We start from the raw sequence: 72089 nt of genomic DNA on the forward strand, positions 1-72089 counted from the left end.
GCCAAATGGTCAGAATAAATAATGACTTTACTACCCCAAATACAAGACCAAAATTTATCTAGAGCATATACTACCGCAAGTAACTCCTTCTTGGTTGTGGTATAATTTAACTAAGCGTCCGAGAGCATTTTACTCGCGTACTATATGGCAACGGGTTTCTTTTCAACCCGTTGACCCAAAACAGCCCCAAACGCATAATCACTCGCATCACACATTATTTCGAAAGATAAATTCCAATCGGGTGATTGCAAAATCGGGGCTTCAACTAATTTCTATTTCAAAATGTCAAAGGCTTTAGCACATTAATCATTAAAGTCAAACGGGGCATCCTTTAACAATAAATTACATAAGGGTTTGGTAATGTCACTAAAACACTTAATAAACTGTCTATAAAACCCGAGCATTCGTGAGATGAGGTAGAGTAGAAATTATCTAATGCCCTTAACATTCGTGAGATGAGGTAGAGTAGAAATAACTTGAACCTTAGCTCGGTTCACCTCAATCCCACGACTCGACACAACATGGCCCAATACAATCCCCTCTTAGACCATACAATAGCTCTTCTCCCAACTAAGAACCAAATTCGTTTCAACACATCTTTTCGAAACTCTTTCGAGCAGATTTAAACATGGCTCAAAAGATGTGCCGAAATTGAAAAATCATCCTTGAAGATTTCCAAAGACTCCCCCACCATATCTGAAAAGATACTTATCATACACCTTTGGAAGGTGGCGGGGGCGTTACATACAGGCATGTAAACGTGATCTTTTCCTGATTTTCATGATGAATAGCTATCTGGTTATAACCCGAATAACCGTCTAAAAACCAATAAAATTTATGACCTGATAGCTTTTCAACAATCTGATCGATAAACGGAAGTGGAAAGTGATCTTTCGATGTTGCCGCATTAAGTTTTTGATAATCAATGCAAATACGCCACCCGGTTACCGGCCAGGTGGCAACCTCGTTACCTGATTCGTCCTTGATGACTTGGATGCCCGCCTTTTTTTGGTACTGTCTGAGTCGGGCTCACCCATGTGCTGTCTGAAATGGCAAAAATAATACCAGAATCGAGCCACTTCAGCACCTCCTTTTTCACGACCTCCCGCATGTTCGGGTTCAACCGTCTCTATGCATCATGCGCGGGTTTCACATCCGGATCTGTCAGAATTTTGTGCATAACAATCGAGGGACTAATCCCTTTCAGATCCACGATGGTCCACTCGATCGCCTCCTTATTCGCAACCAGCACCTTCAGCAAAGCAGATTCCTGTTCCAAAGACAAGTTAGAAGCTATAATAATAGGCAATGTATAATTCTTACCCGAAAACGCGTATTTCAAATGCCTCGATAGCTCCTTTAGGTCTACTTTCGGTGCTTCCTATAAAGACGGTTTTAAACCGGCATCGATCTTCTTAGGTAGCGGTTCCACCTGAACCAACCACGGGGGTCGATTTCCCCATAAAGCTGCAACCTCCAGCTTCTTCTCCTCCTTTTCCAGCTGCTTATTTGTTTCACTTGTAACCTGTCAAACATAAAGCACGTCTCCGTTGTGCCATCCGTGTCCACGACTGAGTCGTATAATGGAATGCACTCGTCAATAATGTCCACCATAAAACATTCATCATCAACCGGAGAATTATTTACATTTGTGAAAACATTAAGTCTAAGCTTATGGTTACTAAATGCCAAGCCTACACTACCGGTTCGACAATCGATTTTGGCATTTGCGGTGGCCAAAAATGGCCTACCGAGGATATCCATGGGCTGTTTGGTTCTCTCACCCGAAATATAATTGAGAACCAAAAAGTCAACTGGAAAAGTAAAAATCTTCCACCTTGACAAACACATCATGTAACATTACCCAGGAAAGTTTCGGTGTCTCGTCAGCGAGAACAATCGTGGTCGCGACTGCCCGAAGTGGACTGAAGTCATACGGATCGTACAGACTTCCAGGGAGGATGCTAATGCTTTCTCCAAGATCTAAGATCCCGTTTCATTTTAAAATCACCCACCTGAATGGATATAATGGGCGCCCCCAGATCTTCTAACTTAGGTGGAAGAGCACCCGAAAGAATTGCACTCACATTATCTGTTAAATCAATCTGTTTAGGGATCTTTCGGTTCCGTTTCTGTGTGCACAAATCTTTCAAGTACTTCGCATAGGCGGGAACTTGTTTATTTGCATATAAAACAGGAATATTAATTTTAACCTGTCTAAACATTTCCCACATTTCTTGAGGTTGTGGGCACCGTTTAGATGCCATCTTCGCCTTCGATGGAGACAACAAAGCATCGGCATAGAGGATGGTTTTAACCTTCCCCTTGTCCTTAGAATTGTGTTACCATCTTTCAGAACCGGTTCATTAATTTTAATTTCACTTTTATTATGTTCAGCTAAAACCGGTTCTGGTTCATCGTCACTGACAACTGTCTCATCAATGTCTTCCACCACCCCATCGACCCGAGGTGGTGGACCCCAACCTTATTGTCATACTTCTTCGCATTTCTTACAATTCTTACCTGATTGAAGTGCTTTTTCGAACTCAAACTCGAACTGAAGTGCTGCGGGTTCACTATGGTGTCGCTTGGTAAATGACCTGCGGTTTTCTGCAACTTTGCCATATCTGCTGGTAGCTGATCAATCTGTTTCGACCTTGCTTCTAAAGACTTATCCCTCAACTAAAACTGTTTCTGCGTTTCCTTCTGATTATCTTACACAACTTCAATAACGCATCGAGTTTTGAATGTACTGATTCATCCGAATTTCCTGAGGTACCTGAATTACCCTTCTGCTGGTCCTAAAATTGATTACCTGATGAACTGTTACCCCGGTAACCATCTTTGTTATATCCCCGACTGTTATTCTAATTGTTCGAATCACCCTGGCTGTAGTTGTTCTTCTGTCGGTTCTGACTGGACCCCTAAAAGTTCAGGTTCAACTGACTCGAGGCGTTCCCGTATCTGAAATTCGGGTGATTCAGACGGCTCGGGTGATAAGTTTTCAAATTGAATCCTTGGCCCTTGGAATCCCCGTACGCGTAACTGACTTCCTCCTCATACGGATACTCGTCCTCATTAAACCCGGGGCAACCTTCTAACTTATGTCCCAATTCTCCATAGTTAGCACAAATCGGGAATTTCACCCTAACTTTACCAACCTCTTTCTTCTTCTGCCGTCTTTAACCCGCAAGTTCTTTTTCCAATTCTGCAATTCTTTCTGGTTCGCTAGAGGCTGATTTAACTGATCTAGTAACCCCGTGTTTTTGTCTTCGTTCTGCAATTGCTTCTGACTTGGAATCTTCACACATAAACTCCAAAAAATCCTAGTCATCCTCCTCGGGCTGATTCAACAAATGCCCGTTACACGAAGCCTTCAAGTGTTTTCTGTCCTCGTATGTCAACCCGTCAACAAAACATTTCACCAATTCCAACAACTCAATCTGATGGTGCGGGCACTTTCTAATCATTTCCTTATGACGAGTAAATTCCTCATGAAACAACTCACCCGGTAATTGGAAAAAGTGTCGAACCTCAATCCGGGCTTCGCTAGACTTCGACTGTGAATAGTACTCGTTAAGGAAAACCTGCTGCATCTCACCCCTGTTGTCAATACTGTACGTCGGTAGCGAGTTGAACCAGTGTTTCGCTTTGTCTTTTAATGAAAACTGGAGCAACCACAACCGAACCTCATCCTGATCATATGTACCGTCACCGATAGACCCGCAAATAGCTGCAAAATCTGACAAGTGTGAATATTGGTCTTCAGACGCCATCCCGTGAAAATGAGGAACGGTATTTATGTAGGATGGACGAGATTTAAATTCCGGTTGTCCCTGTACATGAACCCGTGGGACAATCGGTGAGGCACCATCTGGAATAGCCGGTCTGAACCAACTGTGTACTCCCTGAACCAAAGGCCCGTAATTCCTTCGTCTGGCCCTCAGTTCCTCAAAACCTCCCCGATTAACTTGAATCGGCTGTCTTCGATCCTCCTGATATCTTCCAATACCATCTTTGTCTCGGTTTCTGTTCCTCCATGTATTACCTCTCACACTAACCGGTTCCTTAACCTATTCATTTCTCGGCTCAAACCCGTCATTCCTTCTAACCCTCAAGTCATCCCCGTTACTACCATGATTCCTCAGTTCCTATTCCTTCTGATCCCCCTTTTCTTCATCTTTAGTGTGAATACTGACATGATCAAAATCTTGGATAATCGGCTGTCGGTGACGTGGGGTATTGTTCGGGCTGATGGCCCGGGTCTGTCAAAGTTTCAGTTTCGGTTTCTAGATTGTCGGGTTGAATTTTTTGGTTGTTGTGACGCCTCGCTTTTCCATGTTAACGCCGTCAACCCAACTCCGTTATATTACAAGCCACGCATAACATTTATACGAGTCAGTAACGAGTCACACGCAAGAGTCGATCCGTAAGCGTTGGTGATAAATGTCAATCCCGTAAACGAATACATGTGATGCTATGTGATTACTTGCTATGCGTGTCCATACTTTTATTATATATATATATAATAAAATAAAAAAACTTAAAGCGCCTCGAGCCGCGCGAAGGATGTTGCTAAATCCCTCGGCCACGCGGGGGATCGTCATGTCGAAATTTTTGATTAAAAACGGTTTTCAAACCCTAAATCACATATAATCAAGTGTATATGTCTCCAAACGATTTTTCGCACTTCCTTGGGTGATTTTGGATGTTCCTTGGTAGATTAGAGGTGCTAGGGTTCATAGCTTTCACCGTAAACCAATTTACGTAAGCAATTCTCGTTCGATTCTAGTTTCTTGCTTATCTTGTATTTTGATTGTTGATAGAAACCCTAGAGGTTATTTATTTTGAAATATGGTTAATAAATCATGAGCATGATGATATGTGTTTGATATATGATCGATTAGAGCCCTAGGTATGTCGTTAACATGATACTTGATTGAGTTTTATTGAAATCAGAATACTGACAGTTTTGTACTCGCTTATTGTTTCGACTGTAAGTTGATGATAAACGATGGTTTTTAATAAATTCTTGATTCTAGGATATAGTTCGTCGAGTCTAGTTTCCAGAAAGTTATGAGTTGTAATTTTTGGATATACAGAAGATAGGTTTTATGATTCTACAAGATTGCATGTCTAATATGATTTGACAAGATGTTTTCTGGTCTAACTTCCCGACATTATAACTTGAGATTGACAAAGGTAAATTGATTTTACTTCTGGAAATTATTATTATGAGTTTACGAGACAACCCAATTGGCCTTGCATAATTTGGATAAATTATTTGAGAGAACCATGAAAATACTTTTTGTTGCGCAATCTGCTGAACTGTTTGTACCTATCTGCAATGATTGAATTATTATGAACTTTTCACATATGATAAAAATATAATAAAAATTGTTTGAGAAACCTAATCCATTTATTCTACTGTGATGAATTTTATAGAATTTATCTTTGAGTTTTTCATAGTGAATAAAATCAGTTTGTACGTGCTAGAATCTGCCTCGTTAACTGAATGATCATAAGTTAGGTTGTATGATTAATATTTGGTTGCTTTGTCATGAAATGATGTGTGGATAAATGTTAGGACTTTTATTATAGTTGACATTACTTAATATCACCAATGAGTCATTGGGTCAAGTTGTGTTTGTGTGTGTGTCCATACATGAGTCTTAAAGTCTTGCGTTGTTAAACACATTCTCATAACATAAACACTAGTACTAGGTAACAGTTAACGAGTCAAGTGCATACATTGGTTTGAGAAAAGTCCATTATACTCGTTACCAGGTGAGTTCATGCTTTTTCCTAGTTGTTTTCTGTATTGAAAACAACAAGACTATTTTTGTATACTTATTTTCTGGATTGAAAACAACAAAACATTTTCCTTACTTGTTTTCTGGATTGAAAAAATGGACATACTTACATAGTAGTTTTCTGGATGAAAACGCAGCGACTTACTTTGGATTTATGTAGTTTCTTATATATATCACATGTTCAAAGCATTTTAAAAAATATATGAAGTAAAACAAGATTTGAAATCGACCGAGATGAATGATATGGTGCCAGAGATAACAATTTAGCGGATTAGGTATTTTAGCACCAAAGAGGAACCAATATGTTTAGCTAGAAGAATGGTAAAATCGGTATTATTTAATAGTAAACATGGTCGGTTTGAAGTTTGAGTAATAAAGTTAATTCTCATTTTAAATTTTTGTCTAGATTTAAAAGAATTCAAAACATATTCTAAACTCAAGTTTTAGTCCTGTTTTGTAGGTTCAACCCTTGCCTATAGCTTTGAACGTCCCTTGTTCGAATCACAGTCCTAGCTCTTTCTTATTTTCGTTTAAAATTACTTTTATTTTTAAAATTACAATATACTATTTAACTCATGTTTTAAATTCCCAGCAAGTCAATAAATAAATATTATTTACTTATTGTAATAGAATATGTTAATTTTTTTACATTCATAGTCGATTCACCACAACACACCGTGAGTACGACACTACGACTACTAGTTTGTGGTTTTAGTGTAGCCCTGCTTGCGGTGCGCACATATGATGTATATATGTGTGAACCCTCGGGTGGGCAAAAGTGAAATTGCACTAATTTTGACGTTATTTTACTAATTTCGTGAAAATAACGTTAAAAGTGACGGACGGTTAATCAGGCATCATGTAGTGGCGTTGATAGCCGAAAGACAAGGGTACATGCACCGATCAGCCGGTGTCCCGATGATTGAGTGCTATGTGCCTTATGTCCAAGGCTTGATGCAAAACTACTATCGAGTCGGGGGTCTCACCGGAAGCAGCCTCTCTATCCTTATGGGGTAGAGGTAAGACTGTCTACATCTTACCCTCCTCAGACCCTACTATAGCTTTGCTATTGGTGGGATATACTGAGTACGATGATGATGATGATGATGATGAACAAATCTTTTTAGGTTGAAAGGATCGTAATCTGGGCTTGTATAAATAATGACTCTTAGCTCGAGTCAGCTCGCGAGCATAAATAAGCCAACTATTTTTAATATTCATAACCGTTTCACCGCAACACGGCGTGGATACGACTACTAGTTTGTGGTTTTAGTTGTGAGAACAAATGTTTTTAGGTTGAAAGGATCATTTAGGCTTGTTTTATAATGATCCCAAGCTCGAGTTTGTTCGTGAACCTAAATAAATAAATTAGTTTTTATATTTATAACCGATTAACCACAACGCGGTGTGGGTACGACTACTAGTTTGTGGTTTTCGTTTTGGTCAATCGATTTTAATGGTTATAACGAGTCAGTTATGGGTCGGTTAATCGTGACCAAAACAATATAACTAAGCCTAAAACTTTGGTACTAAATATTACCAAAAATAAATAAATGACATGACATAGTTTAACAAAATATATAATCCATAATATTAATAATATATATTCAAACAAACGATAAATGGATCAACTTTTTATTAAAAGTAAATCATATAGTAAAAAAATGAGAGCGTTATTAGTCTATTACATTCTTTAATTTTCTCCAAATTATCAACAACGGCTTCTAATTATACTCCATAAAGTTGAGAATCTTGCAAATAGGGCGGTTCGGTTATGGTGGTTTGAAATTATATTTAACCAAAACCGACCTGCATTTGACGGTTTTCAAAAATTCATTAAACCGACCCGTCGGTTATGTCGGTTACCGGTTAAAATCGGTTTGGTTTTGTCGGTTATGGTTTGGTTAACGGTTATGACGGTTAACTTGGACTCCCCTAATAAGTAGCCTAAGAGAAGCAACATTTGTTTATTGGAAAGTGGAATGTAAAGCCACACGAACTAATAAAAGAAATTATATTAGACAGAATTACAAATTTTGTCCTTTAAAATAAGACGAATTACGGTTCGTGTCCTTTTCTAAGTTTCCTTGCAGGCGGTGTACTTTAAACTTTTTTTTTTGCACGTTATGTCCTTTACGCTAACTGGGTTAGAAAAACTCAGTTAAATGCCCTCACGTGAGGCGCATGTGAGGGCATTTTTGTCTTTTCACCTGTACCTGCAACTTCTTCTTCTTCTGTTTCTGTATCTATTAACACACACTTTGATTAACAATCTAGGGTTTCACCAAGGTATCACCACCGCCACCATAGCTCCGCCACCAGCCACCGTCTCCATCTCATCTCAGATTCATCACCACTCTCCCGGCCACCATCACCACCGCCACCACCTGCAAGGCTGCAAGTCTGCAACACCCAACATCACCACCGCTTATCCCCACCAACAAGTGTCACCATCTCTGTGACCACCATTAGATCCGACCACCACTTATCCCGACCACCCTGCAACACCAAACTGCTTAGAACCCACAAACCCAGATCCAACTCGCCGGAGAACCCATAAACCCAGATTCCGGTCAAACTCGCCGGAGAAGACACAAACCCAGATCCATCTTCCAGATCCAACTCGCCGGAGAACCCACAAACCCAGATCCATCTTCACCGCCGCCACCAACCACTCCGGTGATACCTTGGGTTGAATTAGGAAACCAAAATCAACATTTTGTTCGAACGAAGTTTATAAATAAAATGAACGGTTGACGTCAATACCTTACGAGCGTAGATGTCAGCGAGCATGGCGCCCCAACCGTCATTGCTGAAACTGAGCTGAACAATTGACGATCCAAAGAGGACAAACTGTGGCCTCTGTGGTCCGATCATGGCTGAATTAGAATGACGTAAATGTGGATGTTGATAGATTTATTTATAGATGGAGGTTAGGTGATGGGTGGGTACAGTGGCGCAGGGATAATAGGAGAAGAAGGAGGGAGATGTTTTGATTTTATTATTATTATTATTATTATTATAAATAATAATAATAATTGTTAATAGATTAACTATTGAATCTGGGTTTGTGGGTTCTCCGGGAAGATGAATTAGGGTTTTCAACGGGAAGATGAAGATGATGATGGAACCATACGGAGGTGTTTGCGGAGATGGCGGTTGGAGATCGGATGGTTGTGGTTTTTTGGTGGTGGTGGTGGTGGTGTTCATGGCTGTTGGTGGTGGATGGAAAGGGAGATTAAAGAAACATAGGGAAAGATGAAGAAGTTGCAGGTACAGGTGAAAAGACAAAAATGCCCTTACATGCGCCTCACGTGAGGGCATTTAACTGAGTTTTTCTAACCCAGTTAGCGTAAAGGACATAACGTGCAAAAAAAAAAGTTTAAAGTACACCGCCTGCAAGGAAACTTAGAAAATGACACGAACCGTAATTCGTCTTATTTTAAAGGACAAAATTTGTAATTCTGTCATTATATTATAATAAATAATAAAAGTAGAAATCGCATATACTATGAATGAACTTAGGATTTCATTTTAAGCAGCGGGAATTTTTGAAAAAGGAGGGCGGGAATCAAGAGCAATTTTTATGATTTTCTATGATTATTGATTTACTTTGATCTCCTTTTCAAATTTCTAGGGCTTAGTTTTGATCTATTTCTATTCCAAAGCAAGAAACCCACGGAAGAATCGGGATGTCAATCCATTTGAACCCTTAATTGAAATCTCATAAACCCTCATTCACATACCACGAACATCAATGATTTTCTCTAGTCTTGATTTCTCTATTTGCTTATAAAACCTTAACTGCTGCGATGCATCACCAGAAAATCACCTTCTACTCAGATTTACAAAACCAGGTAATAGTTAACTACTTTCATTGATTTCATATGAAATTGGTTTGCATTGTTTTGATTTTTTGAATACGGTTCTATTCGTTTATGCTTGATAATCTTAGTTTATACTTGCTTTCATTTAGTTTCATGGAAATTCAGTGCTTTTTGAATTGATAATGTAGCATTGTAATTCCAAAATTGATTCGATAACCATATATGGTTGATGTATGAAGGTTTACATTATAGATCATAAAAAGTTTATTTCTTTAAGAAATATATGTTCATGGTATTTTGCCAAATTTTAGATCTGAGAATTGAAGAATAATATAAAAAAACATCATACAAAAACTTTGCATCCTTCTTTTCCATCAAGTATTTCACTACACTATGATCTGAAAACACAACAACTTTGCTTCTCCAAATATAAGATCTAAACTTATCCAAAGCATATACTACTGCAAGCAACTCTATTTTTGTTATGGTATAGTTTATTTGAGCATCGGAAAGGGTTTGCTCACGTAGTATATGGCAAGGGGCTTCTTGTCCACTAGTTGACACAAAGCAGCCCCGACAGCATAGCCAATCGCATCACACATGATTTCAAACAGAAGTGACCAATAGGGTGACATCAAGATCGGGGCTTCAACTAATTAGTTTTTAAGAGAATTAGAAGCGTTTAAACAATCCTCATTGAAAACAAATGGTACATATTTTAGCAATAAATTTCATAACAGTTTTGTGATTACACTAAAGTTCTTTATAAACCGTCGGTAAAATCTGGCATGTCCCAAAAATGACCGGATGCCATTAACATTTGTAGGGGTGTTAGATTTAATATAACATTCACTTTCGCCCGGTCAACCTCAATCCCCCAAGTTGAGATGACATGCCCCAAAACCATTCCCTTTTGAACATAAAATGGTTCTTCTCCTAACTTAAGACCAAATTTGTTTCAACACATCTTTTTAAAACTTGAGTTAATTCATTTTAACATGATTCAATAGATGATCCAAATATCAAAATCTCATCAATAAAAATTTCAAGTGAATCCCTGACCATATCTAAAAAGATACTCATTATACACCTTTGAAATGTAGCCGGGGCATTACACAATCCAAAGGGCATTCACCTAAATACGAAAGTGTCGTATGGACAACAGAAAGTGGTCTTATGTTGGTCATCGGGGTGAATAGCTATTTGATTATACCCCTAATAACCATCTAAAAAGCAATAAAACTTCAGACCTGATAATTTCTCGATGATTTGATTAATGAAGGGGAGAGGGAACTGGTCCTTGAATTTGCAGCATTCAACTTCCGATAATCAACACAGATTCACCACCTTATTTCCGGTCGAGTGACAATTTCTTCACCTTCCTCATTACGGGTTATCTGAATACCCGCCTTCTTTGGGACTGTCTGTGTGGGACTCACCTATGTGCTTTCTAAAATCGGGAAAATGATTCCCTCGTCTAACCACTTCAAGACTTCCTTTTTAACAACTTCTCACATATTCGAATAAAACCTTCTTTGAGCATATAGTACGGATTTTACCTCAGGATCCATGATGATTTTATACATCACGATAGATGGACTGATCCCCCTAAAGTCTTCTATCGTCCATCCAATCGCTTCTTTATGTTCCTTCAAAACTTCCATCAACACTTTCTCTTGGTTTTCTTATGAGTTTGAAGCAATGATGGCTGCTAATGTCTTATTTCTTCCAAAAACACATATTTCAAGTGTTTCCAGAGCTCCTTCAACTCAACTACTAGTGGACTCTCAAATGAGGGTCTCAACTTGGAGTTTATGGTATCCGGTAATCTATCCACCTATTGAGACCATAGTGGTTTCCCAATTCTTGCAGCATAAACTTCAACTACTTTCTCTTCCTCTTGTAACTATAGCGAGTGCTCGACTGTTTTCCTGCAAAAAATAGCATACCCCTCTGTGGCATCTTCCTCATTTTCATGAGGGTTCAACCCGTCAATGATGTCGGCCATAAAGAATTCATCACTCACTAGAGGGTTAGAAACATTTTTTAAAAATTCAACCGGAGATTTTTATTTCCAAATGCCATGTCAACTACCCCGCTTATACAGCTTATCAAATCATTTGCAGTTGTCAAAAAGGGCTTATCGAGAATCACGGCCGGTTGTCATTTCGGGTTAACCTCACATAATCTAGAACCAGAAAGTCAACCGGGTAATAAAAATCTTCAATCATCATAATTATATAAGTAACGATTCCCCTAGGAAGCTTAAGTGTCAAATCAGCTAACATCATAGTGGTGTCGACTTTTCTCAGTGAACCAAAATCGTATTAGTCATATAAGCTTCCCAGGAGAATACTCGCTCGACTCCAAGGTCTAGCAACACCCTTGTCATTTTCAAATCACCCACTTAAACGGGTATTATTGATGTTCCAGGATCTTAGAGTTTATGTGGAAGGATTCCCGTCAAAACCAAACTCACATTAGCAGTTAAATCAACCATCTAAGGAATTTTGTGAGTTCATTTTTGAGTACACATGTCCTTCAAGTATTTAACATAAGCGGGGACTTGTTTAATGGCATCAATGAAGGGAAAATTAATTTTAACCTATTTAAACATTTCCCATATTTCCTCATGGTGTGGGCCCCTCTACTTAATTGATGATGATGCTTCCGGATTTACCAATGCCCGAGGAAACGGAACAGGTTTCTTTGTGGACCCATTATCTAGGCGATTGGTGTTTCTTTTTCAATTACCCGAATTATTTAACTTTTTAATTGTTTCTTTTTCTGGTTTTTTAATTGTTTTAATTACAGCATCATCATCACTATCCCCATTTTCACCCCAAGTCTTCCATCACACCTTCAACGAAGGATGATGGTGGATTCACCCCATTATCACAAACCTTACCGCTTCCAAGGGTGCCCTTTCCGCTCGATGAACTGCTACCCTACTGATTTGGGTTCTTCAAAGTATCACTTGGTAGCTTTTTTTGATCCTTCTTCAAGGTTGACAGCTCCTCAGTAAGTTGGCTTATCTGTTTGTCTCTTGCAGCATTTGCCTTTTCTTGAATTTCCATCTTCCGACTAAGCTCTTTTAATAAACATTTCTGAATCTTGAGATGTGTTCTAACCCTGAGCAGTTCCTTGACCTTGCTGATAGCTCTTTTGATAGACCTTATTGTACCCACCTGATTCACTCTTATTATACCCGCTTTGAGCATTACCCAACTGTTCCCATACTGCAGCCGATTTGACAGATATCCTATTTTGTGAGAACTGCCCTAAAAGTTCAGGTTCTGCTAAGTGTTCAGATTTCCATAACTGGAGTTTGGGAGGTTTCTGAGGCCTGGATTATAGGTATTCGAGTTCATATTGTTATACCTTCTTTCACCCTGAACGTAATTTACCTCTTCTTCCTTATCTTCCTCATCATGTATGACCCTACCACTTGACACATCATGTCTCAAGTTCGCCCATTATTCGTAAACCAGGTATGTCTTTCCTAACTAATTCTTATCTTTCATATGCACAACAATTAACTACTCCAACTTCTTTTCCATTCTAGCCATTCTGTCCTCAAATACGGTACTCTCCACCGCTTTCCTAACCGACCTTTTTGCCATCCAATTTGATTGGGCCTATCTCTTGGATTTTATCGCATGTCTTTCCAAGTGCCTCCAATCCTCATTCTAATCATTCGTTAAAAAAGACCCATTAGTAGTGTACTGGAGGTCTCGAACATCGTTGTTCGACAAACCGTCATGGAATTCCTTGATTAATTTCCATAAGGCAATCCCGTGTGGGGGAAGGCCCTCAGTAATAACTTAAATCTTTGAAAGGACTCATAAAATGTCTCACCCGCACAGTGCGGAAAAATTCGAATAGTGGTTCAGGCTTTTGAGGTTCTTTATGGCGTGTAATACTCATCGAGGAAATTTTGTGTTAAATTCCTTGATTAATTTCCATAAGGCAATCCCGTGTGAGGGAAGGTCCTCAGTTATAACTTAAATATCTGAAAGGACTCATAAAATGTCTCACACGCACACTGCTGAAAATTTTGAATAGAGGTTCGGGCTTCTGAGGTTCTCTATGGAGTGTAATACTCATCGAGGAATTGTTGTGATAAATCACGCCATGTATAGATACTCACTGAAGGAAATGACAAAAAACCACTACTTTGTTGCATCCTTCAAACTGAACTGGAACACAACTAATTTCACCTCATCCGCGTTGAACCCCTAATTGGAGATAGTAGCACAGATGGAGTTAAAATCACCCAAATGTAGGTATGGTTCATCTGTGGCTTTCCCATGAAAAGTGGGTATCCCTGTTAAAGTACTTTTTCTCACCGAGAATGGTCTCCCATCTCTAACTGGAAAATTGATCAGTAGGGGGTTTGTTGCAACCTGTGGAATAAAATGGCTCTGAACCCCTCGTATTGGTGGTGGGATAAAGGCTCTCTGGACCCCAACATCATATTCATAGAATGGGACTTGCGGTTCCCTGTTAACTTGACGTCTTGGGGCTTGTTGATTTCTCAGGTATTGATATTGTTGCTGATTCTAGTTAGGTGCTCGATTGTTTTGTGGTTACTATTGTTGATTTCTCTGACAATACTGACCCAACGAGCATCCTCAAACTCTCCTCCATCCACATAATTGACATCCCAATCTTCCCTTTCATCCAAATCTTGGACCTCTCAATACCATGATCAAGCACATTCTCATCACCCTCAAACTCGAACGGCTTCTAACGATTCTGTGGCTTTGACCTTACTGAACGGTTATCATCAAACTTTAGTTGTTGTCTTTGATTCCGATTGCCACCCCTTGTTTACTTGATTTCTGTTTTGGTTAACATTTCGATTTTGGTTCGATGGTAAATCATTTTATGGGATTGGATACTCTTTGTCATGTAGTTTCTCTAGGTATTCGGGTTGGATAATGAGTAGGTTTTGATTTTTCTAATTATCATGTTCTCTGTTTTGGTTTTAACGTTTTGATTTCTAGTTTCGATTCAAACCCGTTGTTTGAGCTGCTTGGTTTCTCTTTGCTATCATTTCAATCTCTATATGAAATTGAAGCTGCTCTTTACTTCGGGAATATCTCATATCATTTGCGCACACAAAAACAAAAAAACCCCACACAAAATCAACGAAGAAACAATAAAAAAAACAAAAATAAAACTAAACTAGATTAAACTAGCACTTTGTGCGTTGATTCCCCGGAAACGGCGCCATGTTGATGTGGCTGTCATGCTCTAATAATAAAAGGGTATTTATGAAACTTAAATACCTATAACAAGTATGGGTAAGTAAGGTCGTCTCCACGGAGAATAAGTGGAAAGTGCAAGTTTGACTCATGGCTCGAAAACTATTTAACTAAGCGGACAAATGATTTCAAGCAGTTCAAAAAGATGTTTTGAATGAGACAAGATTACTTTATGATTATGTAAATAATTATGAGAAAAGAGTGATTCACTTCAGGTTCAGGTAATATGATAACAAACCAGTCACGAATTATGTTAAGTTAATTGCGTAGTGGTTACTAAACCTAGTAGTTTGGTTGTGATGATGAACACAACCTGATCCGAATTGTTAACGCAACTGAACAGGATCTACCTAATTACCAATTTTATAATATGAAAACCAATTATCACGCAATGACTAACGGCTATCGGATAAATGGCTATAAGAACCTAGTCCCAAATGATGATCAACATAACCGAATAGTTGATTCATATAATGATAATCAAACCACAAACTGTTTAAACAATCAACACAAAAGCATAGTAAGATAAATAGTATAATTAATCAAACTTTGAATTAATGAAACATATAGAATCTGATCATCAGTTTTAAACAAAACCCTGGCCTAAGGTGATCACCAAGGTGTTTAGCCTGGCATCTGTATAACGATTAGCTCGCGTATCTGATGAAAGGATGAAAGCATGGACCGATTGGACGAACCGAAAGCTCTGAGATGATGCAAAATCGCCTTAAAGCTCTTATATGGCTGCTAGAACAAGAGATATCTCGTATGGAAGCTGAAAAGTGTTTTTATGCAATTAGGTTAATTTTTCCCATTTTTTACCCTTTTCTTGTAGAATGAAAAACCTCAGCACCAGTCCATTGCCTAGCGCGAAAGAAAAAATAGTCGAGTTACTTCTTGGCTTCTTCGCATAGGGCGAAGAAGCTTGCCTCATTCCCTTCGAATAGCGCAAAGGGCCTGTGTGACAGGGAAATTTTGGCATTTCTTGTTTTATGTCTCGAACCGCGTGCCAAAATATTCCGCTCTACTAAATCATCATTCCAAGCTTGTATGTAGCATCAATAAGCATCCATAACGTCCAAAGACCTGAAACACATAAACATGCTTGAAGTACCAAAGTTCACACGATATTTAAACTAAAACAAACTAATTAATATAATAGTACCTTGAATTTTGTGTTATGAATGCCTTGAACTTGAGGAGGTTGATTGGGGTGGTTAAATGCAGGCAAGGACTTTATCATATGAGCAGGGTGGGAAGCAAGAGAAATAAAGCAATAGCAACTGTTAGTGATTTAAGGCACAAGCGCCTTGGTCATGCTTCACATAGAAAACTTCATCTTTTGGATTTTATTAAGAACGGCTCTTTAGAAACAAATGATATGTTTTGTGATTCTTGCACCAGGGCTAAATTTATCATATTACCTTTTTCAACAAGTTAAATAAAAAACCTAAAGTTGTTTTAAGCTTTACATTGTGACATTTGTGGAAGAAATATGACTCCTTCACTCGCAGGTGCGAACTATTTTTTTAAACATAATTGATGATTTTAGTTAGTCTGTGTGGGTGTTTCTTTAAAACCCACAAGTCAGAGCAAGTAATTGTTTAGTTCCTTTTCACAAAATGATTAATACATAGTTTAATAAAATTGTCAAAAGAATTATAAGTGACAATGGAGGTGAATTTACCTCGAACAGAATGCTCAATTTTTACATCGAACATGGTATTCTTCTGGAGACCTGTGTCCACATACCCCATAACAAAATGGAGTGGTGGAAGGAAAACACCGTCATCTTCTCGAAACAGCAAGGACTTTGAAATTTGAAGCTATGTTGCTACTTAAACTTTTTATATAGCACCGGCTTCCTTCAGAAGTTATCGAAAATAAGATCCCTTATGAGATTGTGTAAGGATAAAAACCCAATTATGAAGGTTTAAAGGTTTTTGGGTGCCTTACATGTTATCGTAACACTAAAACAAGAGGTGACAAGTTTGAGGAAAGAGGGACATCAAGAATATTTTTGGGTCGTCTACCAGGTACTAATGGTTACAAAATTTATAGCGTGAAGAATGGAAAGATAATATTGTCTAGAGAATATTCAGGCGGGATGATTATTTATTTATAGGTGATCTTTGTATAGAAAATATTTGGGTGGCATTTTTATTTACTTATTGGAGATCTTTTCCTTTATTTAGATTCTTATATGTATTTACATCCTTTGGGTACTTTCGTTTTATGTCATTGAATAAAAACAAAACCTACAGAATTCTTCACGTTGTTCCTTATCAACGTGTCTGTGTTCTTTTCTTTCTTCGGTACACAACAACGTTTCATAAACCTTGACAAGAACATCATATTGGTTTTCTCTTCTTGCGCTTCATCTTGTCCGAAGTACATGGCCTTCTAAGTTCAGTGTATTTTACTTCTTATTTTCTTTTTCTAACTCTTGTTCATCAACGTCAATCGTGAAATTCTCTCAGATTTTGTAACACCTCGGCCCGGTTAGGCTGACGTGTCACTCGATACGGTAATAATAGACATTTAAGACGTTTTCAATAAAATCTTAACCCTAATTTTATAATCGCAAAACGGTTCAAAACATTCAAATTAAAATGCTCGACAAAACGACAAAAAATAAAGTTGTTTCACTCAAAAGATCTTTTATTAAGTTCCCTTGTTTTCCAACGTCTAGCCATTTTCCTTTTACTCTCTTATCACACATTTCCCCAGTTCCCTTGAGTAGCTGAAACAAATAAAGGAAACACAAAACAAAGAAACACGGCTGAGCCAAAATTTGCCCAGTAACGGATAAAACAATAACAATAACAATAGATGATGAAGAACAATATGATACAATGAATGATCAAGAGAGAAACCAATAAAGTATGTGAGCCGGTAACAGTAACAATATGCTGAACGATCAGTTATGAGTCAGTACAATAACAATATATTTATGGAAATACCAATGTGAGCCAGTAACAGTAACAGTATGCACATTAGCTGCAGACTAATGCACCAATAATTTAAGTGAGATAGGAATGTGGGCACACACACCTAACCATCTCACTCCAGTAACAGTTTACCTAGGATCGATCCATACGCCTCTCAGTAATCAGTAAATCAATAAGTGCTCTCGTCGCACAATAATATAGAGACGCTGTGGACTAATCGTTCCGCCACAGATAGAGCACGTCAAAGGTGCCTCGATTGACGCCCTATGTCCCCATAGGTGGACACATGCTCGGGTATTGAGGTCAAATAGAAGACACTAACAATTACCAATATCAATATAAGATAACTCAATAACAATAAGTCAATGTACAATGGTCTATTTGGAACATGCAATAATGATCGCAATAAAATATATTATATTGCATGCATTTCAGTTATCAATTTAACAATAGCAATATAACAATATGCAATATATAATGAAACGACTTAATAAGGATGACAATGACACGATACTATGAAACGGATCAAAAACTATGATAAGACTAACAACTCAAGAAACGATATATTACGAAAACAAGGACATAATATGACGCTACCAGTGTAAGGCCACAAAACCCATACACTATGAGATCGATTAAAACAATATTTACACTATAATTTAAATACCACAGAATCCGTACACTACGAGAACAATGAGAACAATATTAAGCTAAAAAAAAAGGACCACCGAATCCGTACCTTAACCGATGAGCAAGAACACAATAAATATAAGTACTCCTTAACTGGCACGTGATCCTACAATATTTCATTGCAACTTAGATCATATTTTAGTATTCATGCATTAATTAAATATTTGGTTATGTTCACCGTATGTTTATCCATTTTCACTATAGTTAGTCAATCCGGTAGTTATGTTATAAACTTTAACTGGGATTGCCTCTCTTTCTGTCTTCGGAGGTTACCTTATTTTTTTTCCCTTAACAATCATTGTTATTTATAGAGTTGTTTATTTAATACCCGGTTTGTATATTTTTACAAAAAAACAAATGAAGCACTATATTATCACCTGTGCTTGTCAGCTTTTCCAAAACCTTGTAAGGTTTGTTATAGAAAATAAAAGGAATCAATTGGCCATATGTGGAATTATGGTGTATACTAGTAGAGCCCACGGCATTTTATGTATTTATTTATTATTATTATTATTATTATTATTATTTTAAACAATCAGTAGGGTTCGCAAAGTGCGGTTTAAACATGTATAATTCAATTTGAAAACAAATGGATTAACAAATGATCATGGATGAAAACTGTTTTTCAAAAATTATTAACCTTACTCCATCTTTTAGTCCAATAACTTTATATTTTGGATACTTCGTTCAAAACGGTAGGAACAAAACAGAGAACATAAATCAATCGCATATTAGGCTGTTACCTTCGATGGTGGCAGATTCGTAGGGGTGGCGGTACTTAATCCGTTGCAGTGGCGGTGATGGCGAGTGGTGTTCCTGTTGCCGGCAAGTGGTGGTGGTGGATTCCAACAAGCTGCAGGGGAATGGTCGAAGCCGGCGATGAATATGGAATTATTTCCGGTGAGTCGGGTGGTGGCCGAGAGTAAAACGATTTAGGGTTATTAGATGAAGATGCCGTTCGTTCGTTGATTTTGGTTTGTTAGTAATACGATTATACAAGTTGGAAGGAAGCACACACATGGAAGTTCCGTTTCCTCCGGCTTAAGAAAACGTATATTATGCATGTTTCCAAATTGACTTTTAAGAGATGGCACTAGTAGCCCTTTAACTTATACTTTTAATTATTTGATAATTTGTACATTAGACCTTTTAGTTTAGCAAAAGTTAACTTAGCTCTACAATCATTTAAAATGCTCAATTAACTTAACGGTCTTTTGGTCTTACGAGGTATTAACTCTTATAATAATCGAAATTACAGTTCGACATGCAAAATTTTATTATTTTATCGCATTCCGTTAGTCGACATCTTTACTCGGTCGGCTCTACTTATTGTCTATTCATAAATATTCGACACATTAATAAGATATTTAATATTTTAGGGTTTTCGTATTTTCGTATGTTACAATTCTACCTCCCTTAAAAAAATTTCGTCCCCGAAATTAATATTAGCCAGCACCATATGTTTTGGGTATTTATACCCTACTCCTAGAATAATTTCGTTTTTTTTATAAAACAATCAATATCTCCACGTAATGGATATGCGCTAAGTAACAAGGTAATAGTTTCGACGTATCTCAAAGTCGAAAAGAAACGCTTAGAGTTTTATTTCTCGGAAATCAAACGAACAATAATTATAAAACTTAGTTTTCGAATAAGTTCGGATATTGAGGACGAATCGCATCTTCTTTTTCCCAAGTTGCCTTACGCTCCGGATGATTTTTCCATAAAATTTTAACAAATGGAATAGCCTTCTTACGTATAACACGTTCTTGACGATCCAAAATAGCCTCTGGTTCCTCTTCGTATGATAAGTCCTCATGGAACTCATGTAAGGGATAATTCACAACATGAAGAGAGTGGTAATTATACCCACGTAACAATGACACATGAAAAACGTTATGCACATGAGATAGTTGCGGTGGTAGAGCTAGTCGATATGAAACTTCACCAACTCGCTCTAATATTTCAAAAGGCCCGATAAAGCAAGGACTAAGTTTTCCTTTCATTCCAAAACGTCGAACACCTCTGCATGGTGAAACTTTTAAGAATACTTTGTCACCAACATTAAACTCTAGAGCACGTCGATGATGATCTGTATAACTCTTTTGTCTACTCTGAGCTTCCTTGAGTTTCTCACGAGCAATAGCAACCTTTTCATTTGTGACTTGAACGAGCTCTGGACCCTCAATAATCTTTTCTCCAACCTCCTCCCAACATATGGGAGCTTGACACTTACGCCCATACAATAATTCAAATGGTGCCATGTCAATGCTGGTTTGCCAACTATTGTTGTAGGCGAATTCTACCAAGCACAAATATTCATCCCAATGCCCCGTCCACTAGAGTGTGCATGCTCTAAGCATATCCTCCAAGGTCTGAACAGTACGCTCGGACTATCCATCAGTTTGAGGATGAAAAGCAGTGCTAAAACGTATCTTCGTTCCCCAAGCATTTTGTAAACCCTTCCAGAAACGTGACATGAAACGTGGATCTCTGTCACATACGATGGAAGACGGTGTCCCTTGAAGTCGGACAATTTCCCTTGTAAATATCTCCGATAGTTTGCTCACTGAGTACCCCTTACGAATTGGCAAGAAATGAGCAGATTTTGTGAGTCTATCAACCCCAACCCATATGGCGTCATTTTTCAAAAGAGTTTTTGGTAGCCCTGTAACAAAGTCCATCGAAATATCATCCCATTTCCAAACATGAATGTCCATAGATTGTAGTAATCCACTAGCCCGTTGATGTTCAATCTTCACTTGCTGACAAATCAAACACTAGCTAACATGTCTAGCTACATCTTCCTTCATACCACTCCACCAGAAATGTTGTTTCAGATCCCTATACATCTTTATGGATCCAGGGTGAATAGAGAATGGAGAATTATGTGCCTCATTTAACAAAGTTTCGCGAAGAGTGGAGTCATCTGGCACACACAAACGCTTCCCGCACCATATCGTCCCATTTTCATCGACCCGAAATTCAGATTGCTTACCCACCTCAAGGTTTTGCAAAATTGCCCAAAGCTCCCAATCTTGGTTTTGAGCTTCTTTTATTTGTGTAATAAGGTCAGGTTGAATTTTCAATATCGCCAAATAACCATCGGATTTACCAACGTGTAGATTAATCTCCATATGATTCAAATCTGTAAGAATGCGTGGCTGAAAAGTTAATCTCTGATACCATAACTGTAACACCCCGGCCCGGTTAGGGCTGACGTGTCACTCGATACGGTAATAATAGACATTTAAAACGTTTTCAATAAAATCTTAACCCTAATTTTATAATCGCACAACGGTTCAAAACATTCAAATTAAAATGCTCGACAAAACGACAAAAAATAAAGTTGTTTCACTCAAAAGATCTTTTGTTAAGTTCCCTTGTTTTCCAACGTCTAGCCATTTTCCTTTTACTCTCTTATCACACATTTCCCCAGTTCCCTTGAGTACCTAAAACAAATAAAGGAAACACAAAACAAAGAAACACGGCTGAGCCAAAATTTGCCCAGTAACGGAGAAAACAATAACAATAACAATAGATGATGAAGAACAATACGATACAATGAATGATCAAGAGAGAAACCAATAAAGTATGTGAGCCGGTAACAGTAACAATATGCTGAACGATCAGTTATGAGTCAGTACAATAACAATATATTTATGGAAATACCCATGTGAGCTAGTAACAGTAACAGTATGCACATTAGCTGCAGACTAATGCACCAATAATTTAAGTGAGATAAGAATGTGGGCACACACACCTAACCATCTCACTCCAGTAACAGTTTACCTAGGATCGATCCATACGCCTCTCAGTAATCAGTAAATCAATAAGTGCTCTCGTCGCACAATAATATAGAGACGCTGTGGACTAATCGTTCCGCCACAGATAGAGCACGTCAAAGGTGCCTCGATTAACGCCCTATGTCCCCATAGGTGGATAAATGCTCGGGTATTGAGGTCAAATAGAAGACACTAACAATTACCAATATCAATATAAGATTACTCAATAACAATAAGTCAATGTACAATGGTCTATTTGGAACATGCAATAATGATCGCAATAAAATATATTCTATTGCATGCATTTCAATTATCAATTTAACAATAGCAATATAACAATTTGCAATATATAATGAAACGACTTAATAAGGATGACAATGACACGATACTATGAAATGGATCAAAAACTATGATAAGACTAACAACTCAAGAAACGATATATTACGAAAACAAGGACATAATATGACGCTACCAGTGTAAGGCCACAAAACCCATACACTATGAGATCGATTAAAAACAATATTTACACTATAATTTAAATACAACAGAATCCGTACACTACGAGAACAATGAGAACAATATTAAGCTAAAAAAAAGGACCACCGAATCCGTACCTTAACCGATGAGCAAGAACACAATAAATATAAGTACTCCTTAACTGGCACGTAATCCTACAATATTTCATTGCAACTTAGATCATATTTTAGTATTCATGCATTAATTAAATATTTGGTTATGTTCACTGTATGTTTATCCATTTTCACTATAGTTAGTCAATCCGGTAGTTATGTTATAAACTTTAACTGGGATTGCCTCTCTTTCTGTCTTTGGAGGTTACCTTATTTTTTTCCCTTAACAATCATTGTTATTTATAGAGTTGTTTATTTAATACCCGGTTTGTATATTTTTACAAAAAAACAAATGAAGCACTATATTATCACCTGTGCTTGTCAGCTTTTCCAAAACCTTGTAAGGTTTGTTATAGAAAATAAAAGGAATCAATTGGCCATATGTGGAATTATGGTGTATACTAGTAGAGCCCACGACATTTTATTTATTTATTTATTTATTTATTATTATTATTATTATTTTAAACAATCAGTATGGTTCGCGAAGTGCGGTTTAAACATGTATAATTCAATTTGAAAACAAATGGATTAACAAATGATCATGGATGAAAACTGTTTTCCAAAAATTATTAACCTTGCTCCATATTTTAACCTAATAACTTTATATTTTGGATACTTCGTTCAAAACGGTAGGAACAAAACAGAGAACATAAATCAATCGCGTATTAGGCTGTTACCTTCGATGGTGGCAGATTCGTAGCGGTGGCGGTACTTAATCCGTTGCAGTGTCGGTGATGGCGAGTGGTGTTCCTGTTGCCGGCAAGTGCTGGTGGTGGATTCCAACAAGCTGCAGGGGAATGGTCGAAGCCGGAGATGAATATGGAATTATTTCCGGTGAGTCGGGTGGTGGCCAAGAGTAAAACGATTTAGGGTTATTAGATGAAGATGCCGTTCGTTCGTTGATTTAGGTTTATTAGTAATACGATTATACAAGTTGGAAGGAAGCACACACATGGAAGTTCCGTTTCCTCCGGCTTAAGAAAACGTATATTATGCATGTTTCCAAATTGACTTTTAAGAGATGGCACTAGTAGCCCTTTAACTTATACTTTTAATTATTTGATAATTTGTACATTAGACCTTTTAGTTTAGCAAAAGTTAACTTTGCTCTACAATCATTTAAAATGCTCAATTAACTTAACGGTCTTTTGGTCTTACGAGGTATTAACTCTTATAATAATCGAAATTACAGTTCGACATGCAAAATTTTATTATTTTATCGCATTCCGTTAGTCGACATCTTTACTCGGTCGGCTCTACTTATTGTCTATTCATAAATATTCGACACGTTAATAAGATATTTAATATTTTAGGGTTTTCGTATTTTCGTATGTTACAGATTTCATTCATCGACGTCTAAGAATGGCAACTTTGTTTTCGGTAGGATCAGTTTTGCCATTCAAAAGTAGATGGCGGCGCAGCTTGTTGTCCGCTTACTTGTCTCTCTGTTGTAATTGGATCCTTTTGTTATAAATGTGAATTTATTAATTGAAAATAAAAATAAAATCATTTTGGCTCTTCAAAACTGTCTGATCATCTTGAAAGAAGTTTGAAGCGGTAACGGTCCTTTGTCCTGTTCTATTACGGCCGAAGGCAAATTTTGGTACAAGAGCATATACACGCAACACTCGACCATCTTGAACGGTTAAATTGATTGATACAATGGATCCAATTTATACAAACTTGAAACGCACAGACTATCAGCGACTTTGGTTAGATCGCTTCCCACCCCTACGACTTACCTAGTTTTACAGTTAGATCCTGAGCCCGGCTGGAAAGCTGCAAATAGTAAATGGGTTTTCTAAACCATCTATAAATAAAATATGAAAAAATTTGATAAGTTACATGTCATATGCTCATACCTTATATCTAAATGATGAACTATATTCTATATCAATAAAGTCGTAAAACTTTTCATGAACTTTGTGATTGTATAATTAAATATGTTAGAGATTTCAGTTCTGTTTAATTTTATTCGTTAAAGAGTATTGTTTACATCGAAGTAGAAGGCAACGGAACTGATTGCACAGAATATGCTAGACAATCCACTGATTCCAAAATATCTTAATGTTTTAAACTTTTGGTACAACGATCAAATCTAATCCTAACTATTAATTGATTTCCAAATCTGCATTCTTGATTGAATGGTTGCTAACTATTATGGTATAGAACAGATCCGTGTAAAAAGACTATCTGAAGATATGTCATTTCATTGATTCGTTCAATCAATTTGTTTGGACTTACTCATTGCCAACATCAAAATCTAACCAAGCATTACTATTTATATTTCCACACTACCTTCTTAATTCTTATATTGAAATAAAAATCGTTCATCATGTACACACGTCCACCACCTCCCTATCTCTTGCCTGCCACATCTGCTCCAAAAAACCCCATTGCCCACATTAAAGCAGCTTACAGTGTATCCAGACACCAACAAATTAGAGGCGCGCGCTTACGCGACTACTTCCAACAATCAATATATTTGTTAACCAAATCAGATGGCGGACCTCCAAGATGGTTTTCGCCGTTGGAATGTGGATCCCGCCTCAACAATTCCCCTCTCCTACTTACTTTACCTGGTCTGTTACTTTTTCCACAACTGATAAATGTTATATGTTTTCCCTTCGACTCGGTCAGCGCAAATGTTTTCCAAAAGAATACGATGAAATGTAATTTTTTTTTCTCCAGGAATCGATGGTAATGGGCATGCACTCATGATGCATTATGAAAGGCTAGGACAGTAAGCACTTTTCTTTTGGATTTGTGTTTTTTGCACTTGTTTTCTTGGCCTTCAATGAAAATACTATCACATATAACCATTCTTTTGCACCCTCAGTTTTTATTTTTCGGGCGTAGCGATTGACTGGTGTATTTCTAACCTTTGTTTTAAGAAAGTAATGAATTTTATCGGGATTTCTTGGTGATTTATGATTCCCTTTTGCTTGTTAATTTGAAGGATTTTTGACATATGGTGCCTTCATATTCCTACAACAGACCGAACATCTTTTGCAGGTCACTTTCTCTTCCCTATATATTTATACAAATATACAATATTGAAATCAGAGCATTCTCATCCAGTCCTTAAAATTTTGTGATAGGAGTTTGTAAATTATAGGGTAAAGTTTTGAGTGATTGTGAGTGCAAATTACAGGGTGGAGAGAGAAAAGATAGTGATTTTTGTAAATTTACGAAAGAGTTAGTATTTTTTTGTAAATTATAGGGTGAAAAGAGAAAACTGTAATGATTAAAGTACAAAAAATTATTATTTAATTAAACAAAACAAAAAAATATAGTTTTTTTAATGTAATTATAAAGATGGAGATAAGGGATCGGTTGCGAATGCTGTCAGTACCGTCAAGAAAGCTCCAAGTCCTCAAATAGAGCCCATATAAAAACACTCACGGAGTCTCTACGGCTCTATCCCAATCCTCAACTCCAAAGTATGCAATATATGAGATTTTGTTTAATTCACTCATACATTAGAGCAGTCACATCCATCCCGTTTTTCGTCTCTATCTACATATTTTAACTAAAAACACGATTTTTTTTCTCTAAATTGGTTCATATTATAAATACATCTTAAGAAAACATACTTATTTTATTTTTCTTTTTCCTACACACTCATATAATTATATAAAATGATATATAAACAAATATCCTCTGTATATAAAGAATTACTATTAATCTCTGCTATATATTTTAGAGTATGTGAAATACCTCATACCACAAATTATAGGAAAATTAAAGTAATTAAGCGCCCGTATTTGAGCCGGGTTCACTATTCACCTCATATTTCATATATTTTTAGTGGCTGCGAGTAAATAAAGTTATCACATATATATATATATATATATATATATATATATATATATATATATAGCAAGGATCCTAAAATAACCCTTAGAAAATTGAGAACTTTGAAAACTATTTTGAGCCATTTAAAAACCTCTAAAAATATATTTAAAAAATTATAAAACAAAAAAATAACAAAAATTTTAAAAATTAAAAAAAACCAAAATTCTTATATTTTATTTCAGTTTCATAAAAAACACCAAAAAATAATTGATGCGTATTATACCTATACAGATATGTATAATTTCATTTAATCTCTAGTTACGTAATGTACACATATATGCATTATCATTTACCTTAAATTATACATATGTGTATAAAAAAACATGTGTACATATATATACATATTATACATCTATATTATATATAAACGAAACCCCTAAAATCCTACATGTCGCGATATGGTCGCTCCCCCCTTTTATGGAAGCCACCAGATTGCTTAATTTTTAAATGGAGACCTCTCATTGATTTAACCCAAGTTAATGGATATGGGTCTTAATAAAACCAAATAGATTTTAAACAGGTTATAATATCTCATTAAATTAAAAATTAATCTTACCAATTATTTGATATGAAAAATCCTATAAAATAGGGATATACTAAAATTTAATATCCAATTTAAAAAGAAAAAGATATTATTTATAATTAATAAACATATTATTTATAATTAATAAACAATTTTATAGCAAAAAACATAAGCGGGTCATGGGTCAATAAATCCAGATAGCTTTTAAACGGGTTATAAATATATCATTTATTTATGAAACCATTTCATCATCAAACCCTAAGTATATTATTAACTTTCTTACAATAAAGAAAATTAAAATCCAAAAAAATAAATATTAAAAAACGAAAAATGTAAAACAACCATTCTCTTAAGCCATCAGATTGCTTTATTTGTAAATGAAGGTTTCTCACGTATTTGATCCGAAATCACGGGTAAAGGTCTCAACAACCCCAGATAGCTCTTAAACGGGTTATAACATCTCATTATATTAAAAATTAATCTCATAAAATATTTGATATGAAAATTCTACAAAATAGGAATATATTAAATATTAATATCCTATTTTATTTAAAAAAAGTTATTATTTATAATTAAAAAAAATTTTATAATAAAGAAAATAAATGGGTAATGGGTATCACCAAACTCAGATAGCTTTTAAACCGGATTATAACATATCATTTATTTGTGAAACTATTTTATCATCAAACCTCAAGTATATTAATTATTAACTTTCTTACAATAAATAAAATTAAAATCCAAATATACATATATAAATATTAAAAACAAATAATGTAAAACAACCCCCGTAATACGGGGGATAAAATCTAGTTATATATAAACGAAACCCCTAAAATCCTACGTGTTGATCGATGTTGAAAGGTTAATCAAAAGCATTTATAAATTACCTTCACTAGCAAGGGCAAGTAAGGTGTCGATTTCACAGGGAATCAGTGGAAAGTGTTAATCAAGTTCAATTCTTAATAACTAATTATACTAGGCAGACAAATGATGTCAAGCGGTTTAAAAGATTAGTTTAAAAGAAACGACTATTAAATTGTTTTTATAAACAATTATGAAAAGGGTAACCAATCTTCAGGTTTCAGGTTTTGAAGTAAATTAGATTGATGATTAAACATATTGAATTTATAACCTTTGTTTGAAGCAATAAACCAATAGGCTAAATGTTTGACTATTTTGATCGTTAGAAATTAATCCAATTGATTGATACGGCTAAACAATAATCTACTTGATTGTTAATCTTAGACAATGATGAATCACTCAGTATTATGGTTAAGGATACTAGGCCAATGACACTAAGAACTCAATCCTAATTGTTGATGAACAAATTCAATAACTAATAAACTGCAAATCTCATTGCTTACCCAAAAATACTTTTAAGCACAAAAACAAAATCCAAAAGTTAGGTTTAAAGCACCAACAATCTAATAAACAACTTAACCCTACACCCGGAGATGGTTGGGAGTGGATTAGCCTAGCATTTGCATCTTGAATGGCTTATTTGATTCTTGAATGGATGATGGCATGGAGGATTATGATGATTGAGATGTGTTAGAATGGTGGAGAATGGCCCCAAAAGCGCCCAAATATGTTAGGGTATGAAGCATAGCCGTCCTAGTGTTGAACCGGGCTTAAAATAGTCAACAAAAACCTAAAAATCGCGTTTTTCCGCCCAGGCCACCGTAGCCTACGGTCTCCCCACCGTAAGCTACGGTGAGACCGTAGCCTACGGTCATCTGACTCTGCTTTACGGTGACAGCCCCCCAGCACTCTTTTGCCCATAACTTCTTCGTTATAGCTCTGTTTTACGCACCGTTTTCGGCCACGTCTTCTTCTTCAAATTCTATATCATTCCAAGCAATAAAATATTCATTTACATTCCATATCATATGTTCCAATTTAGCTCCTTTAAGCCCCTGTAAGCTCCACTCACCTGTAAACTTAAAACTACTCAAAGTAATTGTGTCCAAGACATATAAACATATAAAATACACGATATAACTTACTTAACACACATTATTTCACTCACACATCACGTGTCGTGATGTGGTCACTCCCCCTTTTATGGAAGCCACCAGATTGTTTATTTTTTAAATGGAGGCCTCTCATTGATTTAACCCAAATTCATGGGTATGGGTCTTACCAAAACCAGATAGCTTTTAAACGGGTTATAACATCTCATTAAATTAAAAATTAATCTTACCAATTATTTGATATGAAAATCCTATAAAATAAGGATATACTAAAATTTAATATCCAATTTAAAAAGAAAACGATATTATTTATAATTAATAAACAATTAAAAATTAATATCCTATTTTATTTAAATATATACATATATATTATTTATAATTAAGAAACAATTTTATAATAAAGAAAATAACCGGGTAATGGGTATCACCAAACCCAGATAATTTTTAAACCGGATTATAATATATCATTTATTTGTTAAACCATTTCATCATCAAACTTCAAGTGTATTAATTATTAACTTTCTTACAATAAATAAAATTAAAATCCAAATATACATATATAAATATTAAAAACGAATAATTAAAAACAACCCCCGTAATACGGGGGATAAAATCAAGTATATGTATAATTTTAACTAACCCGAGAATTTTTTTTCTGTTTTTTTTTTTCAAACCGGGATGATAAATAAGAATTTTGGTTTTTTACTTTTTTTATTTTTGTGTTTTACTTTTGTTTTATAATTTTTTTTTATTTTTGGGTTTTTTCTTGTTCAGAATGATTCTCATAGTTCTCAATTTTAAAAAAGTTTTCACATGATCATGATCATGATCAAAAAGTTATCCCCCGTATTACAGGGGTTGTTTTAAATTATTCGTTTTTAATATTTATATATATATATATTTGGATTTTAATTTTATTTATTGTAAGAAAAATAATAATTAATATACTTGAGGTTTGAGGATAAACTGGTTTCACAAATAAATGATATGTTATAATTCAGTTTAAAAGATATCTGGGTTTGGGATACCCATTACCCGTTTATTTTCTTTACTATAAAATTGTATCTTAATTATAAATAATATCATTTTTTAAATAAAATAAGATATTAATTTTTAGTATATCCCTATTTTATAGAATTTTCATATCAAATATTTGATGAGATTAATTTTTAATATAATTGGATGTTATAACCCGTTTAAGAGCTATCTGAGTTTGGTGAGACCTTTACACGTGAATTCGGGTCAAATGCTTGAGAAGCCTTTATTTACAAATAAAGCAATCTGATGGCTTGAGAGAATAGTTGTTTTACATTTTTCTTTTTTTAATATTTATTTTTTGGATTTTAATTTTTTTATTGTAAAAAAGTTAATAATATATACTTAGGGTTTGATGTGAAAAGGTTTCATAAATAAATGATATGTTATAACCCGTTTAAAAGCTATCTGGATTTGGTGACCCATGATTCGCTTATGTTTTTTACTATAAAATTGTTTATTAATTATAAATAATGTCTTTTTCTTTTTAAATTGGATATTAAATTTTACTATATCCCTATTTTATAGGATTTTCTTATCAAATAGTTGGTAAGATCAACTTTTAATTTTATGAGATGTTATAACCCGTTTAAGAGCTATCTAATTTTGGTAAGACCCATATTCATGAATTTGGGTTAAATCAATGAGAGGCCTCCATTTAAAAAACAAACAATCTGGTGGCTTCCATAAAAGGAGGGAGCGACCACATTGCGACACGTAATATTTTAGGAGTTTCATTTATATATATTATAGATATATACATATGTATATATATATATGTACATATGTATATACATATATATACATGTATATGCATATACATAAGTATATACATGTATATATAACCCGTTTAAAAGCTATCTGGATTTGGTGACCCATGGCCCGCTTATTAAATGGATATGAAAATTATTTGATATGAAAATTCTAAAATTTTTTGATATGAAAATCCTATAAAATAAGGATACACTAAAATTTAATATCCAATTTAAAAAGATAAATATATTCTTTATAATTAATAAACAATTTTATAGTAAAAAAACATAAGCGGGCCATAGGTCACCAAATCCAGATAGCTTTTAAACGGGTTATAACGTATCATTTATTTATGAAAACATTTCATCATCAAACCTTAAGTATACTATTAAATTTCTTACAATAAACAAAATTAAAATCCAAAAAATAAACATTAAAAAACAAAAAATATTAAACAAACATTTTCTCAAGCCATCATACTGCTTTATTTGTAAATGAACGTTTCTCGCATACTTGACCCGAATTCACGGGTAAAGGTCTCACTAAACCCAGATATCTCTTAAATGGGTTATAACATCTTATTATATTAAAAATTAATCTCATAAAATATTTGATACGAAAATCCTATAAAACAGGGATATACTAAAAATTAATATCCTATTTTATTTAAAAAAAGATATTATTTATAATTAAGAAACAATTTTATAATAAAGAAAATAAACGGGTAATGGGTATCACCAAACCCTGATAACTTTTAAACCGGATTACAACATATCATTTATTTGTGAAACAATTTAATCATCAAACCTCAAGTATATTAATTATTAACTTTCTTACAATAAATAAAATTAAAATCCAAATATACATATATAAATAATTAAATATTAAAAACAAATAATGTAAAACTACCTTCGTAATATGGGGGATAAAATATCGTACACACACACACACACACGAAACCTTTAAAAGCTCTTTAGTTGCTCCTCACCTTCTCTCAAGCCACCAAATTGCTTTATTTGTAAATGGAGATTTTTCATGCATTTGACTACAGGCGTGTCTCACCAAACCCAGATAGGTTTTAAATGGGCTATAACATCTCATTAAAATAAAAATTAATCTTACCAAATATTTAATATGAAAATCCTTAAAATATGGATATACTAAAAATTAATATTTGATTTTTTTTAAAAAGATATTATTTATAATTAAAAACAATTCTATAGTAAAAAATAAGCGGTTCATGGGTTTTACCAAACCCAGATAGCTTTTAAACCGAGTTATAACATCTCATGTATTTGTGGAACTTTTTTATCATCAAAGCATAATTATATTATTAACTTCCTTATGATTAACAAAATTAAAATCCAAAAAAATATATAAATATTAGAAACTAATAATGTGAATAACCCCTATAATACGGGGATAAAAGCTAGTGTGTGTGTGCTCGTTAGAGAATCAGATGCGGGTGTTTCAAAGAAAATAGAACAAATTATAAAGATAAATATGGATTTTTGTTAAATTATATGATTTCTATTGTGAATGCTTTAAAATTTAAATTTGGTAATATATCTATCCTAACAATATAAAGTATTTTGAAAGGGTGTTGTAAGAATTTTTTATTTTAAAACTTTTACAGGTTTTTATTTACATAGTGGAATACGTAATGCATTCACTTTTAAGTTATAAAAACTTCATAAGGAGTAAAATTAACTTTTGCACATTCACGTAACTATTAGTTCCACTCAACTTTTAATTAATCGCTATCATATTTTCAATCTAAATAGTAACCTCTATCATCGTACTAATTTTGAAAGTAATTCTCAATATTACAATAATCATCTATAACACGATTGTAACATTAAGGGTGATTCATTTGAGTTGTTGTCACGATTACAAGAACGCCCATTAACACATGAAAAAAATATGTTTTACGGCCTTCAAAAGATCCGTTAAATTTTGATTAAATGAGATTCCTTGTGTAATCGTTGATTCCATTCAATTTACAAACCAAACACTCATTTTTCATTCCCTCACAATGATGCAATCCATTCTGTCTGTCATTACTACATACAAAGTGCTAGCTTGAGTTTCGGGTTGTCCTACTCTTTTGTGTGTTTTTTTTCATAGGTGTCAATGTTGTTTACTCTCTAGGTGGTTCGTGGTTTGTTTATAGCCATTTTTCTGTTCACTTCTACTACTAATATATAATTTATGATACTTGCAATTTTATATTGTGAAAATAAAAATTTTTTTAGCAAGGATCTCGTTGAGGACCGTCTCTCTATATTATATGATTGAGGGTTCATGCTTGCCCTTACCTCAACCTTCTCTACCCGGCTCCATGAGCGGATTTTATTGGTTATGTTTCAATGAAAAACATGTCAGACCTCCTTTGTTGCTAGTGATGCCCAGGAGGTTATGTGTTGTAATTCTATTGATTTTTCCTATTTTAAATAAATTTTTGTAAAGCATGTCTATTTTATAATCTTCTCTATATATAAGATATATATTCTAGTTGAGACAATATGTTAAATAATTTCTCTTTGCCCCTCTTTTGGAGTAGATCTTGTGAAGCTGGTCGAAAGAACAGTTAGATCTGAAAGTAGCCAGTTACCTAGCAGACCCATATATATAGTTGGTGAATCCATGGGTGCGTGCCTTGCACTGGCTGTTGCTGCCCGCACCCAAAAAATTGATCTTGTTTTAGTTTTGGCTAATCCAGGTAAAAAGATTGTTTATGTTCTATTTCTTTTTTTATGATTATGGCTTATACATGTTGGTGAAATTTGTTGATAATCATATCATATTTATCAATTTGCTTCATAAAGTTACAAGTTTCGACAAGTCTCAATTGCGGCCTTTGATACCCATTTTGAAAGCTATACCCAATCAGCTTCTTCATAGTCTTCCTTATCTGCGGAGCATAATGACAGGTTATGTAATAATGTTACTCTTTTCTTAAAATAACAATGTAGGATTGGTGAAGGCTTCAATAGTCTTCATTCTAGAAGAGTATAGTATACATATATAAATAGCATTAGTAGTTTGCACTATATGTGCAGGTGTGCCTTCAAGAATGATAATGGCTGCTACAGATAAAGGACTTACTTTCCAACAAAAAGTCAAAAATTTCTCGGAGGATGTTGCAGCATGGTTCTCCTACGTATCGGTGAGCATCTAATTAAAGAGAGATTTCAAATTTGTGCCCATGTGGTTAATGGCGGGAGCAGGTTGCATCCCTCCTGAAAAATTTGAACAGGTTAAGTCCTTGTGGTTTTGGGCAGAATCATATGCATTCCTCCATCAACATTTCGTCTAAATTGGGGCATGCCCTTTCTCTCTTCGTCTTCACCACCACTAACCTCTACCACCACTTTCATCTCCATCATTGCGAGCCACCACCACCCCCTCATCTCCGCTATTGCCGACCACCACTACCTTCATATCCACCATCATCGCCCTCTTCGTCTTCACCATGTCCTTCATCAATCATCACCACCACCATCGCCCCAAACACCGTTGCCGCTGCAAAGCCCCTCAATTATCTCCATCGCGACCGACACAAACACTCTCCACTACCATCACTGTAACCTTTAATCAACCCAAACAATCGAATTAAACAACCTTCAATCGACCCAAATGAGCTTTGATCTAAACTGTCTTTAGTCAAACTGAATTTGAAAAGATTTAAGTACCAAGATTGTGAGTACAAGAAAAATGACAGCCACAGTCAAACTGATACGTCCCATGTTCGAGGGTCCGACCTGCCCATGCAAAATCCGCTCATCAAAGAACCCGTGCAGTCAAGGCCCAAACGAGTTATCAAATTGCCAGCTAAGTTGCTTGATTAAGGAAAGAATATTTGGTTACGTGATTGAAGGAGAAGACTTTTTATAATAGGCAATCTTTATTTGTGGTTAAGTTTATTTCCTTGACTTTTTATAATTTTAGAAGATTTGCACATCTTCTTGATTCTTGTATTTAAACTTTCGTTTGTGGGTTTAGAAGATCATGCAATTTGAAATACTAAGTTTCTGTTTCTTTCCTCTCTGCAATTCTTTACCTTTTTCTTGGAGATCGCGGTTCGTCTCGAATAGAACCGTATCATTGGTGCTTTCATTCGTTCAATCATGCTCCAAAGAAAGATACCCTCGTTATTGAGTCTTTGGAAGAAGCAATGGTTACCTTAGCCACCACCCTCACCACCAATTCCCAGGAACAATAAGCCAAACTTGATAACCTCATGGCCCAATTTGCTTAACACACCAAGCTAATCGTAACCGCCAAACCAGCCTTCACCGTCCTTCACTCTAAAGCCACCCGAAACACCACCACACCAATACGATATCCGTCCACCCAAAATTATCTTGGCCACTTTTGACGGTTCATACCCATTGGATTGGCTTTTTGAAGCAGACCAATATTTCATCTTTTTTAAAATTCCACCACAAGATCGCCTTACTATGGTCCTATGTAGCTTAACCGGTGATGCATTAAGTTGGTATAAGTACCTACACAATAACGGATTGTTGACCACATGGGAAGCCTTCACCCACTTGCTCGAAATCCGCTTCGGTCCATCTTCTTATGACAACCATCAGACTGATCTTTTCAAGCTTCGCCAAATCTTGATAGTCACTGCTTATGTCACCGAATTTGAACGGCTAAGTAATTGTGTCATTGGCCTACCACCAGAAGCATTGCTTAATTGTTTTTTGTATGGCTTCTGCAAGGATATTCAAAAAGAAATGGCCATCTTAAAACCTACCTCTCCTGCCCTTGCTGTTGGAATAGCCAAATTACTTGAGGATAAGCTCAACGACAACCGTTTTTATACTAAACCAAATCCTCCTTTTCGTACCTCTCCTACTGTTTCCTTATCACCAATTCCCTCCACCAAAACTCCTAAACCATTCAACTCAAACACCTCCACACCATTATTACCGACACCCAAAGTCACGAACACAACCTTGCCTCTCAACCAGCTATCTCATGAGGCTATTCAACAACAAAAAGCCGCTGGGTTATGTTTTCACTGCCCAGAGAAGTATCATCCCGGCCATAAATGCAACCCTCCTCAATTTCATCTCATAATCGACAACGACGAACCTTACCAACCACCGCCACTAATTGATCTAGGGGAGAATCCACCTTCACAAGTCAAGCAACCAGCTAATTTGCATTCGGACTCTATGAATAGCAACCAATTCCTTTCCTTGTCACCTGCTGCTCTACTTGGGTTGGCATCTCAGAAAGCATTACGGGTTACAGGTTTCATAGCGGGCCATCCGGTAACAATCTTTATAGATTCGGGCAGTGCACACAACATAGTCCAACCCCGCGTGGCAGCGTTTCTTAATTTGCATATCAATCTGGTCACTTCCTTCACAGTAATGGTCAGTAACGGAGAATTGATTCATTGCAAAGGATTTTGCCCCCAGGTTACCATCCTGCTAGCTAAATGCCCATTTCAAATTCCATTGTTTGTGCTTCCCACTGAAGGTGTCGATATTGTTCTTGGAGTCGCATGGCTTAGTTCGTTGGGTCAAATTACAACCGACTTCTCAGTTCCGTCTACTACTTTCGATCACCAACGTCAAATAATCACACTTATGAGTGAACCATTATCATGTGCTGCTACTTCTGGTACTATACAACACCTTATCAAAAAAGATGCCATTGCATCCATGCACACCCTAATATTTAATCACCGACCTTCTTCTGAAGTGGGTGTCATGCCCAGCCACCCCAATCCACAGATTCAACAACTATTACATACCTATTCCCACATCTTCCAAAAACCATCCACCTTACCCCCACCTCGCCAACAAGACCACCATATTCATTTGCAACCCATTAATGTACGCCCATACTGATATCCCCATTACCAGAAAGAAATCATGTTTACACTCATTAAGGAAATGCTTACCGATAGGGTGATAAAACCGAGTACATGCCTATATTCATCTCCTGTTTAACTAGTTCGAAAAAAAAGATGGCACTTGGCATTTTTGTGTTGACTGTAGAGCTCTAATGCCTTTACCGTCCGCAATCATTTTCCAATACCAACCGTGGATGAGTTACTTGATGAACTCCACGGCGCTCAGAATTTTTCTAAATTGGACCTGAGATCCGGGTATCACCAGATTAGAGTAGCTCTAGATGATATCCATAAGATGTCTTTCCGCACGACCGACGGACACTACGAGTTTCTCGTTATGCCATTCGGGTTATCGAATGCACCATCCACTTTTCAAGCGGCCATGAATGATATTTTTCGTCATGATTTACGACGATTTGTTTTGGTATTTTTTTGATGATATATTGCTCTATAGTAAGTCTCCGTTGCAACATATTGAACATCTTAAACAGGTTTTTCAAACCCTCTCTGCACGCCAATTTTATGCCAAATTATCTAAATCTGTGTTTTGAGTCATAGATGTTGCTTATCTTGGACACATAATTTCAAAAGCGGGCGTTTCTACGGATCCGGAAAAGTTTTCGGCTATCCAAAAGTGGCCTCGACCGCTATCACAACAGCCCTACGTGGATTTTTGGGGCTCACCGGGTACTACCGATGGTTCATGAAACATTATGCACACCTTGCTAGCCCCCTTACGGATTTGCTACAAGCCAATCGGAAGTTTGTATGGACTGATGAGGCCCAACAAGCAATTGAAAAACTGAAAAAAGCCATGACTTCGCTTCCTATCTTAACCTTACCTAATTTTTTCTTGGTTTTTGATGTTACTAAGATGCTTCGGACTAAGGAGTTGGAGCCGTTTTATCCCAGCAGGATAAACCCATAGCCTTCTTTAGTAAAAAGCTGAATTCCAAAATGAAGGCTGCCTCAACCTATATTCGTGAGTTGTTCGCTATTACGGAAGCAATCAAGCGATGCAGACACTACTTATTGGATTGGCGGTTCCATGTTTTTACGGATCATCACAGTCTCCGCCACCTTTTAACACAAGTTACTGACACACTGGAACACCACAAATGGGCTAGCAAACTCCTTGGTTATGAGGTTTACAATAAACCCTGGAAAGAAAATAAGGGGACCGATGCCTTGAGTCGGATCGAAGAGCCACAATTTCTCATATTTTCTGTTCCATATTTTCCTTGGTTGCATGAAATGAGAGACCACTATACTTCAAATGAAGAGGGCCGTAATTTCATAAGGCGCATATCTGATTGTCCCGAGCAGAATTCATCGTTAAGGGTGTACGATGGGTTGGTTTACCAAAATGATAAGCTTCTTATACCTAACCTCCCATCTTTACGCATGAAGTTGTTGCAAATGTTTCATTCTAGTACCTTAGGGGGTCATTCTGGAATCACATGCACTATAAAGAGAATTAATGCGTCATTTGCATGGTCTAATCTTAGGCCAGAAGTCACTTAAAGATTGCATCGTGTGCCAACAAACTAAGTACTCCACACAAAAACCATATGGCCTACTTCAGCCCTTACTAATTCCGAATCAAGTTTGGGAAGAGATATCAATGGATTTTATCACCAATTTACCCCCATCTAATGGAAAAATAGCCATTTGGGTCATCGTTGATCGCTTGTCCAAGTTTGCTCATTTTATAGTTTTACCATCATATTACACAACCCACTCATTAGCAAAAATCTTCCTTGATCAAGTTTATAAGCTCGATGGCCTTCCTAAATCAATCCTTTTGGATAGAGATCCAATTTTCCTTAGCAAGTTTTGGACAGAATTGTTTCATTCCATGGGTACCACACTCTTACACTCAAGTGCCTACCATCCACAAACGGATGGCCAGGCGGAGGTCGTTAATAGAACATTGGAAGGCTATTTACGTTTTTTTACATGTGATGAACCTCGCTGTTGGACAAACCATTTATACCTTGCGGAGTTTTGGTATAACGCCACCCATCATAGCGCTATAGGTATGACGCCTTTCAAAGCGCTTTACGGTCGACCACCACCTTCCTTACCAAGCTATAACATGCATGGTTCTCATTCAATGTCTCTTGATGACACCTTGGTCGAACATGATAGGGTGTTGGGTCACCTTAAATTGACTCTCCAGAAAACACGTCAACGGATGACTAAACAAGCCAACAAGCATCGCCAAGACAAAGAGTTTGATGTGGGTGATTTTGTCTTGCTCCGAATTTAACAATATTGGCAAAAATCTGTCGCCAATAGGGGCATTGAGAAACTAACCCGCCACTACTACGGCCCTTTCAAAATACTTGAACGAATCAGTAAAGTCACGTATCATTTAGAGCTTCCTGTTGGTGCCCGTATCCACCCAGTATTCCATGTTTCTCTATTTCGAGGTTGTTACAGAGAAGGTAACCGAGACTTTATTCCATTGCCACCAGACCTACAATCACAGGCGCAAGTGGAGAAATCCACTAGCCTTGAGGACAATGCCGTTTCTGAAGAGCAGGCTATTGATACGTCCCATGTCCGAGGGTCCGACCCGCCCATGCAAAATCCGCTCCTTGATGAACCCGTGCAGTCAAGGCCCAAACGAGTTGTCAAATTGCCAGCTAAGTTGCTTGATTAAGGAAAGAATATTTGGTTACGTGATTGAAGGAGAAGACTTTTTATAATAGGCAATCTTTATTTATGGTTAAGTTTATTTCCTTGACTTTTTATAATTTTAGAAGATTTGCACATCTTCTCGATTCTTGTATTTAAACTTTCATTTGTGGGTTTTGAAGATTATGCAATTTGAAATACTAAGTTTCTGTTTCTTTCCTCTCTGCAATTCTTTACCTTTTTCTTGGAGATCGCGGTTCATCTCAAATAGAACCATATCACAAACTAACCAAACCACCAGCCCCAAATCAAAGCATCGACCATCGATTATTGTGTGTTTATGTGTGAATTCTTTAGTAACACATTTTCAAAATTTTCTGTGGTCGGAAAACGGTGTTCTTCGTGGACTAGTGGTGGTGGTGTGTGTGTATGTGTGTGTTTGTGGTGGTGGTGTTGTTGAAGATGTAGCTGGGTTGAATGACAGGGATGCAAAATGCATGCTTGAATACCACTGTGACACAACTGGATTGACATAAAAGGGCATAAAAGTCTTTTCAGAGGATCTTTGACGGAAAATAGATGGAGGGGCTCATAATGATCCCGCCCTAAAACCACAAGAAGTCAACCGGTTCAAAATTTTTAGAAGGGCGCAACCTGCTCTTGCAACCAAACCACACGGACGCAAGTAGCAATTATCTCTTAATTAAATAACAAAGTATTACAACAAAGAAAGTAGTACATTACACTAAGTATTACAACAGAAATTGTAATAGCACAATAAAATCGTGCCAAGATATAGTCTAGCTAAAAAGTCATTCCACAGCCCACGCATGAATCCTTCATAGCCGTTTAAACTAGCGTTCGTGAGCGTAATATAAGAGTTAGAATTATCTTCAATAAATACCATTATTAACTAGCTGTAGGCACTGCATTTGATTTTTAATATTCTCAGGGGTTGGCTGATTTGTTAACTGTTGAGATAATTATTTGGAAGTTAAAGATGGTAGCATCTGCATACGAGTACTCCAACACACACATTGGTAGTGTTTCAGCTAAGACACTCATACTCTTCAGGTTCCACCTCTTTGAACCTTTCTAGTTTAATCCATTTTGCTTATGCAGATTTGTACACGTAGAAAGTAACTTGGAATAACACCAAACACAGTTTTTTCCTTCCTCATAAGAACAAACAAGTCAACCCATTGTGCATTTGTAATCATTGTTTCTTGACATGAAATTAGGTTGGCGTTTTGAATTCAATTAGGTACCCGTCCATTGGTTTTTGTGATTAATGTTTTCAAAACACGTACTCTTTGTTCTTATTCCTTTGTTTTTTTGTGTGCCTGATCTGATACATGGAATGTAAAAATGTAGTTGTAACGTACTTCATTTCTACAGTGGGAGGGATCGAGTATTGCTAAGTCTAGTAGAAGGACAAAAGCTCTGTAAAATTCTACCAAAATGTCAAATGCGCATGTTTAATGATTGCGGTCATGCCCTCTTCCTGGTAAGCTTTATATACAGAGAATGTAACATATTCATGCCGTCCTATATAGATTAGACTTCAAGATTTCAGTCACACAACTTCATCGTTCTACAATATACTATTTATAATCATATGATACCATGCACATGTAACAGGAAGAAGATGTTGATTTGGTAACAGTTATTGAGGATGCTGGTTTTTATCATCGTGCAATCGTCGTGCCACCATGCCCTCTTGAAAGGAGAAAAGTTGTTGACTTATCCAGGTAACTTAATTGAACTACATGAAGCTCTATCTCAACTACTAGAACTAACATGCAAATTCTTATTTGTTTTTCTTGTATAAGATGGACAGATGTGGTTGCTTCTCCTGTGTTGCTCTCAACTTTTGAAAATGAGAAGATCGTGAGGGGTCTTGATGGAATTCCTACTGAGGGACCCGTTTTATTTGTTGGTAACCACAATATGCTAGGACTAGATGCGATTCCATTGGTCCGTCACTTAATAATTGAGCGAAATATAAACGTTAGGCCATTATCACATCCGATGTTTATGAAGTTTAAACAAGTAAAAGCCCCTACATATGATTTTCTCCAAGCTGTCGGTGTAGTTCCTGTCTCAGCATCTAATATGCACCAACTCTTCTCAGTGAAGTCCCATGTCCTGTTGTATCCAGGAGGTGTGCGCGAAGCTCTTCATAGAAAGGTAAGACTTAATGATATCTTCCTGACTTCCTGTTGCTTTCCACATCCATGATCCTGAAATGGGTAGCCTGATTATTCACCGAAAGCCACAAGCATCAAGTATCTCTGCAAGATATGATCTTCTAAAGTTACGTAACCATTCAAAAGTTGTCTAATTGTAATCTATTTAGGGTGAGGAGTAAAAGTTATTTTGGCCTAAACAAGCTGAGTTTGTTAGAATGGCTGCTAAATTTGGAGCCAAAATAGTCCCTTTTGGTGTGGTTGGCGGAGATGATTTTACTCAAGTGAGCCTAACACTGTCTTGTTCTTAAAACCTCATGAGTTATAGTCTTTTAGCAGCGATATTAAATATATAACTGCCAATTACTTGCTTTCTTATAAATTTCGATTCGAGTGTAACGTTGAACTTTTCGTTTGTCCCCTACTTCATAGTTGGTATTTGATCATGATGATCAAATGAAGATTCCTTTCTTAAAGGCTTGCATAGAAGAACTGACAAACCAACTTGTGAAGCTAAGGTATGTAGTGCATGTAGTATGGTTTTATTTATCTTAGTAACATGAATTAAGGCGTGTGATGATAGGACCGATGCAGAAGGAGAGGTCGCAAATCAAGGCATCCATGTGCCGGGACTGCTACCAAAAGTTCCAGGGAGGTACTATTATTTATTCGGAAAGCCGATTGACACACAAGGTATGTACATTAATTTTGGTTTTTTGTCCAATGGCATGTCTAATTCTGCCATCTGTTGGATTTTAAACATTCTGTCTAAATCTTGTATAGTTTATTCAAGTACCGAGCCTTTAAATAGAGGGGATTACAACTGAAACAAACAGAAAGAACTGGGCGCGTTAGTTTCACAGAATTCGTAGGAATTCAAAGGAATTGGAATTAAAATCTCATGACATGGCGTGCTCGTTACGTTAAAATTGGAATCTTAATTCTATTTTGTGTGTTCGGTTGTCAAGGAATTGGAATTGAAATTTGAATTCAATTCTTTCAAATTCCTTTAAATAAAGGGATTCTAAATTCTTCCAAAATGTGGAGGATTTCAAATGAATTTGTTAGTATCTTTTCTCGAGTTTTTTTTTTTTTTTAACGAGAACAATGAACAAAACATTTTAGTTTTTTTACTTTTTTAGTTTTTGATTTATATTTTGAGTTATGGATTTTTTTTTATTATTTTTGAATATTTTTTGAGTGGTTTTTGATCTTAATAGAAAACCCTTAAAAATGTTCAAAAAAATAATAAAAAAATCATAACGCAATAAAAAAAAAAACTAATGTGTTTCCGCTGTTATCCTCGTTAAAAAAAAATATCTTAATTCCAATTCATTTGTCAAACGAACACATCAAGAATGAAATTGGATTTCAATTTCTATTGTAATGTTCAGATTGCGAATCCAATTCCTTCCGATTTCAAATCCTATGCAAATTCCATTCCATTATGTGAAACCAACGTATCCTAAGCGTTTAAACAAAAGGAATCTTTGTATAATTAACTTCACGTTATTTTAATTAGCTGGCTCTTACAACATATAAATTATATGAGTTGAGTTATTCTATAAAGCCCAACTTAGAAATATGAAAAATCATAATTAATTGACAGGTGTTAAGTATAGACTAAAGGTAAAATGGTATAAAAGTAAATACATATTTTCTCTCTTCACATTTATGTTACATGTTAATTTCCCTATTATTTTAAAACGTCTATAACTTTTTCATATGATATTTAAAAAAATCACCATAATAACAAGCGTTTTTTTGTCTTTAATATGAGTATGATTTTGTTACACAAAAATTAAAAACAAAAATTACGTCATTGTGTCTTTTTGCTTACCATTGTATCGTCTTTCGTAATTGTGTCTTTCTGTTTGTCATTGTGTTTTTCCATTGTTGTGTCTTTCAACTTATCATTGTGTTTTTTTTTAAATATTAATAACACCGTTGTGTAATAATAATAAAAATGCCAACAAATTATCTAATACATAAAACACAATGATGAATACATATTACACAATAACCTGAAACGTAAAACACTATTACCTTAAATGTAGAAACAATTTTGAATACGTATAACATAGTGACCAAAACATAAAACACAATAATAACTACATATTACACATGACTTGAACATAATACTATTTTTCTCAAATTAAATGAATGCTACATGTCAATTCCGAATAAAAGACAATGAACGTATTACACAATGACTAAAACACGATGATAAGTAAACCAAACTCTATAACACAATGCATAGAAAAACCTAATTAAAACACAATGAACAACCAAATAACATAATATAGAAAACCCGCTAACTTTTTTTTTAATTTTTATACAACAATATGATATTCATATTAAAGATAAAAAACGCTTGTTATTATGGTGGAATTTTTTTTTTAAATGTCGTATGGAAAGTTGTTGACGTTTTAAAATTATGGGGGAGTTGACATGTGTCTTGCATGTGAGAGAGAAAGTCATCATGAGTGGGTTATCCCTTAATGCCCTTCTCATCCGTTTTTATTTTTAAATTAATCTCCACCATACAAAGCTAAGATCAATAAATTAGATTCCTCCTCACTCTTGTACTTTGTATGTTATCTTATCCATAGATATATTTCCATATCCATAGATATATTTCCAGGTTTAAGATTTTATTAGCAGTATATATTTCATATATATAACTTTTAGTTTAGTGGATAATTTGTATTGCTATTAGGGATGGAACATGAATTGAGAGACAAGGAGAAAGCAGAAGAAGTGTATTCACAAGTGAAGTGTGAGGTTGAAAAATGCGTTGCTTATCTGCTAAGGAAGAGAGAAGAGGATCCCTACAAGAATATTATAGATCGGTTGATGTATCAAGCCACTCATGGTGATAATTTGGATTCTCAGGTCGCAACCTTCCATTTGACTAAATCACACCCGAATTAATTCATTACGTACTGTTTTATTTTTAATGCTTTTGTTTATTTTGTACTAGTTTAAATCACGTGTTACATACGAACGGAAAATATATAAAACTTTATATATATATATATATATATATATGTGTGTGTGTGTGAGAGAGAGTGTGTGTGTGTGTGTGTGTTTATATGCATTTTGAAGAAGTGTAAACGTCAGACAATCTAGCATTATTATTCTTATTATAAGGTATAACATTGTTGTTTTAATTAAAAGAATCCAACACACAGAAACAAAGAGAGAAAAATAACGATCTAGAACATAATTCTATGTTATACTACATATTTTTAACTTACACCATGAAACAAAAAAGATAATATTAAAACTTCATTATCTACTGAAGTTATATGTTGTAAACTATGAAGCGTAAACATGTAGATGTTGTAACATAAGTTTTTGTGTTATAAAAACTATTTTTATTGAAATTATAAAACATTTAAGTAGACAACATAAAGAATGCTAAAAATATGAATATAATAATTAGATATAATTATAATTTTTGTTAAACCGCACGTTTGATAAAGCAACAATATAATTCAAACCTCGTGACTTAAAACACTATTTCAATCCAAACATCCATACATCTAGTCTAAACGTTCATATATAATATCCCAATATCCAAAAAAAAATAAAAATAAAATAGCAAAGTCTCAAAGTTTTAAAAAATAAAAATGAAAACAATTAATTGTCTTTATTACTCAATAAATGATGATTATAACAATTTATTTTGAAAACTTCTTCAACTTAGAAGTTAATGTTTAAAATTAATGTTCAAATTAACATGTGAAAATTATATAAATGAAAATTGATGAGTTGGAAGCCTATATGGACATGCTAGTTAAATGTCAAGTGAAAACCTTGTATTGCGTTAATAGTATAGTAAGATTTTGTCAAGTCAATTCATTAAACATTGTTATTTGCTTTGGTTTAGGCCCGTTAAGGGTTTTGTTAAATTCGGAACCATTAGGGTTTGGACACCTAACCCTTCAAATCATATTTTAAATAAATATACCAACTACATTTGCAAAATATATGTAACATTCCGGAAAAATCCCATAATTATTTTGAGCTCAATATGTCAACGTTGAAATATAATGGATCAAAAATAATCACAAAGACAAGTAAGGGAAAAATGAGATAAGAACAAAATAAAACATCTTATGTTAAGGAAGTAAGAAATTCCATCTCACATGGAAAGATTGAAGAAAGTGGAAACATTCCACTTGGGTACAAATAAGAAAGATAAATTCCATCTCACAAGGAAAGATGAAAGAAATGGATGCTCTTTATAAGGAAAAGAGTTTCCATAGTAATATTTTTATGTGGCTAACCACTCTCCATAGTCCTAACGAAGGGAGCGAAGCACCCGACGCACACGGACTCAGACACGTAAACGGACACATACACGGACACGGACTGGGGCGATGAGCGTAATGTGGCGTTTTGATGGCTCACTTTGCACTTCGCACGCTCGCATCGCCGCGAGCCGCATAAGGGCCGTCGCTTTAGTATTTTTGGATAGTACAAGGACTGAAAATGAAATATAAATTTCCATTCTTCGCGCTACGCGAACGGATCAGGCTTCAATTCTTCGCGCTACACAAAAGAAAAAATACTAGAACCGACATTGAAACGTTTCGCGCTACGCGAAGTAACAACTTAAGGATTCTTCGCGCTACGCGAAGTAACCTAATTTGCATGCATGACATGTATGGACATGTGGCAAACCGTCCGATGACTAAGCCAACTTTATGACGGTTCGCGCCGCGCGAACGGCTGGACTATTTTTCCTTCACGTGACGCAAAGAAGCAGAAACTCAGCTATAAATAGGAGGGTTCACGACATATTCTTTTCACAACAATCACACACCACTTTTCACGTCTTGTCTCTGCCAGTCTAAGTGCTAGAACGCGATATAGAGTAGAATTGCTGCTTGATTAGTCTTAGACAACTAACTCCGAATACCCGTGTGAGGTAGGGGTTCCAGTTAAGTTATTATTTTATTACTAATATATTGGCTTAGGCCATAGTCGGGGGTATAGCCCAAACCTTGATCACAGTTAAGCATAATATAAATTTTCATAAGCAAAGGTTATAGTTAAATATTGTTTCTTTAAGAAACCTAAGCATTCACACACAAGGATATAGTTAAAATAATATTTATTTATGATTAAGAAATATTCATTCACAACGGTTATAGTTAAAGTAATGTTTCTTCTTAAAGAAGAAATCTGGTATAGATATTTCTTCCAGAAGAAGAACCTACCACAAAACTGATAAACAAACAAAAGTACTAAAGGTCCAAATGTTTTATACAAACAAATGATTTGTCAAGGTTAAAGCTAAGCTATACAAAACATACTACGGGTCTGAAGCTAGATCATTGATCAAGATATTCATACAAATGTTATTCTCATACTATAGGTCCTAGATAACAATGAATCAATCAATCAGAAATCAGAATCAAAAATAGGAATCAGTTACAGATGCTGATTACAGACAGGGGTCAGTAACCGAAACTGATCATAAACAGGAATCAGTGTCAGAAACTGATTACAATCATAAAAGGTGAATACGCCCTAAACTTTTACAACTCTTTTAGAGTCTGACTGTTTGCATAGGATTTACGAATCCTTAAAACTTTGTGGTACAATAATAAGAAATGGGCATACTCAGATTAAGAGTATATATGTGTCTGGATCCATTCATACATGGTGTCTCGGATTTACCCAAGGCCATGGTGTATATGATTAATTGTACATGTACTTAGGGTAATTTCATCCCGATTAAGTTGGGTGCCTAATGAGTTGTCACAAAGGAAGTATTGTTGTTTTCACAATGGTATTGAAAAGATTTCACAACTGAGTCAGCGTCATTCACCGGCTGTGTGCTAACGTATTCCCCCCCCCCCCCTCATTTCAGGGAAACAGAAAAGGTAAGAGTAGACAAGCAAGACAGATTAGAAGATTGGAAATATAGTCATTAGAGGTTATCTGATGATTCAGGTATTTTATTAAGAATATTATAAAGAACCATATTTTCAAAAGATAGGTAATTATATTATCAAACGGGTATTCCAAATCCCGAGTTTTCAATATAAGAATATTATTTTAAAGACTTCTGCTAAAACAAACCCGCAACTCTGATATATTTACAAAACAGATACCAACTAACGGTTGTCACGCCCAGGCCCTAAGTTGGGGTGTAACAAGGTTGGTATTAGGGCCATCAGTGTTAGCGATTTATATACCTAGACTTTGATCAGAAATAAGATTATGCTGAAAAAACATTGATATTCAATTGAGAATATCAACTGATATAATCATTGAATGATTAAGCATGATACGGATAGGATTTAATCCTATTATATGGATATTGATTCAAAATGAATAGGTAGTTAATTGAAAGTATCTAAATACAATCATTGAATAAACTGTTACGGATACGACAGGAACACAATCCTATTCCCAATCTAACATCGTACAGATGTCCGAACGTCAATCTAGCCAAGGATCATTTCAACCTCCGGAAGATAAAGATGTATAGGGACAGCTTTAGTCCCAATCCTTGTATGTTGTAAAGACGACTTGTATCAGACAACAATGGAGGAAGATTCATATTCCATCGATTCTTACATCCCATTAGCTTAGATCATTTCAAATCAGAATACGCATGGAGCAGGATCAAGTAGATCCAAGAAACCAACAATGCCGAAGGGAAAGAAGTAATGACCGATCCGAAAGAAAATCCTTTGGGGCAGGAATATTTTAATTATCCAATAAATCAAGATCCTTACTTTGATCACACTCGATATGAGTATCGGAGCACAGATTATAATTCCTCAAAAGGAATGTACAACATCATAGATGATTCAACATGCTATGGAGTCGATGCTACAAAAATAGCCGAAGCAATGCTCAACAATATAGAGATGGAAGAAGAGAATGAAAAAGAAAAAGGAAAAGAAAAGGAAACAAATGATAACACCAAAATGGACGGTAAGATCAAGAAATTGATTGTCCGCTAGAAAAAATAGATAATAAGAACCATATTAGTTGTAAATAAGTGTAACTATAATAATGTTGTGCACTTTATAAACTACAATATGATAAATAAAATATATGTTTGAATTCCCCGAATATTGAACTTATATTTAAAATTTTATTGTAGTATGTCAAGAAAAGAAAGTGCAAACTCTCAAAACAATCCTTCCAAGATAGTTGGAAGTGGGGAAAACATTAACAATGAAAACAAGGAAATTCCCACTCAATATAAAGAAGAATTCCAAAAGATGATCAAGGAAGATATGACTCCAGTTCTTGAGGCAATCAAGGACATTTCTACTAGTCAAAGCCAACCAAAAAGTAAGAAGAAAAGTCAAAGTAAATCTGTTTATTCAAGAAAGGAAGAAGCTTATGATAGCTCTGCATCTGACAATAATTTAAGAGGCAAACCTCGAAACAAGTTAAAGATTCAAAGAAGATGCAACTTTAAAAATTTCCAAGCTTATAAACCCAAGGAATTTTATGGAGACAAGGATGCTATAGCTGCTTTAAGATGGCTAGAAGAACAAGAAGCAGTTTTCTTCATTAGAAAGTGTACAAGTGAAGAAGCTATCCAATATTCTTCACAAATGTTCAAGGGAGAAGCTCTGGAATGGTGGAATAACTTGATTCGAAATAAGGGTCGATAGACAACGTATAGTCTAAGCTGGGAAGCATTCAACGATCTTATTATAAAGAAATTCTGTCCACTTCACAAGATGGATCAGATTCAAACTCAATTATGAAATCATAAAGTTATAGGTACAAATCTCAGGAAATATAATACTAAATTCCTTGAATGTTGTCGACTGGTTCCACATCTGGTTACCCCTGAATATAATAAAGTTACTTGCTATATATATGGGTTACCAAGAGAAATAAGAGACTTGGTAAGAACTAATATGCCGCAAACAATTGAGTCGGCCATGGAAGTAGTCGGATACTTGATAAACAATATGACAAGAAATCAAGAGGAAGAAAATAAAGAAGAAAAAGATATCAAGAAAACAAGAGATTCTAAGATGAAAGAAAAAGAAGAAAACACCCCCCAAGTCAGCCTGTAAAACTTGTGGAAGAAAGCATGACGGGAAATGTCAATTAAAAGGTACAGACAAGTGTGCATACTGCAATAGAGTAGGACACACGATCGAAGAATGCAGGAAGAAACTAGGAGTATGTTTCATATGTGGAGAAACGGGCCACTTTAAAAAAAATTGCCCAAAAAGAAAAGCTAATCAACACTGATATACGATAAGACAATAGTGTCAGGAAAAAAAACTCAGAAATATATGCAATATTCAAAGACAAGAGCAACAAATATCAAAAGAATGTCAGGAAGCTTAGTTAACTTCTATACATTAGTTGTAACTCGTGTTGAAACGAGAAATTTTGTACACCGAGAAAGGGTATTTAATTCCCTAAGTTAAAAAAATATTAGTATACAGATCGTGTCAATAGCCAAGAATGCTTATATTCATGATCTCTCAAGAAAGACAATCGAGTATCTAAATCTAGGGAGTTTTACGACAATCAAAACAGATATCATGTTGAAAGAATAACGATATAGGAAAAGATACAAGGATAGTATAATCGTGATAGGAGCTTCTGCTCAATCACAAGATATTCAAGAAATTCTGTTAATAGAATATCAACAGGGATTGATCAAAAATTCAAAGGAAAAAGATTGAGAATATTTGAGAAAGGCAATTGATAGCATAACAAACATGATTGATCAAAATTACAAAGGTACTGTCAGAATATAAGGAAAAAATGATTAGGATCAAGAGATAGAATAGATTCGACGATCGAATCCAAGAAGCAGCAGAGCTAATCTCAGTAAATGCTTAAAATACAAAGGGTAAGATAAATAATTAAATACAACTGATCATTGTGTTTAGCAATTTATAATTACTTATGATATTCTGAACTATTGACTGAATACATCAAATAAGGTGTTGTTTGTTTTTGAAGATAAAACCGTCTGCAATCTAATTTCATCTGATTTCATGTCTGTAACTGAAGATGTGGTCTGAAGGTCTGTAATTTGAAAATATAATACTGTTTGTTTTATAAACTGTCTGCATAAGCTGGATTAGTTACCTATCATACATATCATAGTAGATAAAATTTATTTAACGTCTGTAGACTGCTAAAATAATTGGTGGTGGTGTATGAACTGTGGAAGTGGGTGGTGGTGGATGATTGGTGGCAGACGGTTGTGGTAGGCAGCGAACGGTGGGCGGTGGTGATGGACAGTTGTGGTGGGTGGACGATGGTGGTGGTGGTGGTGGTGGCGGACTGTGGTGGTGATGGACGGTTATGGTGGTCGGTGGTGGTGGCCGACGGTGGGTGGTGGTGGTGATGGACGGTGGTGGCGGGTGGTGGACGGTGGTGGTGGCGGGGCGGTGGGTGGTGGTGGTGGACGCTGACGGTGGGTGGTGGATGATGGTGGTGGCGGACGGTGGGTGGTGGTAGTGGATGGTGGTTGTTGCCGATGGTGGGTGGTGGTGGTGATGGACGGTGGTGGTGGTGGGTGGTGGTGGTGGTGGGTGGTGGCCGACGGTGGGTGGTGGTGGTGGACGGTGATGGTGGTGGCACGCTGCGGGTGGAGATGGTGTTGGACATTGGGTGTTGATAGGATGTGAAGAAGTGTGAAGACTTGTGAAGAAGTTGAAAAATAACTTATTTTTTTAAGACTATAAAAGCATTTTTCAGATTTTTTTTTCTAAAAAAAAAAACAGTCTACAGAAGCTTATGTCTGCACGCCTGCAGACGTAAGCCCCTTGCAGACCTTTTAAGTAAAAACAAACAGAACCTAAGATGTAAAGTTAGCAACAAATCTAAAATTTCAATCATTCTGCATTGACAGTTAAACTCGAGAACCATATTAGACAGAATCTAATCAAGTAAAAACATCCATGCCTAAGGCAGTGAATCTCGAGGACGAGATTCATCTCAAGGTGAGGAGGATGTAACATCCTGGAAAAATACCATAATTATTTTGGGCTAAATATGTCAACTTTGAAAGATGAGGGATTAAAAATAATCTCAAAGACAAGTAATGGGAAAAATGAGACAAGAACAAAATAAAACATCATATGTTAAGGAAGTAAGAAATTCCATCCCACGTGGAAATATGGAAGAAAGTGGAAGCATTCCACTTGGGTATAAATAAGAAAGATAAATTTCATCCCACATCGAAAGATGAAAGAAAATGGAAGCTTAGAGTTTTCATATTAATATTCTTATGTGGTTAACCACGCTCCATAGTCCTACAGAGGGTGCGAAGCACCCTACGTGCACCCGCACGGACTCTGACTCAGAAACGGACACAGACTCGGGCGATGAGCATAATATGGCATTTTTAGGCTTCAATTCTTTGCGCTACACGAGAGAAAAAATACTGGAACCGACATTGTACGGCTTCACCCTACACGAAGTAACAATTTAAGGATTCTTCGTGCTACGCGAAGTAACCTAATCTGCATGCATGACACGTATGGACACGTGGTAAGCCGTTTGATGACTCAGCCAACTTTATGAAAGTTCTCGCCGCGCGAACGGCTGGACTATTTGTCCTTTGCGTGACGCGAAGAAGCATAAACTCAGCTATAAATAGGAGGGTTCAAATATATATTTTTTTCACAACAATCACATACCACTTTTCACGTTTTGTCTCGATAAGCGTGCTGACCTCGTAGAACGTGCCAAGCTCTGAAGCTCTGACAGTCTAAGTGCAAGAACACGATATAGAGTAGAAGTGCCGCTCGATCAGTCTTAGACCACTAACTCCGATACCCGTGTGAGGTAGGGGTTCTGCTTAAGTTATTATTTTATTAGTATTTTAATGGCTTAGACTATAGTCGGGGTATAGCCCAAACCTTTATCACAGTTAAGTATAATATAATTTTTCATAAGCAAAGGTTATAGTTAAATATTGTTTCTTTAAGAAACCTAAGCATTCACACACAAGGATATAGTTAAAATAATATTTGATTATGATTAAGAAATATTCATTCACAACGGTTATTGTTAAATTAATGTTTCTTCTTGAAGAAGAAACCTGGTATAGATGTTTCTTCCAGAAGAAGAAACATATCACAAAACTGATAAACAAACAAACGGACTAAAGGTCCAAATGTTTTATACAAACAAATGATTTGTCAAGGTTAAAGCTATGCAAAACATACTACAGGTCTGAGGCTAGATCGTTGATCTAGATATTCATAAAAATGTTATTCTCGTACTATAAGTCTGAGATAACAGTCAATCAATCAATCAATCAGAAATCAGAATCAGAAATAGGAATCAGTAACAGAAGCTGATTACAGACAGGGGTCAGTAACCGAAACTGATCATAAACAGGAATCAGTGTCAGAAACTGATTACAATCATAAAAGGTGAATACGCCCTAAACTTTTACAACTCTTTTAGATTTTGACTGTTTGTATAGGATTTACGAATCCTTAAAACTTTGTGTTATAATAATAAGAAGCGGGCATACTTAGATTAAAAGTATACATGTGTCTGGATCCATTCATACATGGTGTCTCGGATTTACCCAGGGCCATGGTGTATATGATTAATTTTACATGTACTTAGGGTAATTTCATCCCGATTAAGTTGGGTGCCTAATGAGTTGTCACACAGGTATTATTGTTGTTTTCACAATGGTATTGAAAAGATTTCACAACTGAGTCTGCGTCATTCACAGGCCGGGTGCTGACGTACTTTCCCCCCTCATTTCAGGGAAACCGAAAAGGTAAGAACAGACAAGCAAGACAGATAAGAAGATTGGAGATATAGTCATTAGAGGTTATCTGATGACTCAGATATTTTATTAAGAATATTATGAAGAACCATATTTTCAAAAATCATGTAATTAAACTATCAAAGGGTATTCCAAATCCCGAGTTTTCAATATAAGAATATTATTTTAAAGACTTCTGATAAAACAAACCCACAACTCTGATATATTTACAAAACAAATACCAACTAACAGGTGTCACGCCCAGCCCTAAGTCGGGGTGTGACTATATAACAGGTCACCGGAAGCTCCATGCACTGATATCATTCCAGTTCTACAAGAAATGAGTCTAGAAACATTCATACTTTGTTTATATACGTTAGACTCATTGTTTCATATTTTTTTGGTCATCGAATTGGCGTTTTTACTGGTCTACGTACTAGTAGTGTCAGTTCTAAGAATTTATAATATTCTGAAAGTCATAGTGTGTGTAAGTGAGAGAGTGGGGAGGGAGAAGGGGAGGGGGGGGGGGGGGTTAGACATAATAAAAATAACAAATTAAATCAATCACTTTATCAGTCTTAAAACAATATAAAATTTTAGAATTTAACGACGAGGTGTTTGTCGCTGATCTGTTGGTGTAGATTTTGCATGCGGTCCATTAGTTTGGGTCGTCAATGAATTCTTTTCCCCACGCCTATTTTTTTGGACGGGCGTTCATGGTTAATTAAGACACCACCAACGACGTCACTCATCTGTGATGATCCTGTGTGAGCATTGTATTCATATTAGTTCAGTATGAATGGTGATACATACTACATTCTTTTCCTCTAATTCAAAACATATACTCATTTTTTGACATGTTCTCTAAAACATAAAAACAAATAAACAAAGAAATATACCTAGTAAAATATCACATATAATATATATATATATATATATATATACACACACACACGTAAGTCTAAAAGGTGAGATGAGGATAAACCTTCTTCTCTATCCCAAAGAATAAAGAAGTTAATCTTATTGAGAGTCCTAACAGTAAAGAAACTTTTGACATGTAAATTTTGATTAGGAGAAATATAAACCACCAAGCCAAATGAGTACTATTGGGTGCACAACCGATGTACATAAAGTGGCAAGAGATCTATACTAGTAATTGATAAAAAGGCATAGGGAACATAAATAACAGCATGTAGTATGAAAGTCCTAGTGCTAAAACAGTTTTTTAAGGCTAAGGTAAACAAAAGTATCAAGAAATTAGGTGTATGCAAAAACTAGGGTCCCAAAACAAATCTACACGAATCCATACACTCTCCTATAAGTCCTTAACATTTATCCTACACCACCAGGAAGCTTATATCTCTGATCAAGTCCTTGAAGAGATGTAGGTGTAACAAATCCTCCGCTCAGCCTATGTCAATTTGAGTCTACCTCTATCCCTCCACTATTAGGATTTCCACAACACTTACTGGAGTCGTAATCTGTCTCCAATTCACATGACCAAAACAATCTCAACTTCCTTTCCCTTGTCTTCTCTGAGATACATGACAACTCCAACTAAAAAAACCTCCATTTACTTGAACTTGGTAATTTGTAGGACAACTAGTCCTTCAATACCAATATGGGCATCCTCCTTGTCAATTGCACCACCAAAGTTATTGACTAGGTACTTTTGTTTTAAAGTGACATTATCTTTTTAACCATTAAGATTTAAGGTTTCTCATCACTTCTCTAGTGTTGGAAATCACAAGATCCTCACCAAAAAACAAATTGCTAGTAAAGTGTGTCGATGCTGCCTCTGAGAGTCCAAGAAATTTGTCGACATCAAGTTTGCTATTTTGCTACAGAGCAACATTTGCATTGATAATTACCGTTAATGCAGTCAAAGTAAAGTTCCAAGTTAAAAGTATGGTCAAGATCGGTTGTGATTATCCTTGATCTTGCCATTATCATTATCTCTGTAAACATGTAAACTAATTAAGTATGCTATAGTTATTATAATAATTAGTTTAGCCAAATAATCAGGAGAAGATTGTTCGAATAACAATCAAGGATAGATTAGCGGGCTTCACCTCTATTAGTGTTTAAATAGTTTTGTATTGTGCCTAACTTTTTCACAAGTGTATTCGTCTTTGAGATTGATGATGATATAATTGAGGTTGAAAGTGATTAAATTGTGCTTATATTTGTTCAATTATGTTTTGCTTGTTCATCTTTAATCAATTAAACACTAGAGACTTGGGTTATAATTTTGTTATAACCTAGTTGAGTGATTCAGAACCATCTAGATCGATTATGACATTATCCTCTCATCCAGCCTCATTTTACTCTCTACTAGTAGTACAATATAATCTGATAAAAAACATGGAATTGCCTCTTTGATCAATTTAGACAACTCATCTACGACTGCCACAAAACAGGCTCAGCCTTCACATGAAGAAAGTTTGTGTCCCCCACAAGTTCTTGAACACTTTTTTTTCTTGGAAATATATAACGCTGATTACAATTGTAAGCCTTTGCGTGATTAATGAGCATTACATGCAATGGTTTAAAGATAAGTCTCTCTAAAATTGAATACCTTTACTACAAATTTAGTGGTGCAAACTATATTCACTGAAATATATACTTTCCAAGTACTAACTCATTCTTGATTCGAACAAATATAATGGTTTTTTGCACCATTACCTGTCCATTATGCATGAAGCTCGTTGTAACATTTCGGATTTTCCAAACCCGTATCCGTTTACGTTTAACCCGACCGGAAATATTTTAGACCTTTAATATTAATCAAAAACAAATATTTATAAGTATTTGAGTTGTTAAATGTTCATTTATTACCCTTGCACTTTAGATAATGTTCATTTTCTATGTAAATCCATAACAAGTTCAATAAATGACCAAACATCAAACCACAAAGACCAATATCGTCAAAAATCAAACTTGACCATCCTAACCACCGGAGTGCAGCGCGACAGGCTGCCAAGGGGTGGCTACTCAGCGCTATGGACCACCTGCACAGAATATTAAGTTCGATTTCATTCCTAGTTCGTTTTTGCTATAAAAATCGGGTATTTTAGACATATAGGAGTGAATTAAGGACCAAGAAATCATATCATAACTAACATGTAAGTCTAAATTCGTTCCTTACTGATCAAGATTATATCTTTTAACATATTTCGTTGATTTTGTCATTAAAGCAATATATTCTTGCTTAAACGAGTTATATGTCCATATTTGGTTCGTTTTAGCTTTTCCTATATAAACAATCCCTAATCTCCTGCCATAACACTTTACACAGACCCTAGAGGAGCCTTCTCAGCCGTCACACCCTCTGCCCATCTCGTATTCTCTCAGTTTTTGCTTATTTCATTGAAGACATACTCCTAGACGTTTGACTTTTCATGCGTGTGGACTGTCGACTCGTCATATCTCCTTGTTCTTTCGCTTTCCAGGTAAGTTGTAAACATAGAAATCGTTCATTAACATTCCCTAGTCAATTACCTTTAATCAATTTCAGTGGTTGAAGGGCGTTGACTGGTCAATTCGCTTAAAACCCGTTAAAGGACAAAATAGTCAATAAGTTTCACTTTACGTTTTCGCATACTTCTGGTCGGATTCAATGTTCGGTCTAGAAGATTTTTATTCTAGAAATGAAATTTTAAGGCTACTGACCAAAACCCGACTCCCGAATCGCTGTTCGGATTCTGGTCAGTACCAGCTCGCTTAAATCTTAAATATAACATAACTTGAGTTCTAAACGTCCGTTTGGATTGATTCCAGTGGCAACATGTTCGGTTTTAATTGTATTATCATATCTCACAGATTCATATTCTGATCATTTATAACCTTTGACCTGTAGTGGACGACTCGCTTATTCCATAGCTCGTTTAATCGCATTTATTAATCGCTTATCATTGATCTAAGGTGAGTTTGATCATTCCCCTTTTTTACTCAGTTTTCTAAAACGTTTTGGGGACATATGCGTACTTGCTCATATTTTCTATCCTATATATACACACAAACTCACAAACATAATCATTGTGTGAATATCAGTTGAATGCTATTTGCTAATTGCTACATGTTTAATTGTTTACTTGACAACATTCGGAGAGGTCCAACATATCCCCTTTGTATAGGGTTCTCATTAGTATGATCATATGACCGTCTTAGTAACCGAAGCTCGATTCGCTTGGCGAAGGTAAACCGACAATTTTAGTCATTGTAATCAGTGCCCGATTCGCTTGGCAACGATTCATTGGCACACTAGTAAAACTTGATTTTGGTTTGTGAATGTTTGATTGATTATTACCACATAGATTGGTTTGCGCATTTAACACTTATCATTTATTATATAACTATTTTTTGTGTCAAAATTGGTGATCATTTCACTCAACATGTGTTGTTGACAAACTCCATTTTCTACGCATATGCAGGTTGCTTGTTATTGAAGATTGAAGTTGAACACTTAGACAAGAGCTTAGGATATAAATAAGACAATCATTATTTGCGTTTCCATTTATATATTTAAATCGTTCGTTATATTTGAATATTGTGTGTAATCTTGACGTCATAAAATAATTAATTAGATATTGTCACCTTATATGTATGATAGTATCTTCGAGCTGTGAGCAATCGGATCACGCCCCAGCATTTCCGCCTTAGGTTGGGGTGTGACACTCGTGCTTATACTGGTTTATTAGACGTGACTCAGCTTCTCAAAAGGATCTTTCTTTTGAAATAACAATTTTAAGTTGAATGTTTGTCTCTTACTTTGCTAAAACCAAAAGTTATATTTTTAGAAGAGTTTAAGATGAGATTAGATGTTAATGAATTGGATGATTTTGTAGACAACCTAGGTCTAATGTCAAACTCATTTAGGTTGAGAGCGCCTTTGGTAATCATTTTTGTGCATTAATTTTGAAATTGGTTGCTGATATGGGCTAAATTATGTACAAACATTATACCTATTCCCTACACTTTTTGAGTATCTTGGGGTTATTTTGTTAAATAATTCGCCTAATTCGCCTATTTTAGACTTTAAAGGTTTCGAGAGACAACAAGCTAAAATAATTTCTTTTGTTAAACTTGAGACCAATGAGTGAAAAGTTAAACATATTCGATATATTTATGTTATCAGTTTTATGTAAAACTAATTCTATTGAAACATTATTTCATAATATAAATATAAAAGCAAAAGAATTAAATTGGCCAAGATAAATATAATCCACGTATGAATCAGTAACAAAGGTTTATGAGATACTTTGATTTGGTGTACGCATACATGATGATGGAAGCCTTGGAATTAAAATAAAAGAGGAAATTAGTGGCAATTAAAGTTGAGGTTGTGGGCTTCGATTTAATGGACGCAAAGCCAAAGAAAACATTTAAAAAAACAAAAACAAAACAAAAAAACCTAGTTCCATATAAAGAAAAAAGGGTTCAGGTAGAATAAAAAAGGTGGGGCGTCCCTGTTGAGGCTACCGCGAATGCAAGAAGTCAAGCAAGCAGCCTGGCTACTTAAAGACCTCCAGGAAGAGAATAATTAAAAAGCTATCAAGCACACAACTCAATTAATTTAAGCACACATGCTAGCAGATCAACTATTATTATTTTCAATGAACCGCAATATATATTCTTTCTTTATTTCATTGATTATTATGAGTAGCTAAACTATTCAACTGCCTGAGTTTGGATGAATAGTTTTTAGACTTGTTTCTTTTTTGTTTTAGATTATTTATTGATTGGTTTTTTTTTGGTAAAGTTTTATTGTTCTTTGGTCATGATGCTTATGCATATTTGGTATTAATTCATGATCAATTTGCAATTCCTTATTCGACTTTGTGAATGTCTTTCATGGATGGATACGTATTAGGTTGCTTAAGTTGTGTTTACGACTAGTTTACGGTATGTTGTTAACGTATTCCAAAGGAACGGTAATTGAGAGTTTAGAGATAACTAGTATTCTACCACTTTTGAGACCGGGAGGTACTTAACTGTCGTATGTTTTAGTCTTTTTGCGGGTTTGGTAGTGAATGTAGTGAGTTACCCTAGATTACCATGGATTCATACAGATCCGAATTATAACCGATTTCAATAAGAATACCCCTTTATGCCTTATGGTGTTTTGTGATTAGAGAGACCGGAAGGTAATTTAGTCTTTGGGTACCTTAGCATACTTAGGTAAGGTGAGACCGCTAGGTGATCCAAACCATTAAACTGTTGAGATTTACTTGATATTTAAGGTTCTTAGGTATTGTTAGTGAGACTAGGAGGTGATCTAGCATACTTTAGTTATTCCTTAAGTTTCATATTTTTAGAATCCAGTAACCAATCATAAATCTAATTTCGAGAGTTTACAAGCTGACTAGTAGGATTCCTTGCCTGGGTAGTTGTTTTTCCTATTTGAGTTCCAACCCGATTTGTTCGTGGCTAGTTTCTGTGTCAGTTTTAGTTTAAGTATTCTTTAGTTATAGTTAATAATTGAAAACACAAAAATCAATTAATTCAGTTTAGTTTAGTTGAGTCAGAGTTTAGTTTTGTCTCGTGGGTTCGGTATCCAGACTTCATTAGACTTTACTACAGTCGATAAGTAGACTTGAATGTCTAGTGATCTAGCATTAGGAAAGTCTGGATTTATAAATTTAAAACTAGATTGTCTAGTTTAGGTTAAGGTTTTATAAATCGTGTTTTGCACATCAAGTTTTTGGCGCCATTTCCAGAGATACTCAGGTGATAGCAAAACTATCTTTGATTGAACTTAATTGATTTTTTTGTGTGTCTTAATTGGTGTGAAGTCCGTCTGTGTCCTAGATTTAGCGTGTCCAGTTGTCTTTAGGATAATTTAGTTTCTGTTTTGTTTTATCGACTCTAATTAAATGTTTTGTTCTAGCGTGTCCTAGATGATATTGGAAAGAGCTCAAGAAGAGGAAAGTGAAAGACTTCGAAAAGTAGAGGCAATGGAAGCCGGGATTGATGAGTTGATAGAAATAGAAAGACTCCGTAAATTAGAGTCAATGGAAGCCATGATTGATGAGTTGATAGAAATAGAAAGATTCCGTAAATTAGAGGCACTGGAAGTTAGAATAGACGAGTTAAGTGCTAGATATCAAATTGAGAGTTTTCTTACAAGGAGCGGCAATTCGTCTGTGAAGAGGAGGAGGCCGTGTGTGAGGATATCACTTTGGAACCAGAGACGATAATGGACAAGCCAGTCCCACCTCTGGTTCAGTAAGAAGTTAATCTACCAATTAGTATCTCATGTAGTCTCTTTCATCATAATATTGAAAGCTTCATTTTGGAGCTATGAAAAAGAATCAACGGATGATAACTTCCAGAGTAATGATAATGAGGGCGTGATAGAAGAGATGGGGTTCGATCTACCTAATTACACTGCATCCTTAATTGAAAATGTTGTTGAGGAGCCACTTAACCAGATGGAAGATGACGAAGAGGAGGAGCATGCACCGTCTTGGGAGGATGAGTTTGGTGATGAGTTGGTATGTTTACCAGTTTTTGAAGAAAATGAAGAATTTGACCCTGCTGGCGATATTTTCTACTTAGAGACACTAATCATGGGGAAGCTAGCAATAGAGATCAAGCATGCACCAAACAAAAAAGAAAAGGATGTGATAACAGAGGAGGATCAAAATATGGTGGTAGTCGATTCGCCACATCATATGAAGGTTAGCAAGTCTGTGGAGGAACTAGATAGTGGATCGTCACTGAAATCGACAAAGCCACAGAAGAGGGCACAAAACTTCTTGGATCAACACATTTTGAGGGTTCAAAAATGGTATATTAGGTATTATAGGGAAACACTGAAATGCAAGAATAACCATTTTCCTCATCATATGCCATGTATTAGGTTTGGTCCGGGTAAGTTTAAGTATTTGTGGTGCGACCGTTTGAATATTTTAAATCACTCATTAGTTTCACTATGTGTTATTTGATTAAAATTGTTGGGTAGGTGGAAGTAAATGGGTACGACCGGGGTTGGATAAAAGAAAAGCAGCCTGATTGAAATTTCGGGAGCGAGTCCGGCTAAAGGCTCTTTTGTAAACTTAGCGCTTCCCGAGAAGCAACCCGGTAATATGTTTTTATTATTTTGTTCTTGGTTTTCTTTCTTTGTAGTGCCGGGTGTTTCTTTGCTTGCCTTCAGGTTGCTCTAGAGATGTTATTGGATGAATAATGCTACAAGGTTTGATTCAAGTGTGGGGATGCAATTTGCTTCAGGATTGTTGCTTTCGTTCGTGAGAGATGACTGTATTGAGCTATGCTTTTGTTCATGATCGAATTGGAGGGCGCTGATGGTTGGGTAAAAGTTAGTTAGTTTTATATATTAATTAGTTAATTTTATTTAAATAAATGAATGAGCATTGGTACTTCAAGCATTGTTATGTGTTTTCAGAGACTTGGAAGTTATGGAGCTTATCGAGGATATTTACGAGCTGTGAATATTTGGAAGTGAGAGATTGGACGTGCACGCATCACGATGCTGTAAAGAGAAGAAAATAAGGTTTTTCGTGATTTTACATCTTTGCACGACGCAAAGATGCAAGGAAGACAACTTCGCGCAATGCGAAGTTGCATCTTATCGAGCCTGACTATTTTGTCCTTCGCGTGACGCGAAGATGAAGCCCAAGAAACTTTTGTAAGGCCCCGAACCCGGTGACCCTACTTTAGCGTCGGATTTACTCATAAACACAGTTCTTCAAATCAGAGTTTATTAAAACTTTTCGCGGAATATAAAACATCAATCATTTGTTACAAAACATTAAATCTTTTCTTTGATACCATAACACAAAACTTTATATTTAAAACATCTTTACTTCTTTCTTCAGATGCCAGCCGTTCAATCCATGCCGTGTGTCATCCTCATGCTAACTCTATAATCAGCTCACCTGCGTGCATACTAAAAGTCAGCTACGCTGAGTGAGTTCTAGTTAATCGAACGCCAAACAATACATACACATACACACATATCCGTAGATACATATCCATACTTCACTAGTTACCCTTCTGTTCTACATACATACTTGCTACCATACATACATACATATCTACAATCACTAACCTCAGTCTACCGAGAGTACGTTCATAGTTCACCGTCTATACCTGTACTCAAGGTCGTGAACACGTACAAGGTTCGCAGTCCTTACCTATGTTCACCATTTATGGTACGTACAAGGATCGCGGTCCTTCCCTATACCATAGTACATCCACAACACGTACAAGGTTCGCAGTCCTTCCCTATGTTGCAACCTAATTCATAGCACGTACGAGGTTCGCAGTCCTCCCCTATGCTACAAAATCAGCACGTATAAGGTTCACAGTCCTTTCCTATGCTGAAATACATCCACAACACGTACAAGGTTCGCAGTCTTTCCCTATGTTGCAACCTAATTCATAGCACGTACGAGGTTCGCAGTCCTCCCCTATGCTACAAAATCAGCACGTATAAGGTTCACAGTCCTTTCCTATGCTGAAATACATCCACAACACGTACAAGGTTCGCAATCCTTCCCTATGTTGCAACCTAATTCATAGCACGTACGAGGTTCGCAGTCCTCCCCTATGCTACAAATACAGCACGTATAAGGTTCACAGTCCTTTCCTATGCTGACGCCTATCTACATTACGTATAAGGTTCGCAGTCCTTATCTACGTTTACATATATCATCTACTTCACGTATAAGGCTCGCAGTCCTTAACTACGCCATCACCAGCCGAGTCTATTTCCGACAGAAGCTAGAGGGATTTGCCATCCTAACTTACTATGTCGAACGTAGAACTCACATGCCATTCGTGTACCTATATACACATACTTACATTATAACATAAGAACACTCTAGGCATTCTTTACCTCATTCATTTAACAACCATACCCCTTGTCGTTACGTGCAATATCCGAAGATCGTTCACGCCCCGACAAGTATTCATTTGAAATATTCATACATCTTCGATATATAATATTCGTACCTTTATTTTTAACCTGACAGTACGCGCAATATCCGAAGATCGTTCGCGTACCGACAAACAATCATTCATATCTATCACACATATCACATATGATATACACTTATCACTTAGGATAAATGTATTAACAACACATCGAGTATGCACACAGCCCCGAAAACATAACAAGGAATGGGGCTAGAAACTCACCTGAACTCTGCTTCTTTCTTCTGATAGCTGTTAATCCCTTCTTTAACTGAGCTCGGCTGACTGTACAAGTTACACGTATCAATACTCGCCTGATCTAATCTGGTGGCCTAGTATTAGCTTACTTTTACTTATCGCTTTTAATTTATTTCCTAATCGAACTCGGCTTTAGGCGAAGTTAAACTTTAGGCGAACTTAGCTTTAGGCGAAGTTACCAGCTAGGCAAACTTAGATTTACAGCGAAGTTGCCATCAGGCGAACTTAGCTTGCAGGCGAAGTTAAACCTTAGGCGAACTTAGCTTTAGGCGAAGTTACCAGCTAGGCGAACTTAGCTTTACAGCGAAGTTGCCAGCAGGCGAACTTGGCTTCAGGCGAAGTTGTCATCAGGCGAACTTGGCCTCAGGCGAAGTTACCAGTTAGGCGAACTTAACTTTACAGCGAAGTTGCCATCAGGCGAACTTAGCTTGCAGGCGAAGTTCATCAGGCGAACTTAGCGTGCAGGCGAAGTTCCTCGCTTTGAAGGCGAAGTTGCCCAGATCAGCCGCTGTTCGGTTTCTGTCCAGCATTTTTGGGCGATTTTAACACCCTTGCTATGGTTCGACATCACCCACTACGTTCCCGACCATTTTCGGTCGTATCTACAATATAAAACTTAGATCTTTAAACTTCAAAGATCAAGAATCATACCTTTTTGAACTTGTTTGGATCTCGTTTAACTTGTTAACACAACTAATCGCTCTCTCTCTCTCTCAGATCTGCCCGTTCCTCTCCTCGGATCTGCCCGGTTCCGGCCGCCGGCGAAGTTGTGGTGTAGTGTGTTTTTGGAGTGTGTTTGGAATAGGTGGAAATGGAAGATATTTTTGGGTTTAGGGGATATTTATATCCCTGAAATCCCATGGATCTAAGGCCCATTCTCGTTTAACCCATCTCAATTAATCCAAGTCCATGGTCCGCTCCTTACCCGATATTAATTAATCACGCGAAATCACTAAACATAACTTCCTTTATTCAACATTAAAATTTTAGGATGTTACAACTTTGCACGACGCGAACCGACTTAAAATCGAAAAAATATAGGTTTTGCCTTATATAAACCCATTAACCTCACCATCCGGCATATTACGAGTTCTAGAGGCAGAAGACGTGTTTTAGGACGACTTTCAGCCATCCCGAAGCTTCCGGTTCCATCATTGATCGTATGTTCATCAAGATAAGTGTTTCAATCGATATGTCGATACTTGGCTAAGTTCCCTTGTTCATTCTAGGCTAGGGTTTGTTTATCTTAACTTCTGATCAGATTCAATATGCTTAAGGATTAAGATTTTGATTGAGTTTATGCTTTGATCTTGCTTGTTTATTGCTTTGATTGTTTAAACAATTTATGTAATTGATTATTACTTGTTGCATCACTTTTGTGGTTGTGTTCATCAACACTTAGGGTTAGCTCTTGTGTCATTGAACTAGTAAACATCGGTCTTTTCAAATTAATTGGTTTTCATAACATAAATTGGTAATTGAGTATACTAAGTTCAATTGTGTCAACAATTCGGTTAGGGTATCGTTTGTCATCACAATCAAACCATTAGGTCTACCAATTACTGCTCAATGAAGCCAGTTGAATCTGTAATTAAGTTAGATGTCACATTACCCGAACCTAGAGTGAATACTTTTTTTAATATTGTTTTCAAAATCTTTTTAAGTAATCATTTAGTTTTTCTTCTAAAAATCGCTTGACATTGTCTTTTCACTTTAGTTACTAATTAATTTAGTAATACTAAATTAGCACTTTCCTTGAGTCCCTGTGGAGACGACCTTACTTACCCGTACTAGTTTATAGGTATTTAAGTCTTCAATTAATTGTTTTTGAATAGATCGCGACATCCTACGTCAAAATGGCGCCGTTGCCGGGGACTCAACGCGCCTAGTGCTAGTTTAGTCTAGTTTAGTTTAGTTTAAATTAACATATTTTAGTTTAATTTTAGTTTATTTTCTTTTCTTCGTTGATTTTACGCGGGGTGTGCTTGTTTGGTGTGTGCAGTTAATCTTTTAGGTTGATGCATACAAGATTTTCCCGAGATAAGGAGGTATTGCAGTTTGATCTTGAGATTGATAAATCCGTGAGAAGAAACCGATAAAATCAAAGAAAAGGTGAAACCTCAAGGCCAAAAGTAGAAGATATGAATCATCAAGAGAACAACCCATACCCAATGCCACCGGTGTTTCAACCCGATAATCGTAACCCACCACCTCACCAAGAACAAGCCGTTCCACAAAACGTTCCACAACATATTCCACAAAACTCACCACTCAATAACCTACCACCACTCCACCAACACATTTGCCAAAACCAAAACCCAAGAGCTCAAAGAAGATACCAAATGAGAGATGATCATTCCATAAGGTCTGAACCGCCAAATAATCGAGTCGATTTTGAGTTCGAAAGAGTAGCTAATCGGCGGAGGTTGTTCGATGAATTCGACGTGTTTGAGGATGAAGAAGAGATGAAGGATGCTCAAGGGGGTCGATATTATAGAAGACAACAACAACCCCCCCCCCCCCCCCGAAACCGAACACTCGAGCCCTTTCAACCGCCGAGAAACCGTCGAGCCCAAAGAAGATTCCCGAGCCATAATTTCCCGAGTACGAGTTTGATGATGGGGTCCCGAGGGCATTTGTTCCACTGCCCGTTCGGGGAGTACAAAGCCACTTCATTCCACAAGTGGCCACGAACCCGCTTCTGATTGTCATCCCGGTTAGAGAAGGAAGAACGTTTTCGGTAAGACAAAGTAACCTAACCGGGATGCCTACTTTTCATGGGAAAGCATCTGAAGAACCATACTTGCACTTGAGCGAGTTTAATGCTATTTGTGCCACCATCTCAATTCAAGGGTTCACTGCCGATGAAGTCAAGCTAGTTGTGTTTCAGTTCAGTCTTAAAGATCTAGCGAAGTAATGGTTCTTATCTTTACTGTCAGCGAGCATTTATATGTGGCAAGATCTGGCTCAGTAGTTTTTGGACGGGTATTACACACCACAAAGAACATTCAAGGCCCGAACCTCCATCAGAAATTTTCAGCAAGGGTCGGGTGTAACATTCCATGAAGATTTCACGAGATTCAAGAGGTTATTGAGGACTTGCCCTCATCATGGGATAGCATTGTGGGAGTTGATTAAAGTGTTTCATAACGGGTTGTCGAGTGACGAAGTGCGTGATCTTCAGTCGACCACAAATGGGTCGTTTTGACGAATAATGAAAATGAAGATTGGCAACACTTAGAGCGGCATGCAATGAACTAGAAGAGACAAGCCCAGTCGAACCGCATGGTTAAAAGGGCGGTTGTGAAGCCGTGGATAGTGGAGAGTCAGATGACCGAATGGCCCGGTTGGAAAGAAAGCTAGATCAGTTGATGGGGGTAGGAGTGAAAGAGAAAGGTAAGTCGGGAAAGGCGTATCTAGTTTGTGAGGGTTGTGGAGGAATAGGCGATGTAGTAGCGACGTGTGAAGTTGTGATAGAGGAAGAAGAAGAGGAAGTAGAGGAGGTGAATTTTGTTTAGGGTGAGAAGCGATACAATAATGGGAATATGAATTCAAACACCTATCACCCGGGCCTCCGGAACCACCCCAACTTCAGTTATGGAAACCCGAACACACAACAAAACCCGAATTTTAAAGGTAATTCCCAAAAAGCAGGTTATCAGTCAAATCAGAGGCAGTATGGGAATGAGAGGGGTGATGGTCAAAGCGGGTACAATCAAAAGGAGTCGGGAGGTTATAATAAGGGTTATCAGAAGAGTTATCAGTAGGGTCAACAAAGTCAAGGGGCAGCTCAAGTCAAGAAAGTTCTTCGGGTAACAAGGAAGAGTCGATTAAGGATGTGATGGATTTTTTGAAGAAGATGAAGATAAATCAGGAGGCTCAGAATAAAAGCGTGAATAAGATATTGGAGCTTTAAGAGAAAGCTAATGTTGTGAGAGATAAACAAGTAAGCCAGCTGGCTGAGGAAGTGGCTAGTTTGAAGAGAAATCCATCCAAGTTGCTGAGTGATACCTAGAAGAACCCGAGCCATCAGAGTAGCAGCTCTTCAAACAGTAAGAGTACCCACGTCAACCAGGTAAGTACCCTTAGGAGTAGAAAGGTATATAATAATGGGGTAGCTCCACCACGTTTGGTTGAAGGCGTGGTGGAAGACTTGGGGGAAGATGGGAAGAGTGACGATGAGGGTGAAATTGAACCGAAAAATAAAGCGAAACAGATAAATAAAGATAAAATTGAAACTGAAATTAAAACAGGAACACCAACCGCCAAGGAGACAGGCCCAACGAATAAAACCGTTCCGTTTCCTCGGGCATTGGTGAACCCCGAGACCTCATCGGCACTTAGAAAGAAGGGCCCACGGCAGGAGGAAATGTGGGAAATATTTAAACAAGTAAAAATTAATTTACCCCTCATAGATGCAATTAAACAAGTCCCTGCATATGCTAAATATTTGAAAGACTTGTGCACTCAAAAACGAACTCACAAGTTGCCCAAACTGGTTGACTTAACTGCAAATGTGAGTTTGGTTTTGACGGGTAATAGAAATTAGGAAGACGAGCAAGAGAAGGCGTTGGTGGAAGTCTTAAGAGAGCATAAGGCGGCGATTGATTGGACGATATCAGATTTGAGAGGAATCAGCCCATCCATTGTCATGCATAAGATCATCACCGATCCCGAAGCTTCCGGTTCCATCATTGATCGTATGTTCATCAATCGATATGTAGATGCTTGGCTAAGTTCCCGTGTTCATTCTAGGCTAGGGTTTGTGTATCATAACTTCTGATCAGATTCAATATGATTAAGGATTAAGAGTTTGATTGAGTTTATGCTTTGATCTTGCTTATTTAAACAATTTATGTCATTGATTATTACTTGTTGCATCACTTGTTTGGTTGTGTTCATCAACACTTAGGGTTAGCTCTTGTGTTATTGAACTAGTAATCATCGGTCTTTGCAAATTAATTGTTTTTCATAACATTAATTGGTAATTGAGTAGACTAAGTTCAATTGTGTCAATAATTTGGTTACGGTATCGTTTGTCATCACAATCAAACCATTAGGTCTAGCAATTACCGGGCAATCAAGCCAGTTGAATCTGTAATTAAGTTAGATGTCACATTACCCGAACCTAGAGTGAATACTTTTCTTAATATTGTTTACAAAATCTTTTTAAGTAATTATTTAGTTTTTCTTCTAAAAATTGCTTGACATCGTCTGTCCACTTTAGTTATTAATTAATTTAGTAATATTAAATTAGCACTTTCCTTGAGTCCCTGTGGAGACGACCTTACTTACCCGTACTAGTTTATAGGTATTTAAGTCTTTAATTAATTTTTTTTAGTAGACCGCGACAGCCTACGTCAGGCGCGGGACATGACTCACGAGACTTATCTGCATATTTAACATGGGAGTCTGTTCCACTATATTTTTCTTTCTGGTTTATTTGTGACTTTTCCTTGTCTCACATTGAGGAAACGTGAAATTTAAGTTTGGGGATGGGGAACTCACGTTTTGATTTTAAAAAGGAAAATAAAAATATACTAATAAAAATTCATAGAAATCATAAAAATTTAAAAATGTCCCGAAAATTTAACAAAACGTTTTGCTCAAAATGAAAATGATAGAAAATTTTAAGATTGGTTTTTCAAAACCACTAATATATAAAAGATTAAATAAAGAAAACACACTAAGCTTGGGATGTGTCGGTAGACACAACTTACTTTGAAAAGTTTCCCTTGAATATTATTAATATACGTAATAGATCATAAACTTTGTGGGTTCTCATCTTGAGGAGGGATACGGAAGCTGAAAATTTGATAAGGCATAGGGAATATTACCGTAATCTGACTAATTTGAGATTGTGATAGTTAAATGCACTTAAAATTAGCACATTTTGTTTTATGAAAGTAAATAACGAGTGATGGCGCCCCGCCATGCCCACTTTTATCCGAGCTAATAAAATAGTTATATTGTAGGGAAAAAGATGCCTAAGAGCACAATGTATTGTTTGCACAAAACGTCAAAAAAAGTGTAACTGTTTCAAAAAAGAAAAAAAAGAAAAAGAAAGGATGAGAAAGTTATGTACAATGCAAAATGCCAAAGAAGCATTCTCATTAAAAAAATAAATTTAGAAAAAGAGGACAAAAGGAACATTCTAAACAGAGGCTGAATAGCTTACACGTTACCTTAGGGATAGTAACTCTGAGGGTACGCTAGTCAATAAATATTTTTAGGAAACACTAAGGGTGGAGGCCTAGGACCGTCATATACTGGGTAGCAGCTCGGGTAAAACAATGCTGGGCGAAATCTGATAATATAACTTTAGGTTTAGGCATAGCTCGTACGACCTCATTTGACCTTTCATCCATTTAAACGCCACCGAAGTGCAAATTCTTCTTACTATTAAAGGGTTCTTAGCTTACGATAGGTTGAACCAGTCTGCTTCAGCCCTGTTTAATTTGTCTTGGTTATGCTTGAGATGGGGTAAGTGGATATGTAACTCTATAGGTGTGAGATCCATAGATTTATTTATATAACTTGAACTTAATTGTTAAATATGATTGGGGGCTTGACTGGTTGGTGACCGGGTTTAAGTGAACAACAATATCGGCAATCGTGGTTTCTGTGGTTATCTATGATTAAAATATAACCTATATGTTGAATACTAGTCTTGAATTATGATTCCGTTGTAAAATACTATTTCAGTGACGAAAATGGTTTAAGTATGGGGATATTCGATACGAGCTAAATTATATATAAACATTATACCTATTCCCTATATTTTTTGAGTAACTTTGGGTTGTTTTTATCAAACAATTCGCCTAATTTGCTTTTTTTTAGACTTTAAAGGTTTCGAAAGATAACGAGCTAAAATAAATTGTTACTTTTGTTAAACTTGAGAGTAATGAGGGAAAAGTCAAACATATTCGATATATTTATGTTATCAGTTTTATGTAAAACTAATTCTACAAAACATTATTGCATAATATAAATATAAAAACAAAAGAATTAAATTGACGAAGAATTAAATTGGTCAAGATAAATATAATCCATGTATGAATCAGTAACAAAGGTTTATGAGATGATTTAATTTGGTGTAGGCACACATGATGATGGAAGCCTTGGAATTAAAATAAAAATGGCGGTTATAGTTGTGGTTGTGGCTTCGATTTAATGGGCGCAAAGTCAAATAAAACATATTTAAAAATAGAAAAACAAAAAGAAAGTTCCATAAAAAGAAAAGACGGTTACGGTAGAATAAAAAAACAAAAGAACCCACCCCACCCCCCGTTGAGGCTACCGTGAAAACAAGAAGTCGAACAAGCAGACTAGCTACTTAGAGAAGTCCACGGCGAGAAGAATTAAAAAGCTACCAGGTACACAGCTTAATTAATTTAAGCTCACAAGCTAGCAACTCAACTATTATTATTATTTTCAATGAACTGTAATATATATTCTATCTTTGTTTCATTGATTATTATGAGCAACTAAACTATTAAACTGTCTTGGATGAATACTTTTTATACTTGTTTTATTTTTGGTTTTGGATTATTCATTGATTAGTTTTGCTTTGGTAAAGTTTTTATTATTCTTTGGTCATGATGCTTATGCTTATTTTGGTATTAATTTATGATAAATTTGCTATTCCTTATGCGTCTTGTGAATGTCTTTCATGCATGGATGCGTATTAGGTTGTTTACTTTGTATTTACGACTACTTTATGGTATATTCTTAATGTATTCCATAGGAACGGTAATTGAGAGTTTAGAGATAACTGGTATTCTGCCACTTTTGAGACCGGAAGGTAATTAACTGTCGTCTGTTTTGGTCCTTTGCGGGTTTGGTAGTTATTGCACCGGAGTGAGTTACCCTAGATTCCATGGATTCTTACATATCTGAATTGTAGCCGATTTCAATAAGAATACCCCTTTACGCCTTAGGGTGTTTTGTGATTAGAGAGGCCTGGAGGTAATTTAGTGTTTGTATCTTAGCATAGTTAGGTAAGGTGAGACCGGGAGGTGATCTGAACCATTAAACCGATGAGCTTTACATGATATTTTGGGTTCATAGGTATTGTTGGTGAGGCCGGGAGGTAATCTAGCATACTTTAGTTATTCCTTAAGTTTTATATTTTTAGAACCCGATTACCAATAATAAATCCATTTTCGAGAGTTTACAAGTTGAATAGTAGTATTCCTTGCATGGGTAGTTGTTTTTCCTATTTGAGTTCCAACCCGATTTGTTCGTGGCTAGTTTTTGCGTCAGCTTTAGTTTATAGTTAATAATTAAAAGCATATAATCAATTAATTCAATT

General features: G+C 36.1%; 1 protein-coding gene and 1 pseudogene across 1 annotated transcript; one reads left to right on the plus strand and one right to left on the minus strand.

The window, feature by feature from the left end:
- Positions 1-21331: 21331 nt before the first annotated feature.
- On the minus strand, positions 21332-21688 carry LOC143548280 (uncharacterized). Its single transcript, XM_077039489.1, has one exon. The coding sequence runs from the start codon at positions 21686-21688 to the stop codon at positions 21332-21334; it is 357 nt and encodes a 118-aa protein (XP_076895604.1).
- A 3612-nt stretch (positions 21689-25300) lies between these two features.
- Positions 25301-44754, plus strand: LOC143548288 (phytyl ester synthase 2, chloroplastic-like; annotated as a pseudogene).
- Positions 44755-72089: the final 27335 nt, after the last annotated feature.

The sequence above is a fragment of the Bidens hawaiensis genome, unplaced genomic scaffold (assembly GCF_021521415.1).
Source record: "Bidens hawaiensis isolate Kalapana, Puna unplaced genomic scaffold, B.hawaiensis_p1.1 tig00000935_1, whole genome shotgun sequence".
NCBI lineage: Eukaryota > Viridiplantae > Streptophyta > Magnoliopsida > Asterales > Asteraceae > Bidens > Bidens hawaiensis.

Excerpts from the sequence above, each read along its gene's own strand:
- LOC143548280 (XM_077039489.1), bottom strand. The coding sequence starts at position 21,688 with ATGGAGATTAATCTACACGTTGGTAAATCCGATGGTTATTTGGCGATA.